We start from the raw sequence: 72,089 nt of genomic DNA on the forward strand, positions 1-72,089 counted from the left end.
TTCAGTGTAAATAACTTTATCCAGAAGTAACTATTTGGATGTGCCCCATGTCTGTCATTGAAGCATTTGGATCCAATCTAAACAAAGGCTTGAAACAGAGTAGCTGCAGCACACATGAAACTTACCAAATTCCTCTATTTCCAACGCCTGTTTTTGTTTTGAAATACATATGTGAAGAGAAAATCAGAAATTTGACATTTGAGTTTCTGTGTTTTCTTCTCTTTGATCTGCCAAGTACCCAGAAATACTCAAGTGTTCTTTGTAAATATAGGTAATAGCCAAATCATTACTAAGTTAAGTGAAATACCTAGAAAGATCACATCTCATTTTCTCTTTCTCATTTGTCTTTGTTTCTATCTCTGCCCCACCCCCAACACACATCTGATGTGTAGACAAGTTTTATAGTTTTTATGGCTTCTGGTTTATATTTAGTAGGGGTAGAATTAAATTATTTTCAAACAACAACATATTACAGCCTGTTAATTCTTTAAAACTTTACTATTTTGTTAAGTAATTCAGTTATTAGTACACTAATTTCATAATTTTGCATTTATTTTCTCTGGGTCCCTGTACTTACTGATAGAGGAAATTATAGTTTTTTGAAACAGTACCACAGAAGTATCTGAAAATTTGACATTTTAAAGCAATACTGAAAAACAAATATTAATGCAATAAGGCTCCACTTGAGGAAATAATTATTGCTATTTTTAACACACACACATATATAGTGATAAAAAGGTATATATGTATATTAAAACTGATTTCCAAGATTCATAGGTTCTTTTTCCCACCCTATATCTGCTTTGGTACAATAGTAAGTGATTCAACAATAAGGGTGAATATCTCATTCCCATCTTATAAATGAACATCCTTATAAAGTAAGAACCAATGCTCTGGTGTGACCTAGAGGTCTAGAAATAATTAAAAGTTGGTTGTTTTTATTTTTATAAGTAACTAAGTTTTTTAAATCTATGGGAAAGATCAAAGGATTTCTTTTTAGACACCAAAAAGTTTAATAAACATACAAAGAAGTATAAATTACTTGTAAAGTTTGCTTCTGAATCAGGATTTCAATTTATCAATACCTTATTCTAAATCTTAGTTTAAAGCACCACTCTATTGTAAGATACATATCATATATATATGTATATACATACATATGATGATCTATCAATCACATGAAAAATATAAGCTAAATTAAATATTTTTAAACATAATCCAAATAATAAATGGTAATGTTTGAGCATAATGTCTAGCAATCAGTAAGCTGATTAAAGTAAGTTGCTAAAGTCTTACTACAAAGTCCCATAAACATATAATGAACTTTTCTCTAAAAAATCAAATGTGCAGTCTAATGAGGGCTGATATATAAATGAGAACACAATTCTTTTTTTGAAAATTAGATAACTTTAAAGACAAAGACTTGATGAATTTGAAATATAGTTATAAGTATATGTGGATATGTTTAGAGGGAGGAAAGAATAGTGGAAATTACATAATTATATTAGCATCTCAAAAATAAAATTACATTTTAAAAGGGAGTGCATTTAAATATATCAAAAGTGTACATTGCACTTGAGACTATTCATAGTGACTGACAGAGTCTAAATAAAGAGGACCGAGATACTCTAGATTCCTAGAATTGTATAAGTCAAACTAAAACTATGATATTTACAATTTTAGAATGACATATCCTTTGCTGAAACTTCTGACTCAGAAAATTCAGAAATCCTTAACAAGACATATTCCTTGATCCAATTAAGAAATCATGTAAAGGAAGGCTAGCATTGAAATCAGACTAAATTCCTTAAGTGTTTTAATATAAATGAAATTCTATCTAGATAAGCTTCTACTTAGAAGCTTATCCAAGAAAACTGGACCTAGAGATTGATGCTTTCTTTCACTATAAAATTCATCATCCGCAGAGAAAATTAATGATAATACACCATGAAAAACATCTTCTGGGCCAAAACCAAGAATAGTTTTTGTTTGGATGACCTATATTAAGTTAGAAGAACATAGCCAATAAAGTGAAAAAATATGCCATGTTTTGTTTATTTGTAACAAATATAGCTTTACAGAATTGATTATAAAAACAAGAAAGATCATATCCCATGTATCTTCATTACTAAGCACAAGTAAGGCATGTAACGAGTTATTAGAAAAGTGAAATCCCACAGAAATAAAACTTTTCTATATACCACTTCCTCTTGCAAATCACTGTCATGTTGACTATGTAAGTTACTGGATAGACTGTACACATTTGAAAAAAATTATAACAGTGTGTCATGAGTATTGCTTCATAACTAGTACTTGATTTTCACATTCCTGCTATCCCCATTCCTAGGCCCTGCTACACACTTGCTGCTGAAAGTGTCAACACAATGGGATCCTAATCATTTCAAAACATTTTTAATATATCCACATATGTAGATCTCACTGAAATTAATACTACTTCAAATGGTAAGAATTAGGTAACAGATTAATTTCTAGATCCCTCTATTACGTGACATTCATATTTTGTCTTCTAAAACAAAGAATGATTGGGCTACATGTTATAATCCAAGAAGGATTGATCAGGCTTCTTCTCTTACAATGCCTTTTAAATCTTGGTTTTTATTAAAAGAAATTTGAAAGATAAATAGAAAAAGTTGTCTTTTTTAAGAGTTTTCATTTATTCATATGTGGATTTTATAAAGGATTTTTCAGGCTCAGAATAACAATAGTTAATATGGCTGTAATAGAAGACAATTAGGATTAGTACTTCATAGAAAAGGAAATATCAACGAATGGTTTTAGGGTTTTTGAAATATTCTAGACTTATTTCCAACAAGCACCAGAACTATTTACTTATAAAAAGAAAAGAAACTACTTAAGACAGTTATCACAAAGAATGCCACAAAGTGCAAATGCAACCAAATAGTTATCTAGAAGTTATGTATATCAGACCAAATCAACAACAGCAAAAGATAACTACACACAGACACACACACGTATATATATGTATGTGTATATATGTATATGTATGTATGTGAAATGATAAAAATATATATGAAAGTGAGTCAATTCAAATTGCTGGAATTATCTAAAGCCACCAAATTCTTAATTTATTATTCCATTTACTTTCTGTTTATATTTTGAGTTCTGATAGTAATAATTTAAGATGAAAATGATGCATAAAAGCATCATGAAATTACTCTCATGAATTACATCTAATGAAGATGACAATGAAACAATTCCAATATAAACAAATCTTGAAGTCTTATTTATTTATGATCCCACCTTAACTCTATTGTATCACAATTGGTATTAATAAGTATAGACTTAGCCGGGTGTGGTGACACACGCCTTTAATCCCAGCACTTGGGAGGCAGAGGCAGGTGGATTTCTGAGTTCCAGGCCAGCCTGGTCTACAGAGTGAGTTCCAGGACAGCCAGGGCAATACAGAAAAACCCTGTCTGGAAAAACCAAATAAATAAATAAATAAATAAGTATAGACTTTTAAATTCTATATAATTTGGCTATTTTAATACAGACCTGCATGTACAAATTTGCCTTCTCATATAGAACTTGAATTTTATTAATTAAAATATATAAATTAATTTACACAGTAGCCAGAAGAGGGACTTCCATAATTAGCATTTAAATAAAAGATTTCATTGTTTCTTGTATGAACAATCACATATGCAAATAATAGCAAGGAAAATAATGCATATGAAAATGATAGAGAATTTTTATAAGAACAAACCAGTATTTCTTTACAAGTTCCTTCTATTGAAAATATATATTATGTTAAATTCTTATTTATGTTTTATTTAACAGTTTCTATCCCTAGAAATATACTTATTTCCTTCTAAGTTTACCTTATTTATTTATTCTAGTTGTGGGCTAAAAGTGAGTAAAACAATAAGAACATTGTACCTTGTGTTATGTGTTTGTTTAAAGCTAAACAGATGACAACATCACTACAACACATGATTTCAACATACCTGAAATGTCACTAATAAAGTCCAGATTGTCTTAACATAGAACATGTGGCACAGCTCTCCATTTCTTTGAACTAGTATTTTAGAGGTTATTTCATTTCAACTGAGAATTCTGAATCCCCTTGTCAGGATGTACCTTCAGCTTTGAAAACTGTCACAATAAACAGTTACATGATTTAACAATAGGAACCAATCAAAGCAATTTTTCCTAGAATATCTATAAAATATATTCTGATTATCTCCTTTTTTTCTCCCAAATAATATCATGTACAACCTGTTTATTTTATAAAATGTGTGTGTACATGTATATGACTAAGAAATAGAAATATAGTCCACAGTACAGAAAATTCTTCTCTTATATTTACATACATGTTCTTTAATTTAAACCTACTGAATTGGAGCTTGCATGTGTAAGCCATTTACACAGACAAGAAAATATTCTGTGCCTAATTAGCACAAGAAATTCAGTAGTGAAAGGCTTTTGCTGTTCTACAATTTGGTTAACATTGTGGGAGGCTGAGTTTGAGGAAGAGTAAAGAATAGCTATGAAAAGGATATTCCTTTTTAATTAACTCATTGAGAATCTGCTTTAAATTCCTGACAGAAGCACAAAGTAAATGCAGATTCCTTACAGTACTAAGCCAATGATAATAATCCTTCACAAACAACTCAAGTAACATTTCATTTACTTCAGGCTGATTTCTCCATTTCTACTCCATGCTACTTGAAGCAGACCCTATTTAGAAAAACAACAAAAAAGAACAAAAATAAGTCATATATGAAAATTCAATTAGATGGTGGCTATTCACATTACAAAACAGATTGTTCAATTTTCCAAAGAGTTTCACATCTCAGTACACACATCTAAACACACACAGCATCCATGCATTGGTTTATTTATCTGCATAGAACTCCAAGGCTAATACTATGAAATTTGAAGTAAAACCTTTAACAAGAATCTTCTGTTGAAGACTTGTCAACTGTGATGATGAAGCTGCTGAATCTGGGATGTGAAGCAATAAAAAAAGATATTTGATTAATAAAATGACAGTTTTGGCTTCCTTTGCATTACCTTCTCCACCCCCCATTATTTTTAAACGGAGTATTAATACACAATCCACCTAAAAGCAGAGAGCTTTGGTTACAAATTCAAATTCACAAAAATTTAAAACCCAATGTCCTGTGCTTTTAACTCACCATGCCATTGTTAATATTTTTTTAAAAATACAAAGATAGAAAGAAAAAAGGAAAGAAAGAAAGAGAGAGAGAGAGAGAGAGAGAGAGAGAGAGAGAGAGAGAGAGAGAGAGGGAGAGAGAGAGAGGGAGAATGAGGGAGGGAAGGAGGAACAACGTAAGAGAAGCACAACATACAAGCTATGCTTCAGAAGACGGGAGGAAGCCAGTGCTTCCCGAGGGGAAAGAGGTCAAATATGCAGGGTCCCACAACACACAGCAGAGGCTAGAAGAAGCAGAAAGCAGGCTTCAGCTGAATGAGGTTAGGTTGTCTGGCGTGCAAAATCCACTAGAAGGGGCTACTGAAGCAGGCGTGAACTTGGTCTGACCCAAGGTAGGATGCTCAGGTACAGGGAGCCACAGTAGATGCCAGAGAGATGAGGATCAACCAGGTATGTGTTGATCCTTATTGAAGGTAGCAGCTGATGCTCAGAGGAAACCCAAGGATACAACCTGTGGTCCTCAATACTAGCCCCACAAAGGCAAACGACATGCCAACCTTGCTGTGACTTAGTCCTCTCTTGAACATTGCAAATGCCTCAAGTGAAAAAAGAAAAGGGACTTGAACTTAAAAAGAAAGAAAGAAAAGAAATGGAAGAAAAACTAAGCCAACAAACTGATTCCAGATGTGCAAGTCGCAGTGTAGAAACAAAAGTAACACACAACACACACACAAACAAGACAATATGTCCCCTCCAAATAATATTGAGCTTATGAAAATGACCCTTAATGAGAGTGACTTAAAACTTCCAAACAAAACATTTAAAACAATGATTAGATAAATTCAATTCAGTGTCTTATATATAGTAATCTTTCTTCTATAACCACGATTCAAGGTTCCAGGGAATACTGCCACTTGCTCTCACCTCCAGTGACCCACTAGAAACATTTTTGCTTCCCATTCCCACGACCTTGTGCTTTAGGGGTCTAGGCAGTTTGGTTCCAGAGGGATGAATACTTCTGCCATGGGCCCTTATCAAATATCAAACTGGAAACTAAGACATCCTCCTGGCAGTTTGGGGCTCCCGAAGCCCTTGAATTGACTGGCTAACAAATGAGTAGTAATGCTAAGAGGTGTGACTGATATAGAGTACTAGGGATGTGGTAGAATTAGACTTTTTTGCTTTTCCAAAATAAAGGTAAGGAAAACTATGTCTGGAATATAGTAGATCCTTTAGGGCAATTCTTGGAGTTACATTTTTATGTGATTAAGGTAAATGGTAAACTACAACAATAAAACCAACCAGAATGATAACCCCCTCGCCTAGATTTTCAGGGATGAGGGAGGGTATATGTCACCCCTCCAGGAAAAAAAACACAACCCACTTATGTGCTTACTGAAGGTGTAGGAAATACAGAATGGACAGTAGGGGAAAGAAGTCATAAAGACCAGTTAATGCTATGTGAACAGTTACAGATATGATTACAGGTGGCATGGATGTTTTTGTCCTATTTGTTTAAAAAGATGCTTGTGCATAGATTCGATAGATATTTGTGTTTTTTCTTATCATGTAACATGACACCAAATATTGAATGGAACACAGGGCTAGATGAAGGAGCTAGAGAAAGTACCCAAGGAGCTAAAGGGGTCTGCAACCCTACAGGAGGAACAACAATATGAACTAATCAGTACCCCCTTAGCTGTGTCTCTAGTTGCATATGTAGCAGAAGATGGCCTAGTAGACCATCAGTGGGAGGAGAGGCCCTTATTATTGCAAAGATCATATGCCGAAGTACAGGGGAATGCCAGGGCCACAAAGCAGGAGTGGGTGGGTTGGGAAGTAGGGGGCTTTGGGGATAGCATTTGAAATGTAAATGAAGAAAATATCTAATCAAAAATAAAAAATAGAAAAAAATTATCAGCTAAGTATTGTAAATCTATATGATCATATTTGCATTACAGGGCATTAGAAGAGTAAACATTGCTCAGGGAACATTTCTCAAGCTCTTTGGAGCACAGATGACTTTCTGTGTTCCAGAAGCTGAGATTTTGGGCATTTTCTCTGTTAAATTTTATTTGCTTTGGTGAGACAGTCTGCTTTTCTCTTTTGGAAAAAGAATGTTGACTTACTTGGTACAATAACATTCTGGAAGTACATCATTTATTTATTTATTTTTTATTCATAGGAGCTTACTATTAAGAAACTTAAGACTTTTAAAGCACTGGAATTTATTTTTAAGAATTTGGAGTACCTTTTAAAGTAGGCTTCATATTTTTATTTTTGTTAATTTTACATTTTAATTAAATATTGTAAATATTTGTAACATTTTATATTATGAAATAAAATATGAATTGGGGCTCTAGGAGAGGAAGGGTATAGTTTTTAAAATGACATGTTTGTGCATCAGATTGATGATGGGAAAATTGTGATATTTGGTCTTAATATCAACTTGCTACAAATAAGAATCACCTGAGTAGAGAGCCTCAATTGAGAAATTGTCATAATTGCCTTATGGGAAAAACCCACTCCAAATGTGAACAGTTTCTTCTGGTAGCAATCTAAATCACAGAAAAGGAATATTTATTTATTTATATATTTATTTTACCTTATTTTTTTTGTTGTTGTTTTTTGGGTTTTTTTTGTTGTTGTTTTTTGGCATTCCCTCTCAGCATTGGATTAATTTATTCTATTGCTATTGAGGCTACTGATTTCTTCTCTGATATGAGAAACACAGTGTCCATCACCGATGAGAACTGGCAGCAACTCAGAAACCCTCCAGGTTTTCAGAGGACCAATACTGCCATGGAACCCAGTCCTATACAATGAACAACTGTTGAGTTGTTAACCTCTATGAGCCAGCAACTATGGGACTACTCCAACTGCTGAGAGCTGAGTAGACCCAACCTTGAAAACTAAACAACTACCATGTCCTCCATGTTTGAAGTGTTATTAATATGTTGCTACTATTTTGAAGTAAATTGATTATATATATTCATTATATAAGTCTAGAGACTACTCACTAATATAATTTGAAAAACAGAGAAGACTGTGAAATGCTGTCTTCTGGGAATGACAGAAGTTTTGGAAGCAGGAATTCACAGCAGCTATGGGACTCTTCACTGGAGACTGTAAAATACTAGCATTGACAATCATCAGTCATGGATGGGAAAGGACTTCTTGACCCCTACCCATCCCTAATGAGCTATTGGCTACTAATACGAGTGGAGAAAGTGGAATTTTCTTCAGTTTTACGACCCATTGTGTAGATATTCAGGTTCAAATGGATTCTTCCAAACCCACAATCACAGAGATAGCCCTGATTAAACTCAATTGATCACAAAACAAAATAAAAATCTACTACTGATGGTAGCCTCTATTGCTGATGACAATGTTATATATATTATTAAACACAGAAAACTCAATATTTGCTTAATTAAAGGCTTTACTCCTACTGACAAGCATTCATGGTACTGAAAAGTACTCTGCATTCTTCAGAGAAGACCAGAATAAAATACTCAATCCAGCTACAAAACCTGTGACCTATAATGATAACTGGCATTTGAGATATGTAGGTACAATAATGGCACAAACTTTATGGAGTAACCAATCTCACATTAGATTTAACATCCACTCCATGAGATGGAATGCAAGCTTGACACTGACAGTGCCAGTAGTGGCATAAAATCAGGAAATGCGTAGACCATGGGCCTGGCAAAAAACAAATACTATTGTTCTTCCAAAGTGTAGCAATAAAATAACTCCTAATGACATTTTGCATTACCAGTAGATCTCAACCTGTGGGTTACAACCCCCCTTTTTTTTGGTGATCCTTTTTAGAGTTTACTTAAGACCATTGTCTTAGAGTTTTACTGCTGTGAACAGACACCATGACCAAGGCAACACTTACAAAGACAACATTTAATTGGGGCTGGCTTACAGGTTCAGAGGTTCGGTCCATTATCATCAGATTGGGAATATGGCAACATCCAGGCAGGCATGGTTCAGGAGAGGCTGAGATTTCTATATCTTCATCTGAAGGCTGCTAACAGAATACTGGCTTCCAGGTAGCTAGGACAAGGGTATTAAATCCCACACCCACAGTGACACACCTCCTCCAACAAGACCACACCTCCAAATAGTGCTAGTACCTGGGCCAAGCATATACCACCATCACAACAATCATAAAATACAGATGTTTACACTACAATTCATAACAGTAGCAAATTTTCAATTATGAAGTAGCAATGAAAATAATTTCATGCTTGGGGGTCACCAAACACGAGGAACTGTATTAAAGGGTCACAGTATTAGGAAGGTTGAGAAACACTGTACTGCACCCATAGGAAAGTGCCTTGCACAGCCATAATCAGCGAAACTTCCTTTTGCAGTAATTGAGAACTAACAGAGAGGCTTACAAGTGGACAGTTACAGGGAATGAAAGACATGTGAACACACTCCTAAATGAAATTTCTTCACCAAACCACTCCACCTACAACTCAGAGATCTATGTAGAAGAGGAAGCAGAAATATTGTAAGCAAAGGAGGTAATGGATAACTCTGAGTAAGTGTCTTCTGGACTCAACTGGATTGATAACACATGAACTCATAGAGACTGTAGCAACATATACATGGCCTCGAGATGTTCAAGTCAGACAGGGTGCCATCCCTGAGAGGGAGAGGTGGACACAATCTCTCACCCCTAATCAAAGCTCTCTGCATCTGATACTAGCTGGCAAAAGAAAAAAAATACACTTTTCTCCACTGGAACAATGGAGCTTGGTTGTGCATATTAACCACACTTAAACCTAAACTCTAGTCCCAGGAATAGTTGCTAAACTCAATATTAACTAAATAATCTATTTTGTAAAATTTGAGTCATATTGCTTTGAGGTTTTCATTTTTAAATCTCATTGGTCTTTTGCTTGTATATTTTAGTTTCTGAATTTGTGTTTTTGTAAAATATTTTTGTTGTCTTAATAATTGGCTTTTGTGTTTCTCTGCTTTTAAGGAGAAAGTTGAGTAGATTGAGATGATCTGGGAGGAGATGGAGTAGGGGAAAATCATGATCTTATGAAAATTATTCTTTTTAATAAAAAAATTATTTGGCATGGGGATTTTATAGCTCAGTCTAGAAGAAGAGGCCTTGCCTTGCCTTGCCTTGCCTTTGCCTTGCCTTTGCCTTGCCTTGCCTTTGCCTTGCCTTGTCTTGCCTTGCCTTTGCCTTTGCCTTGCTTTGGCTTGCCTTTGCCTTGCCTTTGCCTTGCCTTTGCCTTTGCCTTTGCCTTTGCCTTGCCTTGCCTTGCCTTGCCTTGCCTTGCCTTGCCTTGCCTTGCCTTGCCTTGCCTTGCCTTGCCTTGCCTTGCCTTTGCCTTGCCTTTGTCTTGCCTTTGCCTTGCCTTTGCCTTGTCTTTGCCTTGCCTTGACTTCACTTGCCTTTGCCTTGCCTTGCCTTGCCTTTGCCTTGCCTTGCCTTGCCTTGCCTTGCCTAGCCTTGCCTAGCCTTTGCCTAGCCTTTGCCTTGCCTTTGCCTTTGCCTTGCCTTTGCTTTGCCTTGCCTTTGCCTTGCCTTGCCTGTGCCTTGCCTTTGCCTTTGCCTTTGCCTTTGCCTTTGTCTTTGCCTTTGCCTTTGCCTTTGCCTTTGCCCTTGCCTTGTCCTTGCCTTGCCTTTGCCTTGCCTTTGCCTAGCATTTGCCTTGCCTTTGCCTTGACTTTGCATTGCCTTTGCCTTGCCTTGCCTTGCCTTTGCCTTGCCTTTTCTTGCCTTTGCCTTGCCTTGCCTTGCCCTGCTTTGCGTTTGCCTTTGCCTTGCCTTGCCTTGCCTTGCCTTGCCTTGCCTTGCCTTGCCTTGCCTTGCCTTGCCCTTGCCTTCCTTGCCTTGCTTTGCCTTTGCCTTTGCCTTTGCCTTTGCATTGCCTTGCCTTTGCCTTGGCTTGCCTTTGCCTTGGCTTGCCTTTGTCTTGCCTTGCCTTGCCTTGCTTTGCCTTGCCTTGCCTTTGCCTTGCCTTTGCCTTGCCTTTGCCTTGCCTTTGCCTTGCCTTTGCCTTGCCTTTGCCTTGCCTTTGCCTTGCCTTTGCCTTGTCTTTGCCTTGCCTTTGCCTTTGCCTTTGCCTTTGCCTTTGCCTTTGCCTTTGCCTTTGCCTTTGCCTTTGCCTTTGCCTTTGCCTTGCCTTTGCCTTGCCTTGCCTTTGCCTTGCCTTGCCTTTGCCTTTGCCTTTGCCTTGCCTTTGCCTTGCCTTGCCTTGCCTTGCCTTGCCTTGCCTTGCCTTGCCTTGCCTTGCCTTGCCTTGCCTTTGCCTTGCCTTGCCTTGCCTTGCCTTGCCTTGCCTTGCCTTGCCTTTGCCTTGCTTTGCCTTGCCTTGCCTGCTTGGCTCTGCAGGGGAATTGTTTATGAGATTTGATAGAACTATGAGGTGAATTAAATTCATTCATGCAGATGATTTTGTCCTTTAGTAGCACTGAGATCTTTGAAAAACTGAGCAAAGTGATATGAAATTTTCTATCTTATTAAGTATCTCTGTTCAAGAAGGAATTCTAAGTATGATATAACAATGACTAATAGTTATCTCCAGTCCAGAGATATACATAGTTTTAAATGGACATTGCACCTTGCCTGGAGACACAATACTTTCTAAGCTGATTTTTAATATTCTTGTTTACTAACTTAAGAAAGTTAATATGTTGTGGGAACCAAGAAAATATGAAATGTATAATACCACAGAAAAATTTCCTCATGCGAAAATGTAATATTGTTATGAATGACAAATATCTTCCTATACTTTATACTGACAGGCCACATAGAGGCAGAGCAAATATGTTTTTATATACACTTGTGTCTTACCAAGAGAAAAGTAATCCTTCTAAACCTAGATGGCAAAATTCCTTGAGGTATGAGACCCCTTTCCTGTTATATATATTTTAAGTTAGAATTTATGTAGGAGAAAATGTATCATAAAAATGAAGGGCAGTAATCACCCACTGGTAACTTTCTGGAGCTAGAGAGATGCTATTGGAGAAGGCAGAGATATAATTATTTTGTAGATGAACCTGTCTTATTCCATGAAGATTATTCACAAATGGAATTACATTCTGGCCAAATAGAAAAGAACAGAGATAACCAGATTTTATTTCAGGCCTAAGCATCGCTGCCTTTGTCATAATAGTTTTATGCTGAATTTTGTGGAGTAAAGAATATTCTTCAGAGATGTGGAGAAATCATTCTTACTTTTATTCTATAGCACTAGTCATTTCCTGCACCCCTAAATCATCATGGGCCTTTGACCCAGGGCTGAGTCAAACAGAACAAGTCAAACAGTATATAAGGAAAATCATTATCAATCACAGAACTCTACAGAAGTAGAAATGAGCACTGTCTTTATATGTGTTACTCTTGTTTTCTTCCCTCACAAGAGTAATAGCTGGTTTTGCTATTATTTTTCCCATTACTAAATACAGGACAAAATCAAAAAGAAGTATAGTGAATCCATGTTGTTTGATTGAATTAATTTGGAGAAATTCAAGCAAGTACATTGAAAATTAGTTTAAAATTATCTGTGACCCCAAATCAAAGGAAAATACCAATTTATTGTTAGTCGTGTTGGTTGATGAACACCAGGATAATTTATATTGTTCCCAGCATTCACTCTTCATTACTGGTTATAAAGTTCCTCTTGACTCCCACTGAAATTTCATGTCTGTTTAAATAAATTCTGTTCTTCTACTACTGACCTTGTTTGCAAAAAATTGTAAGCCATATCACATCTTTGCCCAATAGAAGAAAACCATGGCTTTAAGTTCTGTGCTACTATATGCAAAATTGAAGCAAGTTAAACTACCTTAAAACTATTCCTCTTACCTAACTGTGCACACTTATATAGAAATGTTGAATAGAAATCAGAGAATCCAAGAGGAGGTACATATCAAAATTACAGTAGTAAGTCAAACAAGTATCTAACAATGTACTCAAAAAAGGGTGTGAATATGAAGACCGTGGCTAGATATGCAGCTGATGTCAGCACCTTCTAGAATGGCATAGTGATAAGCTTCTTTAGTCCCAACACACAAACAAAATTCATTTTTTAAGTTGTAGAAAACATGAAAAAGTGTGACAGGGTAACAAGAAAGAAAAAAATTCAGACATGGTTCAAAAAGAATGATGACTAAGAAACTGTCTAAAATCTTATTTTAGGATCAATAACACACTTTAGAGAAAGTTTTAAGTTTCTTGTTTGTTTGAAGCAATTTCTTTCTCTTTAAGTATGCTTAGACATTCTTTTAGTTCAGGCTGACTTCAGACTCCTGATCTTACTGCCACAGCCTCTAGAGTTATGTGATTGCAGGTGAGTGCCAATGTGCCAGTTTCTCTAAGGAAAGTTTAAGTGGTCTTTCTCTAAAAATTATTTTTATAGTACTACCTACAAAACCTGTAATTGCAACACTTGCTAGACTATTCTCTGAGTTTTGCAGGAACTGAAACTAAGAGTAAGAAGATGGAATGTGTTACTGGGCATCTATGTGTTTTTAAATAAATTACTGCTATTTTCTGAAGGGGAAAATGTTATCGTTTGAGTAGAAAGTTTTGCCCATGGCTCATGTATTGACAATTTGTTTCCCTCTTCTAATATTGTTCAGAAGTGACATGATAATGAAAGTCTTAAGTCAATGGGACTCTTCTTTGATGAATTCATTTTGAATACAGCATTAGGAACTTGTTTCTAGTTAAGTGGATCTGCCCAGTCACGCTCTCTCTACCTCCATGTTTGGCTCAGGCTCACACCAATGGAGCCAAGCTAATTATAGACCCAATCCTGTCGAATTATGAGCCCAAACAAATCTTTCTTTCCTTCAGATTTATTCCTTCTAGTTTTTTTTCACAGTGAAAAACACTCGACCATAAAAAAAAAAAAAAATGGGACGAAGTGGAGTCTTCACTGTGACTAAACATGACACATGTTTCAGAAGCTTTCTGAACTGGTTTATGAGAGGAATTTATAAAATTTTCATCAAGATTATAGAAGTTCTTGAAAGCTATAAACAGAGATTAATAGGCAATTTTGATGTGATCCCAGAAGACCATAACTTGAGTAAAACTATTGACAGTAACTACCATGTTCCTGAGTATTTAGATGCAATCAAGGAATCAGTTGGGCATTAGACTAGAGGTTATTGATGTTACAATGTGACAAACATCTTGGTTATGTTAAGGTCATGTTCTGAGATTTCCTTGGAAGTTGAAAACTCAGTTTAATGACAGACAAATTAATCTGGTTTAGGAAATTCCAAGGCAGCCTAGCTCCTAAGTTGTGTCATGAACATGACTGACTGATTTGATTTCAGATTGCAATGAGAATTTAGAGAAAAAGCAGAAAAGAAATATTTGACAGCTTTGTCATAGTATAATAATAAAGGAAGCAAGATGAAAGATGCACCCATGGAAGATTTGAACATTAAAGAGATTAGCACCATTTAAGATAAGCTAATTACTTCAGCAACATCATTTCTCCAGCTGCTCAAATATGGGAAAATATAAACATTTTATTTGAAAAGAGAGTATTGGGAGTCCTAATCCTACAGGGCCTCCTAGGAAGTTCTTTCCTTAATATTCATTTAATTGTATCCAGCTGTCTAGACAGGAACAAGCCAGAACACCTAGGGTGTAAGCACACTCAAGCACTACTCACATCAATGAGTAACCTTGTCTTACATAGAGTTCTGTTGCTATATGTATACAGAACCCATGTGACGTGTTGTCAAAGATATAAGAGATGTGATGTCATAGAGGCTACCGAGAAAATTTCCAAGGAAAACCTGAAAGGCTCAACAGTATATGGAGTGACCTAAGTCTCTAGAAATATCCGTTGAAAGGCCAATGTTCTAAGCCATGAGAGTGAAGCTGTATCTGTAATCTCCAATACAGTCAAGATACTTGGAATATAGAATGTCTGATGAGAGAAGTCATAAACAGAAAGTAGATCTAGCCAACAGAAAAATCATGTAAGCTACAGCCACCAAACACTCAGGAAAGTAGCTGGCCAAGCATGTTGGGGATTATATTATGTCACTTATTGACCTTGATAGTATGAAGATTCAGAATTTACTATTTTCTCTGCTGAATTTGTTCTTGCTTTGGCTTCATTGTTATATTCTTATTCCTTGTTTTTGAAACGGTGTTGTTTAGTCTGTACCACTGTATCCAGTTTTCTTATAGCTAACAATTTGTCTTGAATCTCAAAAGATGCTTTGGACTCCTTCCTTTTGGCAGTGTAGGGGCAACGGAGAATTGAGAGTAAACAGAATTAACTTTATGAGTTAAGTCTTCAGCTCTTAATGGTCAGGGTAAGAATGTTATGCTTGTATCTCAAATTATCTCCAACAGAGAGTTGGTAATATCTTGGTTTTCAGCTTAAGGTATTTTGGAGAATGGAGACTTTCTGATGTAAGTCTTGTTAGAGAAGTTAGTACACTTGGGACATGCCTTTGAAGGATGTATTTTGTCCCAGATCCATCTCTTATAGTCTCTTTGTTTCTGGACCACCAAGAACTTCATGCTTCCTACATTGGTATTTGGTTTCAAAATAGACCTAAAAAGCAATGGAGACAGATGGGCATCAGTGAAAGCAGTGAAACTATAAGTAAAAAACATCTTTTGTTGATTTTGACATATGTGTCAAAGTGAAAATATCTGACCAAAACAAATAACTTGTATGTCATTCTAGCAATAGGAGTGGTGGCACTGGATATGTGTAAAGTAGCCTACATTTCACTAAAAGTGACAACAGTTGGTGGCTTGTTATTTCTACCATTCTCTTTTTATAGATACAATTACTAACTTCTGGAATTTAAATCTGGTTGTGGAAATGAAAACAAATCCATAAGCCCAAAGTATCCTAGGTTTGATTAAGTTGAGGACTACTGTAATAAAATTTTCAAAAGTGAAAAATAAAAAAGAAACTCAAAACATAGGAGGAAGAGGAGGAGGATGAAGTAAAAAACACTTATTTCAAACACATGAATAGTAGTGAAATAAACATCAGAGTTATTACCAGAAAACTTACAAAACAACCATGTACTCATATCTAAAAATGTGCCCTTGCATGATGAAGGAGAAATAAAAGTTGTCCTGGAGAAACATACACTAAGGAATTTAATCATTTCTGTTCCTCCACTAAAAGAAAGAAATTATTAAATCTGAGATCTTCATGCTATCACAGAAAGTTGTTAAGTACTAATACAAAACATAAAACATCAGAAAGATTTTTCAGGAGGCAGAGTAACATAGCAGCTGAGTAAAATCCTCAGGCAATTATCTCCTCACAGTCACACCTACTGAAACAGCTATTTATATGTGAAGCTAGCTTCACAAGAGTTAAGAATGGCAATATTAAGAGAACATAGTTCACAATTGTAGTTTAATGATAATTTTAAAAAGGCACTCATAGGAGATGACTGTCCCTATCATCTCTTTCCCAATTCTAGCAGGGTAACGTGAAGAGGGATATTTGCCACTTGGGTTTTGAAAAAAGGTAATCATGTCTAAAACCAGTACTAGGATTTTATGAGAATAATTAGTGCCAGCATATGTTCATAACCTCAGTTCAAGGGGAGTAGCTGAATAATAAGTTGCTAGAATTGCATTAGACAAGTTTCAAAGAGACTGCCTAGACACCTCTTCCTAAATTTGCCAGAAAAATGAGCAAGACTCTTGGGAAGCAAGTTAGAAATTTAGCAAAGAATTTTGTCTTAGTTAGGGTTTTACTGCTGTGAACAGACACCATGACCAAAACAAGTCTTATAAAGGACAATATTTAATTGGACTGGCTTATAGGTTCAGAATCCTGATCATCAAGCAGGGCAGCATCTAGGCAGGAATGATGAAGGCAAAGCTGAAGGCTTTTTTTTTTTCATCTGAAGGCTGCTAGTGAAAAATTGACTTCCAGGCAGCTAGGATGAGGGTCTTAAATCCCATGCCAACAGTGACACCTATTCCAGCAAGGCCATACCTCTAAAGAGTACCATTCCTTGGGCCAAGCATATTCAAACCATGACATTCCACTTCCTTGCCCCAAAGGCTTATTCAAACACGTGAGTCTATATGGTCCATACCTAGCCATAGCATAATAAAAATGTACATTTAGTCCAACTTCCAAAGTCCCCATAATCTATAGAAGTATCATCAACATTAAAAGTCTCTTCTGAGATCCATCCAATCACTTAACTGTAATCCCCAAATCAAGAAAGAAAACCAACTGCACAAACTCCAAACTCTGTATCTCCATGTTTGATGTCAAAGCTGTTTTAAGATCTCCAACTCCTTTTTCATCTTTGTTGACTGCAACAAACTTCTTTTCCTGGGCTGGTTCCACTCCCTGATAGCAGCATTCCTCAGGAGATATCCCATGACTCTGGCATCTCAAAAATTGTGGGGTCTCCAAGGCAACTCCAATGTTACAGCTTCTTGTTTCAATATCACATGATCTTCTGGGCTCCTCCAAAGGGCTGGTGTCACTTCTCCAGCTCTTCCCTTTGTAGCACTCTAAGCTCAGCTTGATCTGCTCTACTGCATATGCTGTTCTTAGTGATCATTCCATGGCACTAGCATCTCTAATACACTGGGATCTTCCACAGCAACCAGGCTTTACCAATAACCTCTCATAAGCTCTCTTCATAGTGCCAAGCCTCAACTCCTTTGTATGACCCCTTCAGTCCTGGGCCGTCATCTGCAACTGAGGCTGCACCTTCACCAATGGCCTCTCACAGTACCAAGCTTCAGCTGATCTTCATGACCCCTTAATGCCTTCAAAACCAATACCACCTTGGTGAGTTTTACACATTACCAGGTACAACTGCAGCATGAGGTACAACCTTGACTGAGTCTGGATCACAGCTTCTTTGTGCTCTTAGAAAAGTTCACGTCTGTGATGTTGGTTTCTTCTTAATCATCACTTATTTCTTAGCTCCAGCTAATCAGCATTAATTGTCCCAGTAGTTCCTACTACTTTTCACTCTAAAGCCAGAGCCACATGGCCGAAGTTATCTTGTTCTGCTCCTTACTGGGGCTGGAACACCCCCCCCCACCCAGCCACACACACACACACACACACACACACACACCATTCTATTATCAGCTTTCTGTTTTCCAACTTTCTCACTACCTAAACATGCCTTTCCTACAACTTGCTCTGTAGATTGAGATTGAACTCAGAGGTCTGGATGACTCTGTGTCCTGTGATGCTGTGATTAAAGGTGTGTACCACCATGCCTGGTTTTAAGCTTTCCTTCAGCTACAACCTTCTTTGTCCCAGGCTGGCCTTGAATTCAGAGAGCTGCTGTTGTTGGGGATGGATATTGTACTGTGAGCCAAAGTTCCCCTCCCTTCTTGAGAAACTTCAGACCTTTTGAAATGACAGCTGACCGAACATCAAGATCAGATAATGGTATCTGCAAACTTTCCGAGAATAACCACAGAATGTCCCCTGAGCTAAGAGTAGATAATGTGTTCCCAGGCAGTTATGCAGAACCACCCCGCCCCTGGGCTGAGGCAGGGGCAAAGTTCTCCCTCTTTACTTCCTCCTTCTTACCGCTTAGATTCTGTAACCTTGCTCACAATAAACAGACCTTGACAATCATTGCTTGGTCTTGCTCTTTCTTTCTTGCCTATTTCTCTTTCAGGCATGGTCCCCCTCAGACCCCCCGAATAACTGAGTCCTGCGGGTCGGAACATGCTGTCCCTTGCCTCCTGGGATAAAAGGCTTATACTACCTTTTACCATGCCTGGACCTAAATTTAGCTAGGTGGGATCTTGCCCCAAGGTCTCCAATCTCTTAATTCAATTTAATATCTGTGAACTTAAGATTTAGCTCCATTTCACTTCCTGATGTCCCTTTAAATTTTTCCTTTCTAAGCTTGCTATGCTTGTTCAAAATGCTCTTCATAAGGTATGACCAGAGAACAAAGTCTATGCTGGGTGTTTCTGAGACTTCCTTTGTCAGTGCAATTAATATAAATTGCTAACCTTAGCCTTATATAATCTATTCAGACAAGGGCAAAAAGCAGACACATTCTTCCCCAAAATATCACAAAACAATCTCTTGGCCACATATTAAAACTCTTCTCTTCCGAAGCCTCAGAGCCAGGCTTCCACAAATCAAATCACCCTCAGCAACAAAGTTTACCATATTCCTAATAGGACGGCCCACTAAGACCCATTTAAAGCATTCTGCTGCTTTCCAAATCTAAAGGTTTAAAATCCAGATTCTTCCAAATGAAAACATGGCCGGGCCTATCACAGCAATACCCCAGTTCCTTGTACCAACATCTGTCTTAGAGTGTCACTGCTGTGAACACACACTATGACCAAGACAACAATATGGCAGCTAGAAGTAAAGCTGACCATGATATGAATGCTTCCCATTCAATTGGAGTTAGAGCACATATAAAGTCTCTGACTGTAAGCACTAAATTTTGGGATATCTGGGCTGTTCCATCATCAGAGGACAGATAGTTAAGATGATCCTTTTGTTCTCAAGGTTGATGTTAACCATAACAACATTTTTATCAGTTATTTTATTTATTTACATTTCAAATGTTATCCCCCTTCCCAGTTTCCCCTCTGCAAACCCCTTATCCCCTCCTCCTCCCCCTGTGTCTATGAGGGTGCTTCTCCATACCCACCCACTCCTGTCTCACCACCCTAGCATAGGAATGAGCCTAGGGAAAGAACTGGAAACTGAAGCACTTTGTGGCAGGGAGACACAGGTGGAAACACAGGTTAATATCAACCTTGAGAACAAAAGGATCATCTTAACTCTCTGTCCCCTGATGATGGAACAGTCCAGTTATTTCCAAATCCAGTGCTTACACACAGAGCCTTTATATGTGCTCTAACTCAAATTTAATGGGAAGGATTCATATCTTTGTCAGTTTTACTTCTAGCTGTAATATGGACTTGCATGTATCCCTAACACTATGCAACCCCTTATAGCTATAAGATACATACACTGAAGTAAGTACTTTATTTTACTTTGGAATGTAGTGCCAGGCTGGTGAATTCTGACACTGACCAGATCATAACGCCAGCCCAAGGCCTACCTGCAGAAAGCATTATGTCTACACTAGGGTATACCAAAGGGAGTCAATAAGCTTCACATCTCTATTAGGCTCAGCATTACCAGTAGCTTGTTTTAGAGAATTTGGCCATGAATCTAACTCAGAAGCAGATAAGTAGAAACAATGGGTGTCTTGTTTTTATTCCAAGATAGCATTGTATTCATAAATCATAGGCTTGGGATATGGCATAAATTTTTAGTATTGGCAAGAAGGAATTCAGTATAAAAGCTTTGGCTAATTTCTCAGTAGTGATTTTCTTAAAAGAAGCACAGAATTCTACAAGCCCACTGACAGCCTGCTACAGTAGATGAAATATTTCTTCCTACTTCATCTCTACAGGAGACATGTGGAGACAGCATAATTTTAAAAGTATCCTTCCATTTTAAATTGAACAATAAAGCAAAAGTCAGTTTGGAGCAAATGGGTTTTACTCCCATCTAATGCTGAAACACTTACAATACATGAACATGAACAGTGAATATATAGCATATAGATAAAACCTTAGCTTTATTATCTGATATTGAAATGACTTAGAGTCTTAGAAAATATAAGCAAGCCCCTTAGAATTTCTGGAAGTACTGTTACAGGTTTCTCATACAGTACTATTATTGGATTCACATACAGAGAAACAGAACATAGAGGGTTTGAGGAAGAGTCTTTATTTATGCAAACATGGAATCAGGGGATTCACATCTAAACACTGTAAGCACAATGGGGTGCTGTCATCTATATATTTCTCTAATATGGTAACGTACATTTTTATTGGGTATTGCTTTAGAGCTATAAAAATAAGGATGCATGAGTGTAATATGGTTATCATGACACTATGGCATTGAAGCTGCTGAAATGCAATAAGACTGCACATGCATACACTGACATTGATTAGGTCACATTATTTTTCCTTTGTTTTAAAAGGGCCCTTACCACAATACAGAAGCAAACAAAGCAGATTATGAATAATGTATTGAAAAAATAACCCAATCCTTCAACATCCAGATGGTATTGTATATAATAAATTATAGATATGTTTTAGGTCTAATATTAAGGTCTTCCATTCATTTGGAATTGATTTGTGTGCAGGATAGGGGAGATATTTAAATCTTCTACATGTAGATAACCAGTTTTCCCAGCATCATTTGTTAAAGACACTGTCTTTCTTTAATGTATGTTTTGGGAATTTTTCTCTAAATTCAGGTGTCTGCAGGTTCCTGGACTCTTATCTGTGCCCTTGATTCTATTCCATTAATAAAGATGTCTCTTCTCATGGAGGTGTAAGGGTCCCTGATTCATCAACAAATGACACTCTGGACTCAAGCAGTATTAAACAAAAAGAGTCTTTTATTCTGCAGAAGTCCAGCATACTAGGATCTCCACATTACCAAGATAGAAAGACAGCCAAGTGAGCTCACATGCTTGATTTAATTGGAATTCTGGGTAGCTGAGCTTTATTTTACTCTATCTCTAGGCATTCAGGAACCATTACCAGGGCAAGGAGGTTGGAAACTGTTGCTGAGGAATCCCTGGATATGTGAGCTTTGTCTTACTCTATCTGTAAGGATATTTCATTACCAGGATATGGGGACTGGCTGGAAACTGCTGACCCAGTTCTTGCCCCAGGTAGTGTGACAATTTTTGACTACCTGCCTGAAGCCTGAGTTTTTAGGGCTAATCTCCTGAAGTGCCTATATGATGTCTGTCATGGAGTCAGCCTGTCTCATCAAAGGTATCATGTTGATTTTACTACTATGGTTCTGTAGTATACCTTGAAATCAGATATAATGAATGATGTCTCCAAGTATATTTTCATTTTGAAACTCTGAAATTTCTGAATGAACGAGTAGGGAATATACTTTAGGATGTAGGCTCAAGTAAGACATTTCTAAATAAAATTCTTATTGCCCAGGAAATAACAACAATCAGCAAGTATCAGTGCGTTCAATTAAAACGAAATGGGAGTGGTTGGGTGGGTGGGGAGGGAATTGGGGACTTTTGGGATAGCACTTGAAATGTAAGTGAAGAAAGTATCTAAAAAAAAACCAGAACCTTTGGCCTTGAAATCTAGGATCACTACATTCAGTAAATTGACCTTTTCTTTCCCAGCAACAATTGAATGACAATAGACCCTCAGCTAGAGGCAAGATTTCCTGCTAACTCCTCTCCTCAATGCTAGGATTTTGTCTGGCTTGGGATAGTACAAATCTTGGTCATGCTGTCTCATTCTCTGTAAAGTCATGTGTGCATCTAGCCTGAAGTGTCTGGAAAACACTGTTGCTGGGAAGTCATGAAGCACCTCCTGGTTTTATAATCTTTGTGCCCACTCAACCACATAGATTCTAGAGTCTTGGGGAAAGGGATATAATATAGATATGCTAAAACTGTTAATTGACTGAATAGAGACCCTGCAGATTTGGGCGAGGGATCTGCCAGCTATACATGTGACAGGTAATTAGTATTTAGAATATACAACCAACAAAGAACAAAATAAAACAAAAGCCCTAAACACCAAGAAAACAAACAACCCAACCACCAAAGACAAGCATTCAAACATATAAACCTATTGGGAGACCATTCAAATACAAACCACCACAAAGAGGGAAGAAATAAAGAAGCCTTAAGGTAGAAGACTTAGTGTTTTGTTGTCATATGATACAGTCTTTTGTAGTCATACTGTATGAAAGTAAAAAGGTTTAAATATTCAGGTTGGAAGGGTTTAAGTAAGAATGTGGTGGAAGAGTAGGCAGAAAGGGGGGAAGAAGAAAGTGGTAATTGAAAGAAAATAAAACTTGAGACCTGTTATGTCAAATAGCCCAAAGAGTTGTTTATGAGCTTTGAAACTTGGGGCTGAGAACATAGCAGAACAGGCCAGGACATGCCCAGGCAGGCCCATGGAAGGAGTTACAGAGACAAAATTTGGAGCTGAGACAAAAGGATGGACCATCTAGAGACTGCCTTATCCAGGGATCCATTCCATAATCAGCCTCCAAACGCTGACACCATTGCATATACTAGCAAGATTGTGCTGATAGGACCCGGATATAGCTGTCTCTAGTGAGACTACGCCGGGGCCTAGCAAACACATAAGTGGATGCTCACAATCAGCTATTGGATGAATCACAGGGCCCCCAATGGAGGAGCTAGAGAAAATACCCAAGGAGCTAAAGGGATCTGCAACCCTGTAGGTGGAACAACATTATGAACTAACCAGTACCCCGGAGCTCTTGACTCTAGCTGCATATGTATCAAAAGATGGCCTAGTCGGCCATCACTGGAAAGAGAGGCCCATTGGACTTGCAAACTTTATATGCCCCAGTACAGGGGAACGCCAGCGCCAAAAAGTGGAAGTGGGTGGGTAGGGGGTTGGGGGGAGGGTATGGGGGACTTTTGGGATAGCATTGGAAATGTAAATGAGGAAAATACCTAATTAAAAAAAAAAAAAGAAAAGAAAAGAAAAGAAAAAAAAAAAAGACATTCCTGAGGCTGCTTGGCCATAAAGATCAAGAAAGATAAAGAGAATGACATACCAGACTGGCCTGGCGCCTCCCTATCTCCTGCCCTTCTGACCTAAGTTAAATGTTATCTGCATGTACAGTCTGCTAATGTTTAAATGGACCAATCATGTGAAACCATGCCAATTCTTCCCTGCTGATGTTTAAATGAACCAATCATGTGAAACTGTGCCAATACCTCCCCCAGTCCCAGCCCCTTTTCTATAAAAACCCCTAGCTTCCAAGCCTCGTGGTCGAATCCACTGTCTCCTGTGTGAGATATGTTTCGACCCGGAGCTCTGCCATTAAACTACCTAGTGTTTTTACATCAAGGTGTTCTGTTCTGTTCGTGATTCTTGGGTGCACACTGAATTGGGAATTGAGTGGGGGTTTCCCCACTAGGTTCTTTCATAATCAAAGCTATCAGAAACCTACTATCTTAAAAGTTTATTACAAAAAAACCATTTATACCTTTTATTGAGTTTGTTATTTGACATAAACACACGTGTGTATATGTGTGTGTGATATGTACATATATGTGTGTGTGTGTGTGTGTGTGTGTGTGTGTATGCCTAAACTAATTATTGTAACTCCCATTCTCAAATATAATTTTTTAAAGGAGAGGTTAAGTAAAGGAACTCTACATGGGTCTGGTTATATAATGCATACTTCAGTATTCATAGGTTATTTAAAGCTGCATGTTATGTAGAGCTTCCTATGGGTTGTTTGTCCAAGAGCTTACAAGCCTCCAAAACAATATAATTCATTTTCATGACCCCTGCTTGTACATCTGAACTAGATGTTAATACTCTGTTTCTCAGTATAACAGCCAGATGTGTTAACTACAAAACTGATAAATCAAGGAAGAATTGAGCTAAAATCCCTTTTCTTGCTGACTAGCTTTCATATTGCTGAGAAGTACTATGTAGGGTATAAATAAAGAAAAGCTTAATCACAGATCAGTTTTGAGCTGCATTATTGACATATGTACTTATTGGTGAAATATGGAGATGATAATGTTAAGGTGCTGCATCCACTCCAGTAGAGACCTGCATATCAGGCCCAAAAGCCTGGACTCAGTCCCGAGGTGAAAAGTTCATGGAAACTTAGTCTCCCAAAACCATGGCATCTTGTAATAGTGAATGCTCCAAATCTGTCTTTGCTTTAGTTGGTGAATGGATCTGTGTGCTTTCCCTCAATATTGCTTTATTATAAGTGCCTCTAAGGATTGATTTTTGACATATAGCTAAGTTAGATTCTCCACTGGTCCTAGGCAGTTCTTGAGCTGACCCTGGACATAGCTGAGTCACTGCCCTACACAGGAATTTACAATTATCTAGGAAGAAGGTAGGTTGTGGTCTAGGGAGGAACTAGATACTTAGAACTATAGATAGCTGAGTTACACCCATACACAGGAATTTACAATGGCCTAGGGGAAGGTGGGCTATACAATAGACTAGAATTGGAACTATGCCAAGGGGGTGAAGCCCTTGTCCCTGGCTTCTAGCATTAAGCTGACCTTAGGTGGGGCTGCTTTTGATTCTAGTTGTTAACATTGATTTTTATCCCAGTTGGTTCCTGCTAGCTTTTAAGTACGCATCCCTGTTTTGTGAAAAAGTCACTTATAAGACTGGTGCTCACTTTGAGACAAATTACATTTAGATACCACACTCCCTCATGTACTTATTTGTTTGTCATCGGAGTCAACTCCTTGCCAGACTGTACCTGGAACCAACCCCTGATTTCTACCATGAATTGAGGGAGGCTGATTGGGGCTGGTCTGCGGGATTAAGGGTAATCACATATTTTCTAATTCTATTTGAGGCCCACTTCACAGGAGGAAAATCATACCTGAACATATAAACTTAGTATCTTGTCCAGGGGTCATGATTCCAAGACTACAGTTGCTTTCCTAAGTGGGCATGCTGTCAAACTGCCTTCTAAATATACCCAAGAATCAAGAAGACAAAACCGTAACTGAGATTGCTTAATTGTATATAACTCCTGCCCCATACGTTTTAAAAAATGTAAACTTCCGGGCCGGGCGTGGTGGCGCACGCCTTTAATCCCAGCACTTGGGAGGCAGAGGCAGGCGGATTTCTGAGTTCGAGGCCAGCCTGGGCTACAGAGTGAGTTCCAGGACAGCCACGACTACACAGAGAAACCCTGTCTCGAAAAAAAAAAAAATGTAAACTTCCTATTAATACAATGATATTTATTGGGTTTGGAGTAAGTGAATTCTGTTAGTTGTCCTTCCCCATGTCACCACATTGACCAAGTTCCCCCCATTACTTGTCTGTTCCAAATTACCTGACTCTTTAATTGGCATATTGTAACATGTTTCTCTACCCTGTTGGAACTATTGGAGCTAGAGTTTTAGTTTTCCCACAAAACATTTTGTTTTGTTACTTTTAAGGGTCTATGATTCACCAACAAATGATAGCCTAGACTAAAATAGTATACAAATGCAAAGAGTGTTTTATTCTGGGGAAGTACATCATGCTAGGGTCACCCATTCCCAAGATAGACAACCAAGTAAGCTTGCAGGCCTGGTTTAAAGCACATTAGAGAATTCTAGAGTAGGTGAACTCTATGTTAATCTGTTGGGTCCATCTCTACTGATATTCCATTACCAGAGTTTGAGGGTTGGAAATTTACTAGGGAAGTCTGGAAACTGCTGCTGACCCATTTCACTGTCTTTGCCTCACACAAGGTAGCAGGGCAGCTTCTGAGCCCTAGACTTGCCTGGAATTGCCCAGTTTGTGGAAACAGATTAAGGCCAAGTCTCCTTAACTGTCAATTGGAAGTCTGTCATGGAATTGGCCTAGCCTTCTCACTAAGTTCAAATGAACATTCACTTATTAATAAATTAATTTGAATCCAACCTTCTTTTTGAGGGACTTTATCATATAAAGGTACCCTAATGATCATAATAGAAACATATAAATTATATCTCCTAGACAATTTTTGTAAGCAAGAGATCTAAGTGAAAGACCTCTGAAGGGAGACCCTCACTCAAGTCTCGGGATAATAGTGGACCCCCAAGAACTCTCGAGAGACCAAGCTTGATGCAAACCACACGAGGCTTCATTGGGGAAAGCCAGAGCTCTGGGGATGACTCGTATCCCACACAGGGGTAGAGGAGTTGATCCCAAGGGGAAAGGGGTCCCAGTTTTTATAGGCCCTCAGGGGGGAAAGGAGAAGGAGGGAATAGGGGATTTCCCGATCTAAACAATATCTATTCTAAAATGATTTCTCGAGAAATGGGTATGTGCAGGATACAAGGAAAGAGTCTGGTGCAGGTGCAGCAACTCCGGATTGGCCATGGCTGTGGTTGCTGGGGAGATTTTCCGACTCTTCCCCAGCAACCAATATCACAAACACCTGGCAGTGGGCTTCATCAGTGGGCACACACATGGGTTCAAAGAAAGGTCAGAACATTGGCAGACACACAGGTTCTAGGAGCGGCCAGAGCATTCTGCACCTCTATTTTTCTAATCAGTGAAGTTAGTTCTGCTAACAATGAAATCTATTTTGCCAATTTTAGGGCTTCAGTGACCTTTTACATTCTGTCAGGATCTTTCATAAGCAAAGTAGACTTACTTAAGGTATATTTGACGCTATATTTTAAAGCTAAGAAGAGGAGACAATTGGTTATCAAAAAAAATTCTGGTTTGTAGGTCAATATGGTGGCTTAAAATCCATTAGCACACTCCAGAAGATGTAGATATGAGTCAAAAAAAAAACTATAGTTTAAATTTTTATCCCAATTTTTAGTTGTAGAGGATACATAGTAGTATGGTAATGTCAATTTCTAGATTTTAACTTAACTGATATCATAACAGTCCTCTCCTTTGAGCAATAAATTGTATATACTTATGAATTATCAAGGAATAGTATAGAATATGATAAGGAAGGAAAAATAGATCAAGTCAATGAAGGATCAATTAGAATAGAGGCTTGATACAAGTTAAGTTCCTAACAATTTGGTTCTGATATAACTTTTAGAACAGAATCCTTTTAAAAATAACTTTATTTATTGATGTGTGTGTATTTGTGTGTGTTGCAATATTTATGTGACACTGTGTGAGTGGGGGATCATAAGCATGCATGTGGATGTTAAATGACAAGATTGAAGAGTAATTTCTTTCCCTTAACTTCTAGATATCAAACTCAGGTCATCAGGCTTGAGTAGCAAGCAATTTTCCCACTGAACCATATCATTTAGGTATCCCTTGCCATAACTTATAAACATATAAATATTCTTACTAATAGCATATCACTTAATATATTCACCCAAAATTTTTGTTCTTCCAAAACTCCATGAGCTATTACTTGAGAATTTATCAATTCTGTTTTTAGATATCTTTGAATTTGAATCAAAGAAGCCTGTCCCTTTATAAATTTTAGTTCTGATGGTAAGTATTTCTAGTTTAGCTTGTAAAAATACAATCTGTTTCTTTCTTGAAGGGAATGTGAAGCAGTTACCTTTACCTAGATTTTTCCCACCTTTTCCAAATACTTGCAACTTCAATTTCCACAATTATCATGCATACACATAGCTGGAGTAAAAGTAGATAATTTGTCTCTAAATATTTTCTCCTCTTTTGAATTTCTTTTTCACATTTTTATGGAAATACATTTATTTTTTTAAAAACCACAACCTATATTGCTAGCTGGTGGGATTTCTGTATTTTATTAGACTTATGTGGTGATAGTTTTACAGAAATAATTCTCTCATGTCTCACTCTTAAGTCAATTCTTCCTACTGTATTTTAGGTTTATCCTGTATGTTTATAGGAACATGCAAGGGCTCAAAGACTCATATATATATATATTCTCATCAGAGCCAATAAAGTTACTTGTAAACGTAGTCAATGGTTAATTTAGCCTTTATTAGGAGACATATGAACATCTTGGCAATTCCCCTGACAGCTCCATCTTTTGGAACTACAGAGAACAAATGCTTCTTATTTCATTCTATCTATGATCAAGTACTCACAACATTTCTAAACTAAAAGGCACAGAATTTCTACACTAAGCAACATTTGAATATGGGGAAAAAACAAAGTGCAGAATTTTGTATCAGAGTGGCAAGTCAGAAAGGATGATTGCTAGCAAATAAATAAGTGCTCTGACCAAATGTCCAGAAACAAAAATAAATAAATGTATTGGGTAAATTCTCTGAAACAAAAGAGGAAGATGTGATGATTAATCTCAGTTGCCTACTTGATAAAGTGTAGAATCACATAGGAAGCAGATTCTGATCACACTTAAGGATTCTCTTGATTGGGTTAATTGTGATGTGAAGACCTACACAGTGGGGTGACATCATTCCTTGGGCTGAGATGGTAGATAAATAGAGATCTATATAAAAAATAGAAAGTAAACTAAGCACAAGTCAACATTCATTCCTTTTTTCATCCTTATTTCCAAATGCAATATCACCAGCAGCTTCAAACTACCATTTCCTCAAGCTCTCCACCACAGTAGACTTATAGCTCAAATTTTGAACTAAACTAAATGCTTTCTCCCTTAAGTTGACATAAGTTATCACAACATGAAAAAATACCAAGATCAAAAAATTATGTCAAAAATTAGACAATCAATGTGGTATACTTGATCTTGTGTTTCTTAAGTCCATGCAACAGTTTTGTGACTAGGATGTGGAAGAGTTTTGTGCTTTTGGCGAAGAAGAGGCTCAGCATACTTAAGTAGAGCTGGTGTGTCATTCCTGTGGGGAATTAGGAGATAAGAATGTTGAGAGAAACATGGAGATTGGAGGGCAAGCTCATAAAGCTTCAGAGTAAAGGAGGACTCTAACAGAAACTGGTCTGTGGAACATTCATGTAATATTTGTCTGAGAAGATAGCTTCATTCTTCCCTATCTCAAAATCTTGAGTGAGGTTGAGGAAAAATGAACTAACTTGTTTGTCTGAGAAAATCTCTTGATAATCACATTTGAGCTGGTAATGACAAAACAATAAATAAGCTGGGCGTAGTGGCATATGCCTTTAATCCCATCACTCCAGAGGCAGAGGCAGAGGCAGGCAGATTTCTGAGTTCAAGGCCAGCTTGGTCTATAAAGTGAGTTTCAGGACAGCCAGAGCTATACAGAAAACCAAAAATCAAAAAAAAAAAAAAAAAACAAACCAAAACAAAACAAAACAAAAAAAAAAAACAAAACAAAAAAAATAAGAAAACCAACAACAACAACAAAACAATAAATAGACTTCCATGATTAAAGATAAACTTTCTGTAGTACACTATTACAGTAAATAAAGTATCCTGATGATGACTAGAAACACTCCTATCAGAGGATCCATTTTGTGAGAATCCAAACAAATTTGGAAGACTTTGCTGTAGGGTCTCCCTGCTAATTTAAAGCAGACCTAGGGTAGTGCTATCCTAGTGTCTATATTCATATTTTTTCAGGCAAACAGAGCATAATAATGCATTCCTTATACTGCTGATTTTACAGACACAGAACATAAAAACACAAAAATAGCTGAGGCCAGTTAGCGCAAGGCAGGTTCAGAGAATTTTGACTTTTAATGTGTCAGTACTGCTTATCACTATGGAGACTTTTCATGTTGATCTGTATGAATTTTAGGTTATAAAATGGTCATTAGCTTTGTCTTGGAATTTTTATTGCTATAAAGAGATACCATGACCACAGCAACTCATATAAAGGACAACATTTAATTGGGGCTGGCTTACAGGTTCAGAGGTTCAGTCCATTATCATCATGGCAGAAAACATGGAAGCATACATAATGCTGGAGGAGCTGGGACAAATGGAAGGTTATGACTTAAAGTGAAATATCTAGGTGTTAAGTAGATAAGGTGTGGAACATTGATTATTAATCCAGGTTTTCAACCTGGATGGGATCTGAATCTTCTGAATTTTTAAAAAATATGTCTCTGTGAAATTATCTGACATTGGTAAATTGAGGTAGGAAGACCTGTTCAGTATGAACATCACTCTTTGAGCTTGGATCTGTATGGAAAAGAGAAAGTTATCTGAGAACATTCATTGATTTTTTTTTTCCTGACTGAGGATGTAATGTGATCAACTGCTTCAAGTTCCTACTGCCTTGGCTTCCACACCATGGAAGGTAGACTATATATATTTCCAATTATGATCCAGATATAAGTATTTTCTCCTGTAAATTACCTTTATTAGAACATTTTATCAGATCATCAGAAAAGGAGATTAGTATAAGCCATGAGCCATCTATCTCACAAAAAAGAGAGATTTTTCAGACATTTGGGAGACCTCACAAAGATCTAACCCAGAGAGGAACATAGACAATTGTGAATAAAGGGCTAATGCTGGTACCTCGTGCAGATCCAAGTGATGACTGGTAAAAGCTAATTATACTTTCAGGTCTTATAACTGGGTTCCAAAACTAGCATGCAATACATAACTTTAACTTTACAGTTCTGAGTAAAATATGAGATCATAGGCCAGGAGTACAGAATCAGGTTGTGCTGTATAACATGAGACAGTGCAGAAGCAGTAACAAGAATGATTTGTAGTCACAGAACAAAGGAAACCAGCAGGCCAGTCATTCCCCAAATTAAATAGTGGGAACACCAGGTAGGCAGGTTATATCGATGTGGAGAAAACTCTGACATAGGTTTAAGATATTATTTGAAGACATTATTAACTTTTGGGTGGCTGAACCTAGCCTTGATTTGTTAATATATTCCAGAGGATTTACTGATAGTTAAAAGGACATTCGTTTATACACATCAGTAGGCAATAAATAGCAATTAATTAACACTGATAACTCATGAGAATTTACTTTTGGATTTGTAGTATTCAAACTCTGCAATCACAAAATTCTAATAAATCCCTCAATTCTATAATATCCTTACCATATGTATGGATTGATTTCTTGAAAATTTCAGTTCACAGTATCAAAGATTAACAATATAGAAACTGTACAGGTACTAGTAAGTGTGCCATTATGTCATGACAGCCTGGATTAGATTATCATTACTTGGTACATTGGCCTTTCTTTTTTTAAACTCAGTATTATAAATTGTCAAATAAATCATACAAACAAATACCCTTTCCTTTAATTAATGGAGAGACTAACTGTTCCAGTCATCTCCTGTAGAAAGTAAATGAAAAGACCATTAATAGTTATGTTTACTTTTTATCAGGACCCAGGATGCCTGATGGTGTTTGGATAAAAATGAAAGGGAGGATGAAAAACAAGCTAATCTCATTCCTTAACTAAATATGGGATATCATTTCACAAACAATAAAATAATATATTATTTTAATGATTTCTTATGATGATCTACAGTCCAAGGTCAGCTGTTATATAGGTATATCCTAATATAAAAGATAAGGAGAATATCCCTTGACTGATGGCAGTGTCTGTGGAGGTTGGATGTTCAGCTCATCTTTCAGCCTTTTGTTTGAATACTGTTGCTTTCTTCATAAAAGTTGCTTTATATATGAGTTTCCTTTGTATAGGATTTTAGTCCTCCCCATATTTTGGCAGTGCTAAACCTTCAATAAATTTGAATTCCATGCTATCAATACTTTCTTTCCTGATAATTGTTCTTTGATATGTGACAAACATGACTTTGGTGATGTTATTAAAGATTTTAGAAGACTAGGCCATGGTAGCTTTAAGAAGTAGGCTCATCTACCTATTCTCGGTATAGAATTTTGAGACATAAATAAGAGTTAAAAGCAAAGAAAAAGATTTATGCAATGTGGCCTCACTAGAAAGAGAAAAATTAAAGAGGTCAATTGATTCCCAGGTTCAACTTTGGGGACAAGAATGAGGCGTAGGCTTAAATAGAGGGTAAGATATTATAATAATTATACAACTCTGGGTCAAGTGTGATTCTACATATCATTGGCTCATCATTATCTTAGCTCCAGCCTATCCTATAGGGTAGCCTGATAATGTTGTCAGAAATATGTGAAATATTTTCTGAGGAAAGCCTGTCTTTTTCCCTAGCATTAGATTCATAGAGAATTAACAATTCTTTGACACTCATGTAGCAAAAACCTGTGAATGAAATGCAGGAGCACAGTGCACTGAGCTGTCTGTTAATTAATCACTAGATTTTTCAGATTGTGGAGAGATGCACATGTTGTAGACCCAGAGCTCAATTAAAATTCATCTTAGACTATGTTTATCTCTTCTATTAGACACTTCTAACCAAACTCTGTATCTTATCTAATATGTCTTTGACTATCAGATGAAACCTTTTGAAATGTATAAATTTAGCACAAGTATCCACAGACCTAAAATCTAAGGATACCATCAGACCTACAAAGGAGATTTCCCTATTTTGCTGTAACAGGCTCATCCGGCATTTTCACAGATATATTTGGAAACTGTCTGATTTATGAGCCTCTTTGTTCTATTTATATAAAATCTAAACAAAAGTACTACCTCATTGGAACATGGGGTTTGGAGAAGCATAAATCTATATGGCTACAACCCCCACAGACCTGTTACCTGGCTACCTAGTATGTGTATAGGAGACTAACAGGCAGAACATTCTGTTCTGTTTTCACTCAGCCTGGTCTCCACTGCTGACACTACCTACATGATTTGTCTTTCATCCATGTACCAGTTCATCCAACTGGACTACTGTCTACTTATTTGTGTATTTGGATACAAACCTTCCTCCTTTTACAGCCTCTATAATCTTAAGCCTTGTTACTACTCATTCAAGAGCCTCTCCTTAACTCAGATTCAGGAGCTTAATTCTGTAGCCATGTCTGCTGCTTACCTCTAAGAAGCTTTCTTAATTTCATACCTAACTACTTACACTGATTTTTCTTGGCATTTGTATTGGTTTCCTGATTCTGCCTTTCAGTAGGGCCTCTTTGGAAATCCTGATTTCTTCTGTTACTTCTGTAATTCTTTTGTAGACATTCTGAATTGTCTACATATATAGTTAGGTAGGTAAATATGTATTTATTATTTGAAGTATAAAGTATTATATGAGAGTAATATTAAGTAACTAAGATTTAAATAAAATAAGGGAGGTTCTGTTGAGATGGGCAAGTGGGTAAAGGGGCTTCCTCCCAAGTCTGATGATCAGAATTTAATTCTTAGGACCCATATGGTGGAAGGAGAAAACCAACTATTCTGACATGTACTTTATAGCATGTGTTCATGCACTGACAACATACTACATAAACAAATGTAATGTAAAAAGTTTAAAGATTAAAATATAGTAATTTTTATTTGTCTCAGCTAGCTAGCTGTCAAGGGAAATCTGGAGTTCTTGGCAAACTGAACCAAAGAAACAAATATAGTTTGTGAATTTATTGTTATTCTGACAATGTGGATAGATACAAATTTATGTGACTATGTTTCCAGTGCTCTCAAAAGACAGTAATAACACCAAGAAATTTCTTATACCAGTAAAGTATCTTAAAATTCAATTAAATTCTGACACTAGAGCTAGAAGAAATTCTCAGGAAAATACTTCAAGTTTTAGGTAATCTCTGAAAGTTCATGTTATAACCTGTTTCTGAATAATAAGGTAGCTACAAATTAAAGGTTCCCATGACCTCCATTTCAATTCTTATTTTTTGCTGGAGTGGATTATAGAACGCCAGCAAATAAAACATTTTATTTGCCATTCATTATTCATTATGAGATAACACTCAAGAATAGTGAGATGAAAGAAATATACAGAGTATGGTCCTGGGAAACGGATAGAGTTCATGCATAACATTTCAGGGCACATGAGCATGTCCAGCCCTTTGCAAATCCTTCACTTTAATTTTTATTATTTTCAATGAAACATTCATTACATAAGCAAAATTGGTCAGGTTATTGCCCATTGGCCACTCCTAATTAACCCAGTCTTTAGCTTTTTTGTCCTTCCTGAAGACTGACTAGAGCTCAAAGTTCTGAGAGAGTAGTTAGAATTTTGATTACCCAGATATCTAGTTTCCATTCTGAGGATCCGAGATGAGTTTCCAGTCAGGCTGAGTGCGGCAGTGTATACCCTTAGTCCCAATTTGGAAGGTAGAGGCAGGCAGATCTCTGAGAGTTCCTGACTAGTCTAGTCTACTTAGGGAGCTCCAGGCCAACCAGGTGCATAGTCAAAGCTTGCTTCCAAACAAACAAACAAACAAACAAACAAACAAAATTATTTCCTAGTCATTAGGCATTCAGTACCATACAAAAGTTGCTTACCACTTTAAGATTCCTAGTATGGGTTCCCAGATTCCTCCAAGACTGGTCTGTGCAGGTGAGAGTGTGGACTGCAGAGGCTAACAGCTTCTGGGACAAGTGGAAGCCACAGAGCTTCTGGGGCAGACGGTGTTTTGGGCTCCAGACTCCTGGGCACCTTCCCTGCCAGAGGAGAGGTGTCCACCCCACCGGGGAGGGCTTTGCCACAGTGCTGGGGGAACTATCTTGGTTCTGGGATTCCACCTACTCTAGTCTGCACAGGTGAGAGTGTGGACTAAAGAAGCTAACAGCTTCTGGGATAAGCCCTGTTTCAGGCCTTCATCTTCCGCCAGGAGGCAGGTCCGAACCCCAGATATCTGTCCACCTTCCCTGCAAGAAGAGAGCTTGCCTCAAGAGAGTTCTCTAACCACTGAAACTCAGGACAGAGCTAATCTTCCAGATCTGCTGATAGAGGCTAACAGAATCATGAGAGGAACAAACTCTAACCAGAGATAACTATAACAAATAAATCCAGAGATTTCCAGATGGCGAAAGGCAAACATAAGAATCTTACTAACAGAAACCAAGACCACTCACTGTCATCAGAACACAGCCAGACCTGGGTACCCCAACAAACCTGAAAAGATAGACCCGGATTTAAAAGCTTATCTCATGATGATGGTAGAGGACATCAAGAAGAACTTTAATAACTCACTTAAAGAAATACAGGAGAACACTGCTAAAGAGTTACAAGTCCTTAAAGAAAAAACAGGAAAACACATCCAAACAGGTGATGGAAATGAACAAAACCATACTAGACCTAAAAAGGGAAGTAGACACAAGAAAGAAAACCCAAAGTGCGGCAACGCTGGAGATAGAAATCCTAGGAAAGAAATCTGGAGCCATAGATGCGAGCATCAGCAACAGAATATAAGAGATGGAAGAGAGAATCTAAGGGGCAGAAGATTCCATAGAGAACATCTGTACAACAATCAAAGAAAATGCAAAATGCAAAGATCTTAACTCAAAACATCCAGGAAATCAAGGACACAATGAGAAGACCAAACCTACAGATAATAGGAGTAGATGGGAATGAAGATTTTCAATGTAAAGGGCCAGCAAATATTTTCAACAAAATTATAGAAGAAAACTTCTCTAACCTAAAGAGGGAGACGACCATGAATATACAAGAAGCCTACAGAACTTCAAATAGACTGGACCAGAAAAGAAATTCCTCCCAGCACATAATAATCAGAACAACAAGTGCACTAAATAAAGTTAGAATATTAAAAGCAGTAAGGGAGAAAGGTCAAGTAACATATAAAGGCAGGCCTATCAGAATTACACCAGACTTTTCACCAGAGATTATGAAAGCCAGAAGATCCTGGACTGATGTTATACAGACACTAAGAGAACACAAATGCCAGCCCAGGCTACTATACCCAGCCAGACTTCAATTACCATAGATGGAGAAACCAAAGTATTCCATGACAAAACCAAATTCACACAATATCTTTCCATGAATCCAGCCCTTCAAAGGAAACTAACAGAAAAAAACAAAAACAAACAAACAATCAAACAAACAAAAAACAATGCAAGGATGGAAACCACATCCTAGAAAAAGCAAGAAAGTAATCCTTCAACAAACCGAAAAGAAGACAGCCACAAGAAAAGAATGCCAACTCTAACAACAAAAATAATAGGAAGTAACAATTACTTTCCCTTAATATCTCTTAATATCAGTGGACCCATTCCCCAATAAATAAGACATAGACAAACAGACTGGCTACACAAACAGGACCCAACATTTTGCTGCTTACAGGAAACCCATCTCAGGGAAAAAGACAGACACTACCTCAGAGTGAAAGGCTGGAGAACAATTTTCCAAGCAAATGGTCTGAAGAAACAAGCTGGAGTAGCCATTCTAATATTGAATAAAATCGACTTCCAACCCAAAGTTAACAAAAAAGACAAGGAGGGAAACTTCATACTCATCAAAGGTAAAATCTTCCAAGAGGAACTCTCAATTCTGAATATCTATGTTCCAAATGCAAGGGCAGCCACATTCATTAAGAGACTTTAGTAAAGCTCAAAGCACACATTGCACCTCACACAATAATAGTGGGAGACTTCAACACACCACTCTCATCAAATGGACAGATCCTGGAAACAGAAACTAAACAGGGACACAGTGAAACTAACAGAAGTAATGAAACAAATGAATTTATCAGATATCTACAGAACATTTTATCCTAAAAGAAAGGGATATACCTTCTTCTCAGCACCTCATGGTATATTCTCCAAAATTGAACATATAATTGGTCACAAAACAGGCCTCAACAGATACAAAAAATATTGAAATTGTCCCATGCATCCTACCAGATCACCATGGACTGGGGCTGATCTTCAATAGCAACATAAATAATAGAAAGCCAACATTCACGTGCAAACTGGACAACACTCTTCTCAATGATACCTTGGTCAAGGATGGAATAAAGAAAGAAATTAAGGATTTTTTAGAGTTTAATGAAAATGAAGCCACAACATACCCAAACTTATGGGACACAATGAAAGCATTTCTAAGAGGAAAACTCATAGCTCTGAGTGCCTCCAAAAAGAAACTAAAGAGAGCACACACTAGCAGCTTGACAATACACCTAAAAGCTCTAGAACAAAAGGAAGCAAATTCAACCAAGACGAGTAGAAGGCAGGAAATAATCAAACTCATGGGCGAAATCAACCAAGTGGAAACAAGAAGACCTATTCAAAGAATCAACCAAAGAGGAGCTGTTTCCTTGTGAAAATCAACAAGATAGATAAGCCCTTAGCCAGACTCACTAGAGGGCACAGGGACTGCATCCTAATTAACAACATCAGGAATGAAAAGGGAGACATAACAACAGATCCTAAAATAATCCAAAACACCATCAGATCCTTCTACAAAAGACTATACTCAACAAAACTGGAAAACCTGGTTGAAATGGACAAATTTCTTGGACAGGGAAATGCAAATCAAAACAACCCTGAGATTCCACCTCACACCAGTCAGAATGGCTAAGATCAAAAATTCAGGTGACAGCAGATGCTGGTAAGGATGTAGAGACAGTGGAACACTCCTCCATTGTTGGTGGGATTGCAAGCTTGTACAACCACTCTGGAAATCAGTCTGGCAGTTCCTCAGAAAATTGGACATAGTACTACAGGAGGATCACCCAATACCTCTCCTGGGCATATATCCAGAAAATGTTCCAACAGCTAAGAAGGACACATGCTCCACTATGTTCATAGCAGCCTTTTTTATAATAGCCAGAAGCTGGAAAGAACCCAGATGCCCCTCAACAGAGGAATGGATACAGAAAATGTGGTACATTTACACAATGGAGTACTACTCAGCTATTAGAATGAATTTATGAAATTCCTAGCCAAATGGATGGACCTGGAGGGCATCATCCTGAGTGAGGTAACCCAATCACAAAAGAACTCACATGATATGTACTCACTGATAAGTGGTTATTAGTTCAGAAACTTAGAATACCCAAGATACAATTTGTAAAACACATGAAACTCAAGAAGAAAGAAGACGAAAGTGTGGACACTTTGCTCCTTCTTATAATTGGGAACAAAACACCCATGGATGGAGTTTCAGAGACAAAGATTGGAGCTGAGACGAAAGGATGGACCATCTAGAGACTGCCATACCTGGGGATCCATCCCATTATCAGCCTCCAATCGCTGACACTATTGCATACACTAGCAAGATTGTGGTGAAAGGACCCTGATATAGCTGTCTCTTGTGAGACTATGCCGGATCCTAGCAAACACAGGAATGGATGCTCACAGTCAGCTATTGGATGGATCACAGAGCCCCCAATGGAGGAGCTAGAGAAAGTACCCAAGGAGCTAAAGGGATCTGCAACCCTATAGGTGGAACAACAATATGAACTAACCAGTACCCCGGAGCTCGTGTCTCTAGCTGCATATGTATCTGAAGATGGCCTAGTCGGCCATCAGTGGAAAGAGAGGCCTATAGGTCTTACAACCTTTATATGCCTCCGTTAGGGTAATGCCAGGGCCAAGAAATGGGAGTGGGAGGGGAGGGGTGTGGGGAAGAGGGTTTGGGGGACTTTTGGTGTAGCATTGGAAATGTAAATGAAGAAAATACCTAATTAAAAAAAAGATTCCTAGTATTTAGGAGCTAGAAGTTAGGAAATGGAGACACAGTCCAAATATGTGCTTCTAATTTTTAATAACAATAACAAAATGGAAGATTAGATATTCTCATCATCTCAAAGTGTTTCTTCATGACATACTGGTATGTTAGCTGTCATGAGCATGTTCAGAAACATAGATGAACTCATTTGTAGCACAGCTTTGAAGTCTGAAATAGGTATAAAGGAGTCTCTGGAGGACAGGTGATGTAACAACCCCAAACTCCAAGGAATTCTGTTGGAGAAAGTGCAGTCAGTCTGGCTACTGCTGGCTCAGAGGTATGAGGAGTGCTTAAAAGTAAAGTCAACCTGTAGAATCCATTTGTTCATGCTACATGGGGTGTCTCATAGTGCTGCTTGCATGCTCACATAAGTGTTCATTTATCCTCTATCCTCAAAATGGATAAAAACTACTTTGAAGATGAACTCTCAAGATAAGAGAAACTCTGAGTCACTGTTTTATATTGTATAAATTAACTGAGGGCAAGGCTCATCCTGGTCTCAACAGATATTTATTAAAACCACTAGAAGGAAAACAGACTAACAAGACAGTCTGGACACTGAAATGAGCTTCAGACTTACATAAACAGAACTGGTTAGGAGATGAGATATGCATAAACATTTCTAGTCTAGGTGTGGCCTATTTAATCATTGTCTCATGGTTATGTGATGTTCTTATAAAAATGTGTTATTGTTTAAGGTAATAAAATGGTTATTATTCTTTCTGTAAAGTTCAGCCTTGACCATAAATAATTGTCCTCATTTATAAGTGATCTGTATTCAGAGACTTTGCTCTTCCTGAAATCCGGGGTAACTTTAGGTTTAGGAAAGTGACTTATTTCTTTGTGTTCATCTTTCAAAGGAAAAGACAGGATAGGTAGACACTCCTTGAATATGTGAAAAGACAAACAGGTGTTCCAATGTAAAGAAAACAGACACAGAATTCACACAGAGATGGCAGGCTTCTACCCTGTATTTTATATTTCGTACCCAAAGGAGAAGTCAGTCTTCCCTAAAGGCACATTCTAAGTGCCTGTTTTCATTAACATGAGAGGAAGGGCAACAATGAATCCAACACCACACGCTTTTCACTACTTCTATTCACTCCTGTCAGAAATGTTACTGAAAATGTTTTTCATGTACTTTAAGATGATTCTCATTCAAAAAGTAAACACTTATTTCTGATTTGCTTTACCTTAGTATCTGGATATGGATATGATTGGTAGAGGATGGAAAGGAATACTTGTTTAAAAGCTGAGCATTGTTTCAATGTGCATTGAAGATTTAATAAAGCTAGATAAAGGAGAAAAAGAAATAAATGAAACAAAGCTCTGATATTAGAATTGTATAGATGTTCCATATATTCTTATAAAGATCCTGTCTCTTTGGACACACAAGTTCACAGAATGTTATAAGATTCCAGGTATTGTTAATATTCCTAATGAAAAAGACAACAAAGAAGGAGCAAATTGCCAGAAAAGGACCAGTTTCAAGTTACAACTCAGAAATAGAGGTTGATATTTGCTTTGCGATTACAGTGAAATGGATTAGCCTGAGTCACAACCCTAGCGTTGCTTTTCAAATCAATTGTACATTTCTTAATACAGCCTGCTTCTCCATGCAGGAAGCTCAGGACAAGTAGATTTCTATCTTTGATGTGCTTATTAAGCTCGATAAGCAGTCTAATGCAAACAATGGATATTTAATTGCCATATTATCACTTGACTAAATTTTAATTAAATGCTCATTTAAAGCACCTCAAATGTTATCATTCATGTTAATGTGAATTTGATTCTTTATAAATCTACTTAAACTTTCTGCTCTCCTATTTGACAATGAAACATGGATAGTTTAAGAGTTAGCATAGAAGCACATTTTCCATTACATTATAAGACATCTTATACACTGATAATATTAATCACAGTATCATTTTAACATTTATATAATACATGAAATTCTGCTACAGGATATAATTTATTACATGTATATTGAACATATTCAAACTATATTAACATGTAGTTCATGTATTCTCATTACGTGTTCCAACTTCATTTACAATATATGATTCTCTTACAATTCCTTACTTCAAAGCTACAGTGTTCACTTTAATTGATTTGTCATTCACTCATTCAATTTTTTGGTTCTTTTAAGAGCCAGGAGTCATGTTCAAAATTATACAAGATATAGAAATGGACAGGTGTAAATTCCTTACAGCATTTGATTTAGTAGGGAAAGTATGGTGAGAATTAGAACAAAAATGGACTCAGTAAAATTAATTTTTTGAAAATGATATATTAAGTTATATCACAAAATCAAACACATACCTTGCACAATTTGATACACACACACACACACACACATACACACACACACACACACACACACACACACTTACACACACAAGTATTATACATACATTATTGCTTTTATGTTCTATTTGTTGTGTGGTAAGATCACTTCAAAGGTGATATAAATTTATCTCAGATGAGTGGTATCCCTACTATTTTTCATTATTTGATGAAATCTGCAATATTTGTGTCTCTGTAATTGGTTTGTCATTTAGCATATTTCCACCTTCCAATGTTCCAATATTGTATTATGTACTAATACTTTCATGAGAGTTTTTGTTAGATTTGTTTTATTTATATTATTTTAAGTGTGGGGTTGTTTTTATCTGTGGGTATGCCTGTAAACCTGTTGCATACTTGGTGCCTATGAAGGTCAGAAGAGGGCATCTTTTGGATGCTTGGATAAGAAATGCTCTTAAACACCAAGCCATTGCTCTAGCAACATATATACCATTCTGTCTAAATGTCACTTCTTTGTAAAAACTGAGTAGTATTCAATTTCTTTACTCAGTTTTCCATTGCTATGAGAAAATATCCAAGAAAATAACTTGAGGAAGAAAGGATTTATTTTACCTAATAGTTTCAGAAGTTTCATTTCATGCATGGCTGACTCTACTGCTTTTGTGCCTGTGGCAAGCAAATATCATTACAGTGAGAAGTTTGTGTCAATGCTGACCTGTTAATATCACAACAAAGTGGGATACTGAAAAAGTGTAAAAGAAAAACAAAACAAAACATGTGATTAGATTCACACCTCAAATGCTAATCACCAGAGATTTAATTTATCAAAATAGATGTCACCTTTCCTATTACTATTGAATAGTACCAACACTTTATGAATTCATGAGATGGAATAATAAACAGATTAAATAAGAACCTTCATTCAATCACCTCTCAGTGGTTTGTTGCCCCAGCCAGGGACCAAGCATTCAATAGTTGGCACTTTTAACATATATTTTGTACCCACAACATAACACCCTTCTGTGTATATGTCATGTCTTCTTATCTATCTTCCCACAGGTTGATTATAAGTGTTGGCTGTTAGAAATAAAGCTGAGATGAACATGGCATTCATTGGAAATATTGCTTATTTTAAATTGTACTTATGTGTACCTGTGGGGTGTGTGTGTGGCCTGCTCGCATTTGAATGTGTAAATGTGGGTGCATTTTAACCATGGTGCACATGTTGAGTCCAGAAGACAACCAGTGGTATCACTCTTAGTGCTCCTCTTTTTTTTTTGTGTGTGTGTGAGACCAGGATCTCTTTTTTGATATTTGCTTGTATGTATGCCAGGTCAGAGCCTTGAGTTTCCAGAAATTTTGTATCCATTTCTTATCTCATCATAGGAGTACTGTGATTACAGGTGCTTGATATTGGAAACAACATTTCAAAATGTGGTCCTATTACTGAACTTATAATATAAGTGCTTTATTTCTCACTTTCCTTTACTCCCTCCAAACATTTTTCATATACAATTTCTTCTCTTTTTAAAATTTGTGGCCTCAAGTAATAATATACAGACCTCAGCTTGTACTTGTATATGCATGTTTTCAGGGAAAAACATTTGGTATTGCCTAATCATTTTGGTGTACTGTATCCTGTAGAGGATGTTTTCTCCAGCTCTCATCATTCCTCAGTTCCCTGTAGTTCTTTTTCTAAGATTGAAGCTTTCTCTCATCCATGTTAGCTTGTCTATTTTGTTCTTTCTTCAGATGAACTTTAGTTAATCATGTTGGTGAGTGTAGTGGTTTGAATAAGAATGGTTCCCATATATATGAATGCTTAGTCATCAGTGAGTGTCATTACTTGAACAGGATTAGGAAGTATGGCCTTGGTGGAGCAGGTGTGGCATTGCTGGAAGAAGTGTGCTACTTGGAGCCAGCTTTGGGTTTCAAAATCCCAAGCCAGGCTCAATGATTTTGTCTGCCTGGGGAACCAGATGTTAAACTCTCAGGTACTTCTCTGTGTGCTGCTTTGCTCTCTGCAAATGATTTAATCAACTAAACCATGATTTAATCAACTAAACCTTTGAAACTGTATGTAAGCCATGGTTAATGGTTTCTTTTATAAGAGTTGTCATGGTCATGGTGTCTCTTCTCAGTGAGAGAAAACTAGCGAAGAGCCTATGGGTGTAGCTTATGGTATTACTAGGAGTTACAACATCGCAGTAAACTCCCAGATCCTCTGGCCATTACAATCTTCCTGGCACCTTTTACACACTGATTCCTGAGCCTTTATGTGTTGAAGTTGTATTGTAGATGATTTATCCATTGGAATGAGGCTCCCCAAAACTGCATTTTTATTGGCTAAAGGTTGTTGTAGTGGGTTTCATGTGTTGCAAAGAGAAGCTTTCTTTTTTTAATTTTAATCTTCTTTACTTACTCACTTTACATCTTTCTAATGCTCACTGCCCCCTTTCCCAATCACCCTTCTCACAATCCTTCCCCTATTCCCCCCTCTCTTCCACTGAGCAGGTAGGGCCCCCATCTCCTGGGTATCCCTGCCCACCCTGGCACTTCAACTTTCTTTGAGGCTAGGTGCTTCTTCTCCCACTGAGGCCAGACAGGGCAGCCCAGCTAGTAGAACATATCCCATGAATAGGCTACTGCTTTGGGGATAGGCCCCATTCCAGTTGTTCTGGACCCACATGAAGGCCACTTTGCACATCTGCTGTATAGATGTGGGGAGGCCTATGTCCAGCCCTTTTATATTCTTTGGTTGGTGCTTCAGATACTGAGAGCCCCATGGATCCAAGTTAGTTGACTCTGTTGGTCTTCCTGTGGAGTTCTTATCCTGTTTGAGGCCCACAATCCCTCCTATTCTTCCATATTAGTCCCAAAGCTCCATCTACTATTTATAGACATCACAACTGGGTATGACTGTTGGTTATCTCCTTTCTATGGAAAATTGCATGGTGCCTTTTGGTACAATGAAAACTAATCCCCAGAGAGAGGCTTTTAGGACAGTTTCATTTCAGTGACCTCTGTGACCTGTATCTGAAATATATGGTTTCTTTAAGAACAGTGACTTACATCCTCCCTCTGGATGGCAAGCAAGTGCAAGAGCAGACATATAATGTTTGGAGACTCTCTTGGACAACCCTGATCAACAACTCAAAATAGGGCTTGCCTCAATTATATGTGTAACCTAAATATTTGTTTGCTGATTTCCATGCTCTTTACATTTTACACAATAAAGAAAGCATTTTACACACTAAAATATCTTTATAGCTTCTCATTTTGTTTTCTTAGACATGTTCTCCTGATCCCAGCTTGGCATTAAGCTGGGTATACAGACAAGGATGACCTTGAACATATTGTCATTTTTCCTTTCAAGTGCTGGGATTAAAGTCCTGTGCCATATACCTGAAAATGAATAATGTAGGAAATGGTATAGCTATTTTTTCAGTTTGATAAACCTCCATATTATTTTAATCTCTTTCAAATTTTCTTTGACATAATTATTATACTGCACATTTATGGGAAACAATGAAATGGCTAAACATATGCACATAGTATAAGCTGACATCATAAATATATCTATTTGTTTCCTTCTTTGTTTCTTAGTTTCTTTCTTTAAAGTTACAATATTTTGACACCTCTGTAATACTTCATTCATATATCTATATCTATATCTATATCTATATCTATATCTATATCTATATCTATATCTATATCTATATCTATATCTATATCTATATATATCCACTTGGAACTATAATTATATATCCACTTGGAACTATAGTTATCCCATTCCTATACCAGAAGAACAGCATTTATTTGTATTATGGTTTTATATACATAGCCCTACCTTCTTTTCTTCTACCTGATAAACTTTCCAGTCTATAGCAATCAACAATATGCACTTTGATACTTTTAAAACAGCTCACACATAAGAGAAACCATGTGGCATGTTTGTTTCTGCCTGGCTTATGACAATTAATATTAAGTCTAAATTTCTAAATAATCAACTTCATTCTAGTCATCTGAATACCCATTCCATGGGAATCTCATGTTCTTTTAAATATAACAGCTTTGTAATGTGCTTTGAAACAGTACAATAATGTTCTATTTTATTTTTGTTCAAGATGAGTTGGCTATTGAAAAGGTTTTGCCATTTTATATTAATACTATATGTATTCCTATTATCTGAACAACACTACTTGCATTTAAGCTGTAGTTTTTATACTTTGTTCAAGAAATGTATGTAAATAATTTTGATTGTGTAAATCTATGAACATGGGTTTTATTTTTTTATATGGTGTTTCCTCATCATATTACAGTCATTTCTACTCTGTAATTTTTTTCATTGTTGCTGCCTTTTCTCATTTTTATTAGTTCTTTGACAAAATTTTAAAGTGTGTTTTGAGAATATATACCCACATACATATCTACACTCCTCCAAGATCAATCCATACTATCTACCCACCAAAATCCATGTCCTTTTTATTTCATTATTGGTTAAGACCACAAAGTTTAGTCAATACTACTCATACACTCCTGTGTATGTGCTCTTTACTGAAGGGTAGTATATCTACCAGGTATTGCACATTAAAGAAAAGTGACTGCTTCCCTTTCAGTAATGATCATCTACCAATAGATCCTTAGCTAGAAGTGAAGGATGGAAAGGGTCAGAACTATGTGATGAATGGATAGTTTCAGACTAAAAGGCAACATTGTTTTCCAGACATAGGAGAACAGCTGCACATCTGAATACATAGCAGTTGAAGTAACATGCATAGGCTCAGACCAAAGAAAATGAGAGAGGGAAAGCGGGCATGAAGTCAGTTCTGTAATTTTCATTGCAGAGATAGTTCAACACTTTGCCATATTTATTCTTAGTTATTTCAAATGTTGTAGCTATTTTAGATAAAATTATTTTTCCTATTCCCAATTCAGATCACTATTGGTATATATTTATACTACTGTTTTTTTGGACGTTTAATAATGTTAGATTCACTAATTATCTTTATTTGTTCTTTGGTTGCTTCTTGGGATATATACATACTCTTGTCACCTACAAAGAGTCATAGCTTAAAATTTTCTTTTTTAATTTGAGTGACCTAAATTACTGTTATTTGAATAATTATGCTGGCTTGGACTTTGAGCAATACTTTGACTAAAAAGTATGGCTATATTTTGCCTTTCATTTTATTGATATATGTTAACATTTTTATTGATTTCTACATTGAACTATCCTTATATTCCTAGAATAAATCCTACTTAGTGATTTAATAAATAATATTTTTCTAATTTTTAATGAAGAATTTCTACATTTTTCTTTAATGAAGCTTGTCTGTAAGTTTCTGGTTTTGTTCTATTATTTAATTTTAGTATCAGGGTATTAGTAACCTTATAAAATCTTTCAGGAAGAGTTTCTTTCCCCCTAGTAATGAAAAACTTCAATTTGAACTATTCATTCTATTAGTTACATTTTTATTTCTGTAACTAAATATATGATTTAATTTAAAGTCAATAATGATTTACCTTAGCTCATGGTTTTAGTGGAGTCAGCCTATGGTTATTTAGCTAAATGTAACTGGGTAGAATGCCCTAGTGGCAGAAAAATGTAATGGAAAAATGTCAACAGTATAATTGCCTAAAGAAGACTTGTACAGAGACAACACTAGTTAAAATGCCAACATAAATGGGGAAATTTTCACTTCAAACCTAACTCTAGGATGAAAAGGTACAAGGAGTCAGTGATGACGAAAGAGGGAAATTCAATTTTCCCCACAGATGAAACAATGATAAGTTATATTAAACTTGAAGTATCAGTCATAAACAAACGTACATTTTTACATACAAATGGACTCAGTAGGACTCACAAAAGAGGTAATGAAGTGAGAGGGAGTGAAAGAGGACATGAAAGGCATTGAATTAGTGAGAGGAATGGGTGGAAATAAAATATACAATATTTGTACATGCAATTCTAAAAGAAAAAAAAAGAAGTCTAAAAATGAAAGAAAAGTAAACCCTAAATCCAAAGCCTTCTTTGTATTGATAGTATCATGATAAGCATAGCTGCCTTCTAGCATTTCTTTTTAGGGAAACTGCTTATCTAGAATCCCCTGTAGAAATGCAAAGGAAAGTTAAATACAAATAAGGTATAGTGCACAGACTTTTCACTTTACATTCTCATTCTTTTTTTTTTAATTAGGTATTAATTTCTTTTACATTCCCAATGGTATCCCAAAAGTCCCCCACACCCTCATTTCCCAACCCCCCCACTCACCCACTCCCACTTCTTGGCCCTGGCATTCCCTTATACTGAGGCATATAAAGTTTGCACAACCAATGGGCCTCTATTTCCACTGATAGCAGACTAGAACAACTTCTGATACATATGCAGCTAGAGACACGAGCTCCAGGGGGTACTGGTTAGTTCATATTGTTATTCCACCTATAGGGTGGCAGACCCCTTTAGCTCCTTGGGTACTTTGTCTAGCTCCTCTATTGGGGGCCTTGTGATCCATCCAATAGCTGACTGTGAGCATCCACTTCTGTGTTTGCTAGGCCCCGGCATAGTCTCACAAGAGACAGCTATATCAGTGTCCTTTCAGCAAATTCTTTCTAGTGTATGCAATGGTGTCAGCATTTGGAGCCTGATTATGGGAGGGATCCCTGAGTATGGCAGTCTCTAGATGTTCCATCCTTTCATCTAAGCTCCAAAATTTGTCTCTGTAACTCCTTCCATGGGTGATTTGTTCCCAATTCTAAGGGGCAAAGTATCCACACTTTGGTCTTCATTCTTCTTGAATTTCATGTGTTTTGCAAATTGTATCTTATATCTTGGCTATTCTAAGTTTCTGGGCTAATATCCACTTATCAGTGAGTACATATCATGTGAGTTCTTTTGTGACTGGGTTACCTCACTCAGGATGATGCCCTCCAGGTCCATCCATTTGCCTAGAAATTTCATAAATTCATTCTTTTTAATAGCTGAGTAGTACTCCATTGTGTAAATGTACCACATTTTCTGTATCCATTCCTCTGTTGAGGGGCATCTGGGTTCTTTCCAGCTTCTGGCTATTATACATAAGGCTGCTATGAACATAGTGGAGCATGTGTCCTTCTTACCAGTTGGAACACTTTCTGGATATATGCCCAGGAGAGATATTGCAGGATCCTCCAGTAGTACTATGTCCAATTTTCTGAGGAACTGCCAGACTGATTTCCAGAGTGGTTGTATGAGCTTGCAGTCCCACCAACAATGGAGGAGTGTTCTTCTTTCTCCACATCCTTGTGTCAGCATCTGCTGTCACCTGAATTCTGACTGGTGTGAGGTAGAATCTCAGGGTTGTTCTTATTTGCATTTCCCTGATGATTAAGGATGCAGAACATTTTTTCAGGTGCTTCTCAGCCATTTGGTATTACTCAGGTGAAAATTGTTTGTTTAGCTCTGAGCCCCATTTTTACTGGGGTTATTTGATTTTCTGGAGGCCACCTTCTTGAGTTCTTTATATATATTGGATATTAGTCCCCTATCTGATTTAGGATAGGTAAAGATACTTTCCCAATCTGTTGGTGACCTTTTTGTCTTATTGACTGTGTCTTTTGCCTTACAGAAGCTTTGCAGTTTTATGAGGTCCCATTTGTCGATTCTCGATCAAACAGCACAAGCCATTGCTCTTCTATTCAGGAAATTTTCCCCTGTGCCCATATCTTCCAGGCTTTTCCCCACTTTCTCCTCTATAAGTTTCAGTGTCTCTGGTTTTATGTGGAGTTCCTTAATCCACTTAGATTTGACCTTAGTATAAGAAGATAGGAATGGATCAATTCACATTCTTTTACATGATAACTGCCAGTTGTGCCAGCACCATTTGTTGAAAATGCTGTCTTTTTTCCACTGGATGGTTTTAGCTCCCTTGTCAAAGATCAAGTGACCATAGGTGTGTGGGTTCATTTCTGGGTCTTCATTTCTATTTCATTGGTCTACTTGTCTGTCACTATACCAGTACCATGCAGTTTTTATCACAATTGTTCTGTAGTAAAGCTTTAGGTCAGGCATAGTGATTCCACCAGAGGTTCTTTTATCCTTGAGAAGGGTTTTTCCTATCCTAGGTTTTTTTTGTTATTCCAGATGAATTTGCAGATTGCCCTTTCTAATTCGTTGAAGAATTGAGTTGGAATTTTGATGGGGATTGTACATTCTCATTCTAATGAATAGAATATAAAGGGATATTGAGTAGTCAAGCTGTAGTCCTGGGTGAAGATGTTCTCCAGGGGCCATATAGAATGTGGTTTCTGTTTCCCTGTGTGCAGCAGAGCTAAACAAAACCAATGTTTTAGTTAGGGCTTTACTGCTGTGAACAAACACCATGACAAAGGCAACTCTTATTTTTTTTTATTTATTTTATTTTATTTTTTGCATTTTTTCCTTTTTCCTTTGCACATTTTTTTAATTAGACATTTTCTTTATATACATTTCAAATTTCAAAGGCTATCCTGAAAGTTCCCTATACTCTCCTCCTACCCTGCTCCCCTGCCCACCCACTCCTGCTTCTTGGCCCTGGAATTCCCCTGTACTGGGGCATATAAAGTTTGCAATACCAAGGGGCCTCTCTTCTCAGTGATGGCTGACTAGGCCATCTTCTGCTACATATGCAGCTAAAGACATGAGCTCTGGGGGTACTGGTTAGCTTCTCCATTGGGGAACTTGTTCTCCATCTTATAGATGACTGTGAGCATCCACTTCTGTATTTGTCAGGCACTGGCATAGCCTTATATGAGACAGCTATGCCAGGATCCCTTCCTCAAAAACTTGCTGGCATATGCAATAGTGTCTGGGTTTGGTGGCTGATTATGGGATGGATCCCCCAGTGGGGTAGTCTCTGGATAGTCCATCCTTTCGTCTTAGCTCCAAACTTTGTCTGTGTAACTCCTTTCATGGGTATTGTGTTCCCTATTCCTCCTTATAATAGGCAACTTTTATAAGGACAACATTTAATTGGGGCTGGCTTACAGGTTCAGAGGTTCTGTCCATTATTATCAAGCTAGGAACCATGGCAGCATCCAGATATACATAGTGCTAGAAGAGCCAAGACAAATATCTCAAAGCATTTTTGTTAATGTCCCAATGAAAAATATTTTTCTCACATTTAAGGGCAATATTATTTTAATGAGCATATGCTTTGTTAACATTTCTTCTGAATCAAAACATTTACTGCTTTGAACAGATACCATGACCAAGGCAACACTTAAGGACATTTAATTGGGGCTGGCTTACAGGTTCAGAGGTTCAGTCAATTATCATCAAAGCCAGAGCATATCAGAACCCAGTCACAAATGGTGCATGAGGATCTGAAAGTTCAACATCTTGTTCCAGATGCAAACAGAAGACCAGCTTCTAGGCAGCGATGATGACGATCTTAAAGCCCATGCTCACAGTGATACAGTTCTGCCAATAAGGCCACACCTACTCCAACAAGGCTCCACCTCCAAATAGTGCCACTTACAGGGTCAAACATATTCAAAGCACCACAACAAACAAACCCTCAAAAGACTGAATCCTATGTCTAGCTTGAGAATACATGGCAATGAGCTTTCAGCAGCTTCAGTTTTGCACTCTTGGTATTTTTGGTCCAAATAGTCTCTCTCTCTCTTTTTTTTTATATTTTTTATTACATATTTTCCTCAATTACATTTCCAATGCTCTCCCAAAAGCCCCGCATACCCTCCCCCCCAAATTCCCTACCCACCCATTCAAACTTTTTGGCCCTGGTGTTCCCCTGTACTGGGGCATATAAAGTTTGCAAGTCCAATGGGCCTCTCTTTCCAGTGATGGCCAACTAGGCCATCTTTTGATACATATGCAGCTAGAGACAAGAGCTCCGGGGTACTGGTTAGTTCAGAATGTTGTTCCACCTATAGGGTTGCAGATCACTTTAGCTCCTTGGGTACTTTCTCTAGCTCCTCCATTGGGAGCCCTGTGATCCATCCAATAGCTGACTGTGAGCATCCACTTCTGTGTTTGCTAGGCCCCAGCATAATCTCAAAAGAGACAGCTATATGTGGGACCTTTCAGCAAAATCTTGCTAGTGTATACAATGGTGTCAGCGTTTGGAAGCTGATTATGATGGGGTGGATCCCTGGATATGGCAGTCTCTAGATGGTCCATTCTTTCGTCACAGCTAAAAACTTTGTCTCAGTAACTCCTTCCATGGGTGTTTTGTTCCCAATTCTAAGAAGGGGCGCAGTGTCCCCACTTTGGTCTTCATTCTTCTTGAGTTTCATGCATTTAGCAAATTGTATCTTATATCTTGGGTATCCTAAGTTTTGGGCTAATATCCACTTATCAGTGAGTACATATTGTGTGAGTTCCTTTGTGATTGTGTTACCTCACTCAGGATGATGCCCTCCAGGTCCATCCATTTGCCTAGAAATTTCATAAATTCATTCTTTTTAATAGCTGAGTAGTACTCCATTGTGTAAATGTACCATAATTTCTGTATCCATTCCTCTGTTGAGGGGCATCTGGGTTCTTTCCAGCTTCTTGCTATTATAAATAAGACTGCTATGAACATAGTGGAGCATGTGTCCTTATTACCTGTTGGGACATCTTCTGGGTATATGCCCAGGAGAGGTATTGCTGGATCCTCCGTTAGTACTATGTCCAATTTTCTAAGGAACCGACAGACTGATTTCCAGAGTGGTTGTACAAGCTTGCAATCCCACCAACAATGGAGGAGTGTTCCTCTTTCTCCACATCCTCACCAGCATCTGCTGTCACCTGAATTTTTGATCTTAGCCATTCTGACTGGTATGAGGTGGAATCTCAGGGTTGTTTTGATTTGCATTTCCCTGATGATTAAGGATGTTGAACATTTTTTCAGGTGCTTCTCTGCCATTAGGTATTCCTCAGGTGAGAACTCTTTGTTCAGTTCTGAGCCCCATTTTTTAATGGGGCTATTTGATTTTCTGGAGTCCACCTTCTTGAGTTCTTTATATATATTGGATATTAGTCCCCTATCTGATTTAGGATAGGTAAAGATACTTTCCCAATATGTTGGTGGTCTTTTTGTCTTATTGACGGTGTCTTTTGTCTTGCAGAAGGTTTGCAGTTTCATGAGGTCCCATTTGTCAATTCTCGATCTTACAGCACAAGCCATTGCTGTTCTATTCAAGAATCTTTCCACTGTGCCCATATCTTCAAGGTTTTTCCCCACTTTCTCCTCTATAAGTTTCAGTGTCTCTGGTTTTATGTGAAGTTCCTTGATCCACTTAGATTTGACCTTAGTACAAGAAGATAGGAAAGGATCAATTAACATTCTTCTACATGATAATAACCTGTTGTGCCAGCACCATTTGTTGAAAATGCTGTCTTTCTTCCACTGGATGGTTTTAGCTCCCTTGTGGAAGATCAAGTGACCATAGGTGTGTGGGTTCATTTCTGGGTCTTCAATTCTATTCCCTTGGTCTACTTGTCTGTCAGTATACCAGTACCATGCAGTTTTTATCACAATTGCTCTGTAGTAAAGCTTTAGGTCAGGCATGGTGATTCCACCAGAGATTCTTTTCTCCTTGAGAAGAGTTTTTGCTATCCTAGGTTTTTTGTTATCCCAGATGAATTTGCAGATTGCTCTTTCTAATTCGTTGAAGAATTGAGTTGGAATTTTGATGGGGATTGCATTGAATCTGTAGATTGCTTTTGGCAAGATAGCCATTTTTACAATGTTGATTCTGCCAATCTATGAGCATGGGAGATCTTTCCATCTTCCGAGATCTTCTTTAATTTCTTTCTTCAGAGACTTGAAGTTTTTATCATACAGATCTTTCACTTCCTTAGTTAGAGTCACGCCAAGATATTTTATATTATTTGTGACTATTGAGAAGGGTGTTGTTTACCAAATTTCTTTCTCTGCCTGTTTATTCTTTGTGTAGAGAAAGGCCATTGTGCTTTGAATATGTTTGGCCTGGTAAGTGGCACTATTTGGCGGTGGAGCCTTGTTGGAGTAGGTGTGGCCTTATTGGCAGAACTGTATCACTGTGAGCATGGGCTTTAAGATCGTCATCATAGCTGCCTAGAAGCTGGTCCCCTGTTTGCATCTGGAACAAGATGTTGAACTTTCAGATCCTCCTGCACCATGTGTGACTGGGTTCTGACAAGCTCTGACTTTGATGATAATTGACTGAACCTCTGAACCTGTAAGCCAGCCCCAATTAAATATCCTTATAAGTGTTGCCTTGGTCATGTTATATGTTCAAAGCATTAAATAGTCTCTCTTAATTCACTTATTATCTGTAGTCTGTTTGTCTAGATGTTCCATGTTTCTTGGATCACCAGTATTCTTGTGTTTATAATAAACAAATTCTCCACCATTATTGCTTCATTTATCAGGCATTCAGATAGCCCTTGTAGTGTCTGGTTTTGTGTGTCAACTTGACACAGGCTGGAGTTATCAGAGAGAAAAGGAACTTCAGTTGAGGAAGTGCCTCCATGAGATCCAGCTGTAAGGTATTTTCTCAATTAGTGATCCAGCGGGAAAGGCCCCTTGTGAGTGGTACCATTCCCAGTTTGTAGTCTTGGGGTCTATAAGAGAGCAGACTGAGCAAACCAGGGGAAGCAAGCCAGTAAAGAACATCCCTCCATGGCCTCTGCATCAGCTCCTGCTTTCTGACCTGCTTGAGTTCCAGTTCTGCATTCTTTGGTGATCAACAGCAATGTGGAAAGTGTAAACTGAATAAACCCTTTCCTCCCCAACTTGCTTCTTGGTCATGATATTTGTGTAGGAATAGAAACCATGACTGTGACCACCCTAAAGGAAACCCAGCCCTAATGCATATTAACAGAATTCCATCACCTTCTTAAACATGCCACTGGAAGACTTTTTGACACTTTTAACACTTGTATTTTTCATACCTACAAAACCAACAGCATCAGGATAATAGCAAGGTCAGTTCCTTGTAGGTGGACATCCTAAGACCTTAGCTAAAATTGTTTATACTTATCTTAGTAACTAAGACCTGATAAATAGTTCCCTATGTAAGCCCTTTAAAATTAGTGCACATGGACTGGCATACTCAACAGTGGTATCCTGCCTGCAAGGTACAAGTGTGTCACAAAGTTTTTGGAAGTAACCAACTAATGTGTGATTTGAAGTAAGACACATTGGATGAGATGGAACCCATACCAAAAGGTGTGTATATAACCAATTACCTGAGACTAGATATTCCTGGAAATTCGTGTAAAATTAAATGCTTCTTTTCTGAAAATATAGCAAAAATGACTCCTAATGACATTTTTCCATATTCATAGATCACTGTCTTGCTCAGTCAGCAATCAAAGAAGCCTTATCCTGCAGCATATGGAGAGAAATGCAGAAATCCACAGGCAGAAAATGTGCAACAGTACATGACCTTGGAACATTTATTCCTGTGTGTGATACCGCCAACAAATCCCTCCTCTCTGGGCTCAGGGAACCCTTTGGAAGAGGATTCAGGAAGAGTGTAAGAGACAGCGGAGATGGAGGAAACCAAGAAAACAAGGCCTTATAAATCAACAGTACGATTGTACATATGAACTCACAGAGACTGAGGCAGCATGTGCAGGGCCTTTAGGGGTCTGCACCAGATAGGATCCCAGAGCTGAGAGGAAAAGTAGATACATGGCCTATGCCTAACTGAGAAGCTATCTCTAAATTATAACTGCTCTCAAAGATGTTCCTAATGGAGTCTCACTGGCAAGACAAACTACTCCTTAGGGAAGGTTTCATGCTCAGTACTAGATGAACAACAGAAAACAAACTCATAGGCATCAATGGAGGTTCATCGTCTCATAATGCTGTGGCAGGACTTCTTTTCTTATATTTTATATTATTTTATATTTTATTTTATTACTTTTTAAAAAATTTTTAATATTTTTATTACATATTTTCCTCAATTACATTTCCAATGCTATCCCAAAAGTCCCCCATAGCGCCCCCCACTTCCCTACCCAGCCATTCCCATTCTTTTGGCCCTGGCATTCCCCTATATTGGGGCATATAAAGTTTGCAAGTCCAATGGGCCTCTATTTCCAGTGATGGCCCACTAAGCCATCTTTCGATACTTATGCAGCTAGAGACAAGAGCTCCAGGGTACTGGTTAGTTCATCATGTTGTTCCAACTATAGGGTTGCAGATCCCTTTAGCTCCTTGGGTACTTTCTCTAGCTTCTCCATTGGGAGCCCTGTGATACATCCAATAGCTGAATGTGAAGATCCACTCCTGTGTTTGCTAAGCCCCGGCATCCTCTCACAAGAGACAGCTATATTTGGGTCCTTTCAGCAAAATCTTGCTAGTGTATGCAATGGTGTCAGAGTTTAGAAGCTGATTGTAGGATGGATCCCTGGATACGGCAGTCTCTAGATGGTCCATCCTTTCATCACAGCTCCAAACTTTGTCTCTGTAACTCCTTCCATGGGTGTTTTGTTCCCAATTCTAAGAAGGGGCACAGTGTCCACACTTTGGTCTTCATTCTTCTTGAGTTTCATGCGTTTAGCAAATTGTATCTTATATCTTGGGTATCCTAAGTTTTGGGCTAATATCCACTTATCAGTGAATACATATTGTGTGAGTTCCTTTGTGATTGTGTTACCTCACTCAAGATGATGCCCTCCAGGTCCATCCATTTGGCTAGGAATTTCATAAATTCATTCTTTTTAATACCTGAGTAGTACTCCATTGTAAATGTACATAATTTCTGTATCCATTCCTCTGTTGAGGGGCATCTGGGTTCTTTCCAGCTTCTGGCTATTATAAATAGGGCTGCTATGAACATAGTGGAGCATGTGTCCTTCTAACCGGTTGGGACATCTTCTGGATATATGCCCAGGAGAGGTATTGCTGGATCCTCCGGTAATACTATGTCTAATTTTCTGAGGAACCACCAGACTGATTTCCAGAGTGGTTGTACAAGCTTGCAATCCCTCCAACAATGGCGGAGTGTTCCTCTTTCTCCACATCCTCGCCAGCATCTGCTGTCACCTGAATTTTTGATCTTAGCCATTCTGACTGGTGTGAGGTGGAATCTCAGGGTTGTTTTGATTTGCATTTCCCTGATGATTAAGGATGTTGAACATTTTTTCAGGTGCTTCTCTGCCATTTGGTATTCCTCAGGTGAGAATTCTTTGTTCAGTTCTGAGCCCCATTTTTTAATGGGGTTATTTGGCTTTCTGGAGTCCACCTTCTTGAGTTCTTTATATATATTGGATATTAGTCCCTTATCTGATTTAGGATAGGTAAAGATGCTTTCCCAATCTGTTGGTGGTTTTTTTTGTCTTATTGACAGTGTCTTTTGCCTTGCAGAAGCTTTGCAGTTTCATGAGGTCCCACTTGTCAATTCTCGATCTTAGAGCACAAGCCATTGCTGTTCTATTCAAGAATTTTCCCCCTGTGCCCATATCTTCAAGGCTTTTCCCCACTTTCTCCTCTAAAAGTTTCAGTGTCTCTGGTTTTATGTGAAGTTCCTTGATCCACTTAGACTTGACCTTAGTACAAGGAGATAGGAATGGATAGATTCGCATTCTTCTACATGTTAACAACCAGTTGTGCCAGCACCATTTGTTGAAAATGCTGTCTTTCTTCCACTGGATGTTTTTAGCTCCCTTGTCGAAGATCAAGTGACCATAGGTGTGTGGGTTCATTTCTGGGTCTGCAATTCTATTCCATTGTTCTATTTGTCTGTCACTATACCAGTACCATGCAGTTTTTATCACAATTGCTCTGTAGTAAAACTTTAGGTCCGGCATGGTGATTCCACCAGAGGTTCTTTTATCCTTGAGAAGAGTTTTTGCTATCCTAGGTTTTTTGTTATTCCAGATGAATTTGCAGATTGCACTTTCTAATTCGTTGAAGAATTGAGTTGGAATTTTGATGGGGATTGCATTGAATCTGTAGATTGCTTTTGGCAAGATAGCCATTTTTACAATGTTGATCCTGCCAATCCATGAGCATGGGAGATCTTTCCATCTTCTGAGATCTTTTATAATTTCTTTCTTCAGAGACTTGAGGTTTTTATTATACAGATCTTTCACTTCCTTAGTTAGAGTAATACCAAGATATTTTATATTTTTTGTGACTATTGAGAAGGGTGTTGTTTCCCTAATTTGTTTCTCAGCCTGTTAATTCTTTGTGTAGAGAAAGGCCATTCATTGTTTGAGTTAATTTTATATCCAGCTACTTCACCGAAGCTGTTTATCAAGTTTAGGAGTTCTCTGGTGGAATTTTTAGGGTCACTTATATATACTATCATATCATCTGCAAAAAGTGATATTTTGACTTCATCTTTTCCAATTTGTATCCCTTTGATCTCCTTTTGTTGTTGAATTGCTCTGGCTAGGACTTCAAGTACAATGTTGAATAGGTATGGAGAAAGTGAACAGCCTTGTCTAGTCCCTGATTTTAGAGGGATTGCTTCAAGCTTCTCACCATTTACTTTGATGTTGGCTACTGGTTTGCTGTAGATTGCTTTTATCATGTTTAGGTATGGGCCTTGAATTCCTGATCTTTCCAAGACTTTTATCATGAATGGGTGTTGGATCTTGTCAAATGCTTTTTCCACATCTAAGGAGATGACCATGTGGTTTTTGTCTTTGAGTTTTTTATATACTGGATTAAGTTGATGGATTTCCGTATATTGAACCATCCCTGCATCCCTGGGATGAAACCTACTTGGTCAGGATGGATGATTGTTTTGATGTGTTCTTGGATTCGGTTAGCAAGAACTTTATTGAGGATTTTTGCATCAATATTCATAAGGGATATTGGTCTGAAGTTTTCTATCTTTGTTGGGTCTTTTTGTGGTTTAGGTATCAGAGTAATTGTGGCTTCATAGAATGAGTTGGGTAGAGTACCTTCTGTTTCTATTTTGTGGAATAGTTTGTGAAGAACTGGGATTAGATCTTCTTTGAAGGTCTGATAGCACTCTGTACTAAACCCATCTGGTCTTGGGCTTTTTTTGGTTGGGAGACTATTAATGACTGCTTCTATTTCTTTGGGGGATATAGGGTTGTTTAGATCATTAACCTGATCTTGATTCAACTTTGGTACCTGGTATCTGTCTAGGAACTTCTCCATTTCATCCAGGTTCTCCAGTTTTGTTGAGTATAGCCTTTGGTAGAAGGATCTGATGGTGTTTTGGATGTCTTCAGGATCTGTTGTTATGTTTCCTTTTTCATTTCTGATTTTGTTAATTAGGATGCTTTCCCTGTGCCCTCTAGTGAGTCTGGCTAAGGGTTTATCTATCTTGTTGATTTTCTCAAAGAACCAGCTCCTTGATTGGTTGATTCTTTGGATAGTTCTTCTTGTTTCCACTTGGTTGATTTCGCCCCTGAGTTTGATTATTTCCTGCTGTCTACTCCTCTTGGGTGAATTTGCTTCCTTTTGTTCTAGTGCTTTTAGGTGTGTTGTCAAGCTGCTAATGTGTGCTCTCTCTAGTTTCTTTTTGGAGGCACTCAGAGCTATGAGTTTTCCTCTTAGAAATGCTTTCATTGCGTCCCATAAGTTTGGGTATGTTGTGGCTTCATTTTCATTGAACTCTAAAAAGTCCTTAATTTCTTTCTTTATTCCTTCCTTGACCAAGGTATCATTGAGAAGAGTGTTGTTCAGTTTCCATGTGAATGTTGGCTTTCTATTATTTATTTTGTTATTGAAGATCAGCCTTAGTCCATGGTGATCTGATAGGATGCATGGGACAATTTCAATATTTTTGTATCTGTTGAGGCCTGTTTTGTGACCAATTATGTGGTCAATTTTGGAGAAGGTACCATGAGGTGCTGAGAAGAAGGTATATCCTTTTGTTTTAGGATAGAATGTTCTGTAGATATCTGCCAGATCCATTTGATTCATAACTTCTGTTAGTTTCACTGTGTCCCTATTTAATTTCTGTTTCCATGATCTGTCCATTGGTGAAAGTGGTGTGTTGAAGTCTCCCACTATTATTGTATGAGGTGAAATGTGTGCTTTGAGATTTACTAAAGTTTCTTTAATGAATGTGGCTGCCTTTGTATTTGGAGCATAGATATTCAGGATTGATAGTTCTTCTTGGAGGATTTTACCTTTGATGAGTATGAAGTGCCCCTCCCTGTCTTTTTTGATGACTTTGGGTTGGAAGTCAATCTTATCAGATATTAGAATGGCTACTCCAGCTTGTTTCTTCATATCATTTGCTTGGAAAATTGTTTTCCAGCCTTTCATTCTGAGGTAGTGTCTATCTTTTTCTCTGAGATGAGTTTCCTGTAAGCAGCAAAATGTTGGGTCTTGTTTGTGTAGCCAGTTTGTTAGTCTATGTCTTTTTTTCGGGGAGTTGTGTCCATTGATATTAAGAGATATTAAGGAAAAGTAATTGTTGTTTCCTGTTATTTTTGTTGTTAAAGTTGGCATTCTGTTGTTGTGGCTGTCTTCTTTTAGGTTTGTTGAGGGATTACCTTGTTGTTGTTTCTAGGGCGTGGTTCCTGTCCTTGTATTGGTTTTTTCCTGTTATTATCCTTTGAAGGGCTGGATTCGTGGAGAGATAATGTGTGAATTTGGTTTTGTTGTGGAATACTTTGGTTTCTCCATCTATGTTAATTGAGAATTTGGCTGGGTATAGTAGTCTGGGCTGGAATTTGTGTTCTTTTAGTGTCTGTATAACATCTGTCTAGGATCTTCTGGCTTTCATAGTCTCTGGTGAAAAATCTGGTGTAATTCTGATAGGCTTGCCTTTATATGTTACTTGGCCTTTTTCTCTTACTGCTTTTAGTATTCTATCTTTATTTAGAGCATTTGTTGTTCTGATTATTATGCGTTGGGAGGTATTTCTTTTCTGGTCCAGTCTATTTGGAGTTCTGTAGGCTTCTTGTATGTTCATGGGCATCTCTTTCTTTAGATTTGGGAAGTTTTCTTCTATAATTTTGTTGAAAATGTTTGCTGGTCCTTTGATTTGAAAATCTTCATTCTCTTCCACTCCTATTATCCGTAGGTTTGGTCTTCTCATTGTGTCCTGTATTTCTTGGATGTTTTGAGTTAGGATCTTTTTGCGTTTTACATTTTCTTTGGTTGTTGTGCAGATGTTCTCTATGGAATCTTCTGCACCTGAGATTCTCTCTTCCATCTCTTGTATTCTGTTGCTGATGCTCGTATCTATGGTTCCAGATTTCTTTCCTAGGGTTTCTATCTCCAGTGTTGCCTCATTTTGGGTTTCTTTATTGTGTCTACTTCCCTTTTTACGTCTAGTATGGTTTTGTTCATTCCCATCTTCTGTTTGGATGTGTTTTCCTGTTTTTCTTTAAGGACTTCTACCTGTTTGATTGTGTTATCCTGTTTTTCTTTAAGGACTTGTAACTCTTTAGTCATGTTCTCCTGTAATTCTTTAACTGAGTTATTAAAGTCCTTCTTGATGTCCTCTACCATCATCATGAGATATGCTTTTAGATCCGTGTCTAGCTTTTCTGGTGTGTTGGGGTGCCCTGGACTGGGCGAAGTGGGAGTGCTGGGTTCTGATGATGGTGAGTGGTCTTGGTTTCTGTTAGTAAGATTATTACGTTTACCTTTTGCCATCTGGTAATCTCTGGGGTTAGTTGTTATCGTTGTCACTGTTTAAAGATTGGAGCAGACTCTGTGTTCCACTCACCCGAAGTCTCAAAATTCTGTGGCGGGTGTTGTGGGTAGCTGGCGGGTGTCGGCCGACCCTGTGCTCTAGCTACCCCTGTGCTGGTCATTCCGGATGAGGCTTGTGGCCCTACTCAGGCTGGATTTCTGCCTCCCCAACCAAAGCAGTCTCAGGTCCCGCGTGATTGGACTGGAGCAGAAGCTGTGTTCCACTCACCAGAAGTCTCAAAATCCTGTGGTGGGGGTCCTGGGTAGCTGGCCGGTGTCAGCAGACCCTGCGCTCTAGCTGCCCCGGTTCTGGTCAGGCCGGAAGAGGCCTGTGGCCCTACTCAGGCCGGTTTTCTGCTTCCCTAACTAATGCAGTTTCAGGTCCCGGGCACAATTGGATTGGAGCAGAAGCTGTGTTCCACTCACCAGAAGTCTTAAGATCCTGTGGCGGGTGTTATGGGTAGTTGGCGAGTGTCAGCCGACCCTGTGCCCTAGCTACCCCGGTGCTGTTCTGACTGGATGAGGCTTGTGGCCCTACTCAGTTTATTTCTTGTATAAGCATATTTTTCAATCTTTATATCTCACAGGTCATTTGCATACATATTATGGATTATAGGTCAGTGTTTTTATAGAATTCCTAAGTATACAAATAAGGTGGTCTCTACATCCATGTCTGTTTCATGTGCCCTTGGGAGGGGCTCTTTTCTTTCTGTTTGTTGTTTTTTCCTGTTGCAATGTATTAGATTTTGTTTTATTTTATTGTGTTATACTTTGGATATTTTAGTATTATAACTTAGAAGCAAGGTTGCTCTCTAATGAGAGACAGAAAAGGGGTGGATCTAAATGGGAGAAGACTTGGGGAAGAAGGGAAAGTGGTAAATGGAGAAACTGTAATCAAGATATATTATGTGAGAAGAAAATGCTATTTTCAATAAAAAGGAAAAATGTTAACAGAAGGCAAACTAAACATCATGTTAATGAATTTCTAATAGGCTTTAAGACTGAATAAACAATTCACAGAAGGCATACATAAGAAGTGTGTACAAGTGGACATTAGCCTAAAAGCTCAGAATACACAAGATACAATTCACAGACCAAATGAAGGTCAAGAAGAAGAAAGACCAAAGTGTGGTAGCTTCAGTCTTTCTTAGGAGGGGGAACAAAATTCTTAAGGGAGGAAATATGGAGACAAAGTGTGGAGCAGAGATTGAAGGAAAGGCCATGTAGAGACTTCCCCACCTGGGGATCCATCCTGTATATAGACACTAAACCTAGACACTATGGTGGATGCCAAGAAGTGCTTGCTGACAGGAGCCTGATATAGCTGTCTCCTAAGAGGCTTTGCCAGAGCCTGGCAAATACAGAGGCAGAAGCTCACAGCTACCCATTGGATTGATCACTGGGTCCCCAATGAAGGAGTTAGAGAAAGGACTGAAGGAGCTGAAGTGGTTTGCAACCCATAGGAAGAACAATAATATCAACAAACCAGACTCCCAAGAGTTCGCAGGAACTAAACCACTAACCAAAATGTACATAACGAGTGATCCATGGTTCCTGCTGTATATATAGCAGAGGATGGATTTGTTGGACATCAATGGGAGGAAAGGCCCTTGTTCCTGGGAGGGGAATGCCAGGGCTGGGAGGTGGAAGTGGGTGGGTGGGTAGGTGAGCACCCTCATAGGAGCAGGGAGAAGGATATGGGATAGGGGGTTCTGGAGGGGATACTGGTAAAGGGGATAACATTTGAAATGTAAATAAAATAAAATATCCAATAAATTAGAAAATAAAGGAAAAAAGTGAAAAGATTCAGCTTTATGTAGGAGTTACTAGTCTTCTTCTTCCCCTCCCCATGCAATGTATGCTTTACTTTTGCAACAATTTATAATGAAGTTGGAAGTTGTTCTCTTAGCTTAAAATGTATGACCAATAGAAAGTAAAGACTTATCATCCTGACTTGGTGACTGTATTGGAAATGTAACTTTTATTCCCCAGATATAATTTTCATCACAGAACCTTAATGCTAAATAAGGTCAACCTTTCTAGTCCTTTTCTGAACTATGGCTGGCTACTTCAACTTAGCTGTTCTGGCTCAAATCTCTCCAAGAGAACTGATTCCTTTTGGTTTCTTTCAGCTTCTCACTGAATTGCTTTGCTTAGCCTCAAACTAACTCTGTCAGTGTGTTCTAGTCTTCTGTCTCCTTCTTATTCTCTGGTTTCAATTGCCTCTGAAAAACATCACAAAGGAACTCAACTCTACTGCACTGCACTCATTCAGTTGAACTGCACTGAACTCAGCTCTGCTCAGCTGAACTGACTTGAACTTCATGGCATTGCATGAACTTAACTGAACTGCTCTCATAAAACTGCCCTCCACTCCTGACTCAGTCTTCACTGACCTTAGTTTTTTTTTTTTTTTTTTTTTTTTTTCTTTTGAGTCAGAATTTCTCTGTGCAGTCCTGGCTGTCCTGGAAGTCACTGAAGTCACTCTGTAGACCAGGCTGGTCTCGAACTCAGAAATCCGCCTGCTTCTTTCACTGACCTTAAATCTCTTTCCTGTGCTGTTCTCTTAAGTAGTCATTCTTTCCTGGCTGTTCCTGTGACAGTTGGACATGTCCTATCTCTGAATAATTCTGCCAAAACTTTCTCTGATTAGATGTTCCTTTCAAGTATGATGGCTTCTTTCTACAAATAAACTTTAGCTTCATTTTTTGGGGATTTAAAGGTGTGTACTAAGGCCATGTCTGTATTGCAGCAAGAGAGATTCATTCCAGCTGGATCACACAGACCTACAAGGTCTTTGATTGTGATCCCTCACCAGAGCAGTCAACTTGCTGGATTAAAATTCTTCCATATTGTATGAACTGCTGATCTGGATCCAACAACAGACATTGAGGTCTAGAAGAAAGTACTTGAGCCTGAGCTAGGCTGCCTAGTATAGACCAATTACACTGATACCATCAGGAGTGATGAGATATACAATGGTTCTATTGCATCTCATGTATCTTAGCCTGCCAGAATAAGGAACCCAGAGGGCTCAGGAAAAATGTCCATGAATTATATGATTGCTGGATCGGGTAGTGTTCTCCATTCATTCCATGGTATGCAAAATCACTCTTGAAAGAACTGAATGATAAATATGGCTGTATTATGTTAGATCTTGCCTATGACATTCCTTCCTTTCTTTCTCTATTTTTCTCTCTCTCCCTCCTCCCTCTCTTTCTCTTTCTTTCTTTCTTTCTTTCTTTCTTTCTTTCTTTCTTTCTTTCTTTCTTTCTTTCTTTCTTCCTTCCTTCCTTCCTTCCTTCCTTCCTTCCTTCCTTCCTTCCTTCCTTCCTTCCTTCCTTTCTTTCTTTCTTCCTTCCTTCCTTCCTTCCTTCCTTCCTTCCTTTCTTTCTTTCTTTCTTTCTTTCTTTCTTTCTTTCTTTCTTTCTTTCTTTCTTTCTTTCTTTCTTTCTTTCTCTTTCTGTCCTAGACAAATGGATAATTATTAGGAATGTATGACATTGTTTCTTCAGATATTTTGTTCAGGCTCTGTAAAAATATGTTGTTACATAATGTTAACCTCTAAATGTTTTATAATTTTTTTTATTTTAAAGATTTTATGTATGTAAGTTCCCTGTTGCTGTTTTCAGACACAGCAGAAGAAAGCATTGTATCCCATTCAGATTATGAGCCACCATGTGGTTGCTGGAATTGAACTCAGGACCTCTGGAAGAGCAATCAGTGTTCTTAACTGCTGAGTCTTCTCTCTAGCCTAATTTATAGATTTATTAAAGTTTCTAAAAGTTACAGACACATCTCAAGGAGTAATAATTATAGATATCCTCAGGAATTCAAGGGGATTCAAGGCCTCGGCAGAAGTGTAAAATTATTGTGAGATTGAGGGTATTATGGTACAGGAAGATATATATGGTATCTAACAAAATTATCTTTAAATTTCTATAATAATAATAATTATTATCAATAATAATAATAATAAAGGGTTACAGATATTCTTGTGATCCTGTATGAATAGTGGGTTTCATTCATTATCACGATTAGCAAAGTTGCCTATTCTCTATATAACTTGATAAAGAAAGATGTTGTCTTAGGATGTTATGGTTGTGAAGAGACACCATGACTATGGCAACTATTATAAAAGAAAAGATTTAATTGTAGCTAGCTCACAGTTCATAAATTTAATCCATTGTCATCATGAAATGGAGTGGGAAATATGATGGGAAGCATAGCAGCACACAGGCAGACATGGTTCTTAGGTAGAAGCTAATAGTTCTATATTATGATCAGCAGGCAGCAGGAAAAGAGTGACACTGAACCTAGATTGAGCTTCTGGAATTCCAAAGGCCACCACAGTGACATGCTTCCTCTAACAAGGCCACACCTACTCCCACAAGGCCATAACTGCTAATAACACCACTCCCTGTGAGCCTACTGGGGTCACTTTCATTTAAACCACCACAGATGTCATGTGAGACTAGGATATAAAGGCTCAAGGGCCTTTTGAATAAGCCAATATCTTCATAGTATATGCTAAGCAGATGTGTGGCTATTTGTTTCTTTTTCCTAATATCACTTTCTGTTAAAAGTCACCATAAGCTTCCTAGTCTATACCTCAGAGCTGTGAATGAAACAGCCTAACCAAGTTGTTTCAATACAGTTTTCAACCTAGTCACAAAAAGGGGCAGAATAACAATATACATGGTTAGAACAGCAATTTCTAGTTGTATATAAAGCACTCCAATAAATGGACTATATCACCTGCCCTATCTCCATAACAATACAAACAATGGCTTAGTCATTTTTCTGTTGCAATGATAAAACACACTGAAAAAAAAAAACTTGATGTTGATTCACAATTTCTCCATGAAGTTACAGTCCATTGTGTTAGGAACATGAAGCTGGCTGGTCACACAGCTTCCATACTCAGGGAGCAGATAGTGAATAGAAAGGAAAATAGGAAAATAAAGCTTCAAGGATGACCCACAGTGATCTACTTCCACCAACAAGGCTCTGTCTCTTATGGGTTCTACAATTTTACCAAACTGTACCACCTTTTGGTGACAAAGATATGAGCCTACTGGTGACATTTTCACAATAAAACCACAATAAACATCTTTTGATAAAGCCTGTTCCTATGGTGACAGAAAATCAACATCTATGTAAATACTAATATAAGTGGTGTAGTGTCTGTATACCCAGTCACCAATGCAATACAGGCTTTCCTAGGGATAGTGTCTTTTTGAGCTACTAAGAACCCTCCAGTGACTGGGTCAATAGCTAAGGCAGATAAAGTGTTAAAATTGGATAATGCCCATCCATGTAGATGCCTGGTACATAAATGGTAAAAGTAGAATAAAAAAAGGGTGTGGGTAGCTATAACAATGCAAGTAACCACTGGCACCATATGGCAAGAAAAAAGGAAAAGAGTAGCTAGTGGACTGAGATAAAAACTGCAATAATAGTAACTCAAGAGACTGGCCTCTGACAGTCTATAATGACAGTTGAGATATATTCAAAGGCCTCATTCTATGGATGGCTCAGTGGAAAAAGGAGACCTTTCAAGCACTTGGTCAACTCTGTGTGAACAGCAGATGTACAAGTGAATACATAACAGAATTCAACAGAAATCAGAACCTTATGTGATAGCCCATTGCCTGATGAAGCTATCACTCCTGCCATTGGTTACATACTCAAACTACATAGTTAGATCCTATTGCTGAATACACTACATACTTTAGCTGAAGAACACGAAGAAATCAAGCTAAGACTATTTGAAAACACCCTTCATGCTAGTTGGCTTTCATCATCCTGGAAGTTGCCATGTGGCTTGCTTTGAAAGAATTTGTTATCAATAATTCTGCCTCACTATAAATCTTGTATTCTATAGTATTAACATGCCAGGAAACATGATCTCACTCACAAAAATGTGGCAGGACTATTACAGGCACAATCACCTGCTTTCTCTTTAGATTAAAGGCTTGGTTCATATAAGAGAATTCACATCTGGTACTGTAAGCAAATGCAAATATCTATGGCTAGTCATGTCAATGACCCCAGTGGAGAAGCCATGGAAATTGTCTTGTAAAAATGGATATAATGTTCTTATCAAATGGCCTTCTAATTATTTGTGTTTATACTCATAGGTCACTATGACTGTTAGCCTCAGTTGACCATAGGGGGAAAAAACCTTCATTTTACAATGAGAAGTGTGCCATAGAGATTCATGAACACATTTCAGTTTTTGTGGTACAGCTGCTCAAAATTTAGCCATAATTGGACATTGGACATCTACGTTACCACTCCAAGGCTAAAAATCGTCACAAAAGAGGGGATCTAACAAACAAGAAGTGGTAGAGTACTCTTTAGCAATTTCTTCCACATTGAAGGTATTCCTTCCTTTAGGGAGAAGGTGCGGGAAGCGGGTGTGGACACATGCCCCATGAAACCCACATGTTTACTGCCTTGCCATGCACAGTGAGGCTGCATGTGTGGGCTGCCTGCCAGGCTGGACTGTTCCTTGAGATCAGGACCTGTAAGCCTATCTGTGAATGACCTGAGCTCGTGCCTGGAGCGTGTGTGAATTCTGATTAGATGAGGTGGGGTGGAGCTAGAAGGAGGTGAGTTGGCCCCAAGTAGTGAGGTTTTGTTGTTTAGCCCTTGCCCTAGGTAGAAGCCAGAAGTAGAATAAGAGTAGTTCTAGCTCTTGCCGTGAGTAGAAGTAGAGTAAGAGAAGCTGTTGTAATAGAAGAGTTTAGCCCTTGCTGCGAGAAGGATGGAGTAGTAGAAGCTGCTGTTGTAAGTAGTAAAAGCTAGCTATTGTAAAAGAAGCCAGAAGTAGTATGGAGAGAGCTGTAAGAGGGAAAGCTGCAAGAAGGAGTAGAAGTAGAAGCTAGTAGCTGTAAGAGAAGCTGTTGTAGTAGTTGCTGTAAATAAAGCTGTGAGAAAGAAGGACGGTAGAAGAAGAGGCTGCTGGGAAAGAGAGCTGTAAAAGAAAAAGCCCAAAGTAAAGTTGCTGCGTGAACCCGACTTGGTCTCCATGTTGTTCTAGTTGCTGCGGGCCGAAGACTGCAGAAACCAGGGATGGGGACAAGAAGGCCCATAAAACTCAGGATGTAAACAACCTTAAAGATCTTAAGAGCCTGAAACTATGAGATTTATGAAGCATTTCCCCAAAGTTATGAAATCAGGAAGCAAATGTTGGAAAAAGAGGTTTTGACCAGTGAACCTGTCTAGAAGATTCTCTGACAGGCTTCATACAAGACACACTCCACTCAACCTGTTGAACTGCTTGAAAGTCACGGGGCAAGGTCCAGGAATATGACTCTTGTACATCATCTCCAAGTTGTGTTTTGAGGTTTGCTTTTTACATTTCAGTAATTATACTGCTATTCAGTACCCACTCTCCCATATTCCTTTCAACAACTCCAGTCAACTCATTGGTTTGCACAGCTGAAATTTAGAAGAATTGCTAACTAGTTTTATAGGCTGTTCTCTATCTAGGCGAATAGATGTTTGATCACATCTTCATTTATACTTTTCATATTGCTGTGATTAAAATACTCTTGCAAAAACACCTCAGAGGAGAACAATTTTATCCTGGCTCACAGGACACACAGTCTATCGTAACAGGGAAATTAACATCATATCCATAATTGGAAAGCAGGAGAACAATGAATTTATGCATGCTACTGATCAAAAAAGCATAATTCTCACTCTCTGAGCACTCATTCTTTGCCTATCCTTCTTTGTCTAGGGAATTCAGTATGAGATTTCACCCTTACAGTTTACCATGTCTATTAATGTTGTTTTGTTCAGGTAGCTATACTGTTGAGTTATGGGTAATTTTTAGGTGACATAATCTCACAGTTGAATTCTTGTTCCTATGGCTCTTACAATCCTTCCATAAAATCTTCTATAATATTAGCTGAGTCTCAGGTACAGAAGTTGTGTTGTAGATATATCAGTTGTTCACTGCATTTTGTTCAATTGTGGTTTTCTACAACACACAGCATATATTGCTGAGAGAGACTTCCTTAATGAGAGGCAAGAGCTACACATATATGTGAATATAAGGGTAAGTATTTAGAGTGTAATTAGGAATTATACTGGCTTACCAAAGACATGATAGTAAGTTGTACTTTAAGATCCATGAGCACACTAGCCACAAGTATTTGGCTAGGTTTCTCATATTAGGCCTTATTTCCCTCTTGTTAAGATAGCCTTAGGTCTAACTAGTCAGATATCAGTTCCCAGTCTAGGAGGACTACTAGTGCACCTTTAGTGATATCTTGCCATGTTGGTCATTGTGGTTTATAAATGTCACAGCTAGGTAATACTATTGCTCAATTTCCTCCATTGTCAGGTTGTTAAATGCCTTCTAGTCCTGTGATAAACTCAAGAATTAGGCTTTCAGGACAGATCCATTTAGAATCTGCTTAGCTTTGTCTCAAAAGTGTGTAATGTCTTCAGTAATTGGGACTTAACTTCATCATTTATGAAGCAACTAAGGGCAACAGCAATAGTCTGTTGAACTAACCTTGGCCCATCATGCGAAAGCATATTTCTTTTTCCTATCATATAATCTATGGCTCTGTCTTGTGGGGTATCATTCTTAGTCCAAATGGCATAACTTTACTTAATAGTGTGTGTGTGTGTGTGTGTGTATGTGTGTATTGCATGTAATATAAGTAAATATAAAGTAATGTTATCCCTTGGGGCTTTTTCAAACCTCCTTAATGTTATTTATTTTTCCATCTTCTTTTGTATTGACCTTTCTTAGACTTTCTGATGTGGTTATTAATTGCTATGAACTTCCATTTTTCAAAATTTTCTCACAGTTTTTATTACTTATGTTTATATATACATTTGAGTTAGGAATTTTTAAAAATCTAATTTGCTTTATTTCCTGATTGAGATGATATCTAAAATGCAATCTTATATGTTTTCGTGTATTTTTGAATGTTTTCTTATTATCTGTTTCTTAGGCTATTACATTATATACAGAATAGATATACAAAATGCTTCCCATTCTTGCTTTATAACATATCACCTACTTAATCTCAGCAAAAACCTCCAGGTACTGATGAGAAAAATGTGTATTCTTTAGTCATTGAATGTGATGCTCTATACCATTCTACTGATGTTTGTTACATACACTATAACCAAGATAAATGTTTGTCAGGCTATTTCTTTGTTGAATTTCTATCTAGATTATTTGTCAATTTCCAAAAATAGAGTATTAAAAGTTCCAATTATTTATTGCATTGGTTTATACCTATCTTTTTAGGTCTATTAAAATTTTCTTTATCAATGAACTTCTGATATTGAGTGCTTATATTATCTAGAATTGTTATTTCCTTTTGTTGAGATGCATGCTTTATAATCATATAATAGTCCTTGTATCCTTTGACTGCCTTTGGTTTAAAGTTTATTTAAAGTTTATCTAAGAGAGTGTGACTAATCTTGTCTTCTGTTTGCAGAAAATATCTTTCTTAGACCACAAATTTACTTTCACACTATGTATTCTTAGAGTTAAAGGATACTTTCATCTTGAGTTATATCCGTTTAAAGTTTTAAAGTTTTGTAAAAACTCAGTGACATTTTTTCCTGGACTGCAAGATTTATTCCAAAACAAAGAAAAAGTTGGTACATTTTTATATATTAAGTGTTTTTTTTTCCTCATAACCTGGAAATTTTTTCACTTTTGTGAAATTGTGTATATTTTCTCTTAGACTTGCATGAATAAATTTAACTGCTGATATTAACCCTCCCTTGTACATTAATAATTTTTCTAGAATTCAAAAGCTTCTTACGACTGATTTTTAGCCCTTCAATGATTTTTGTATTATTTTAAAACACTAATATCCAAGTATTTTCTTTTGAAAACTATACTAAAAGGTTCCTGTAATCTGTCTTCACTTTTTATCTTGGTTTGCTTTGAATGCTTATTTGCAAAATTCTTGCATTTGAGGTCACCGATTCTTTAGTTTAATACTGTTAACAGCATCTGGAATTACTTGGGAAACAAGTATCTGAGCATTTCTGTGAAGGTATTTAGATAGTGTTAATTGAGCTGGGAAGATCTACTCAATTGTGCGTTTTTCGAACTTTAAAAGACAATAAAAACTCTTGAAGTTAGACTGAATATGTTTTGCCTTGAGAATTGGCTATGAGTCTATGGGATGAGAGGTGGAAGAATACGGTTTAAATGTGTGTGTGAGGGTACACCCTTCCAGAGGCAAAGGGAGGGTGTGGGGTGAAGAATTCCTCAAGGGGAGACCAGGAAGAGGAGTAACAATTGGAATGTAAGCAAAACAATTAAAAAGGTGATATGTTTCAATGTTGAGAAAGGGTGGGTTTGTGATTAATTTGTAAAAGTGATAAGATACAGAAGGATATAAGAAGGAAGAGTCTGAGAATATGTGTGAGGGATTTTCTAGATGAGGTTAAAGAGCTCACACACAGACAGACAGACATTCACAAACAAAACAAAATCAAACAAAAAACAGAACAAAAACCAAACAAACAAAAACTGAGCTAAGCATCAGTTTCCTCGGTAACTCTCTCTGTTTCCTCAATGTAAATGTAGCATGCATGATCTTGACTCATAGTCCTACTGCCATGCCATCAACACATTGATGGATGATACCCTCATATTGAGAGCCAAACTAAGCCTTCCCCTCCTTCAGTTGCCTTAGTCAGATTTTCTTTTGTCATAGCAATGTGAAAAGTAATAACGTATCAGATGTTAATTTTAACCTATGATGCTGCTCAGCTAAAGAACTTCTTGATAGTTTTTTAATTGTTTCAAACTCCTGATAAATTTTCTTTGTGGGTATTAAAATATTCTGTTGTTTTCAAACTCATTAAGTTTAGTTAAGTAACAGTTTTAAACATTCTATCTGAGAGTTTGCCTATTCTACTGATTACTGTCAGATAAGTTCTGTTATTGTTACAAGATGATTTCATAATTTTCTGAACACTCTTGATGCTTTTGGGTATGTGACACCACCTATGATTTAAGATTGTTTTTGGCTGAATTTCTTCTGGCTGTGAT

Source organism: Mus caroli, unplaced genomic scaffold (genome assembly GCF_978045245.1).
Source record: "Mus caroli unplaced genomic scaffold, Mus_caroli_1 scaffold_5, whole genome shotgun sequence".
Taxonomy (NCBI): Eukaryota; Metazoa; Chordata; class Mammalia; order Rodentia; family Muridae; genus Mus; species Mus caroli.